General features: G+C 32.0%; 2 protein-coding genes across 2 annotated transcripts; both read left to right on the top strand.

Moving 5' to 3' along the window:
• Positions 1–18,324: 18,324 nt before the first annotated feature.
• LOC139501176 (uncharacterized) lies at positions 18,325–32,975 on the top strand. Its single transcript, XM_071290168.1, has 9 exons — positions 18,325–18,413; positions 19,013–19,153; positions 24,772–24,813; positions 25,219–25,295; positions 26,954–27,034; positions 28,893–29,025; positions 29,641–29,720; positions 30,706–30,817; positions 32,694–32,975. Exons 1-9 carry the CDS (start codon positions 18,392–18,394, stop codon positions 32,924–32,926), a joined length of 921 nt encoding a protein of 306 aa, XP_071146269.1. The 5' UTR covers positions 18,325–18,391; the 3' UTR covers positions 32,927–32,975.
• A 6,281-nt stretch (positions 32,976–39,256) lies between these two features.
• On the top strand, positions 39,257–54,961 carry LOC139501588 (uncharacterized). The gene is made up of 9 exons (XM_071290705.1): positions 39,257–39,318; positions 39,917–40,057; positions 46,310–46,351; positions 47,086–47,162; positions 48,908–48,988; positions 50,865–50,997; positions 51,614–51,693; positions 52,679–52,790; positions 54,680–54,961. The coding sequence occupies exons 1-9, from the start codon at positions 39,297–39,299 to the stop codon at positions 54,910–54,912; spliced, it is 921 nt and encodes a 306-aa protein (XP_071146806.1). The 5' UTR covers positions 39,257–39,296; the 3' UTR covers positions 54,913–54,961.
• The last annotated feature ends 526 nt before the right edge of the window (positions 54,962–55,487 follow it).

Below are 55,487 nucleotides of genomic sequence, written 5' to 3'. Positions count from 1 at the left end.
AGAATTCGCTGCATAGAATCTTAATGTTAACTATGAAATTTTAGGTTTGTGGATAATACAGACTACGCTTGTGTATCCCACGGTGTTTTCTAAATTTAAAGCACCAGTGTATCCCACGGTGCATCTTTACATTTTCATATATATCTATCTTCACATATATCTATCTTCATATATATCTATCTATCTACCTGGTTGCCATATTATCTTCGGGTAACCGACCATAGATCTATCTACATATACATGGTCTATGGTCTATATATCTATATATATATTATATATATTATATGAATCTATCATATTATGAATAAAAGCTGTGGCCAGATATCGCCAAACCATATATGTATTTTGTTTTAATGGCACCATCTGAGATAAATGATTATAATATTAAATAATAAAAAAGTTGTATGAAATTGAAGCATGAGGGCCTTTATTGCCTGAATCTCAGATCTGATGTACCTGTTTTAGTACTTTCGAACTTCGGGGAACCAGTGCGTCCTAATATGCAATTAAAGGTATGATGATTTTTTCAGCATGGGTTACCAGAAGGTAATGTTTTGACATGGAATGAGTGTCACTTCATTTGAACTTGAAACGAAAGAGCTATGAAAGCTTGAAATCAAGGAATTTAATATAGAAAGCAATGGGACAATTAATTAGTAGTTTTATTCCTATTACAGGAACCTGCGCGTGCACCCTTGACATTGAGGTGAAAAATTTGAATATTTTTCTGAATATTTTTGGATGATTTTTAAAAAATGCATATTGAGCAGTGGAAAACCATGCAAAAAGAGAGAATTTTAAATTGTATTACAGTTCATGGTCCGCACAACTGCTGGACCTGTGATCTGGGAGGGAAGGGGCAAAAATATTCAACCATGTCAGTAAAAATGTCATGGGAAGAGAAGAAAAAAACTGTCCTTGGCCATAGATTTTCAAACATGGTCTTCAATAATAATTTTGAACTGTCAGAACATTTGATGGATGTGTCACATTTATGTCACCAACCCCATTGTGTGACCCCTGGGCATCTATCATATGATCCACATCATGTGAACATGGGCCGACAAGTTTGCATGGGAATTTATCCCCTGCGCTGTAAAAAACATGAACCACACAAAGACTGCATGTTATAAAATCTGAAAAGGTAGAAATAAAAGTAAAATTAATAATCCGTAAACAAAATATTCAATATTTACAAGTAATTACATACAATCAAGCAGGACATGATGAAAACTAATGTTTCCTGGGTTATCGCTTGGGATATGACTTCTCATGGGTGACACTATTTGTTTTCGTACAATTTTTGTCATAATTTGGATCAGCCATACTTTTGCAAATAATGTATTGAAGCATGTAAACAAAAATTTTGCAACTTGACTACGACGATATTTGTACATGTATAATTCATTTCTATCTCTCTGTTTCAGTTTCATGAGTACTTTATGTGCAGTGATTTTAACACCAAGCTCTGTGGTGAGCAGGAGAAGAGAATTTGCAAATCTATCATTACTCATGTGAACTGCAGCATGTGCACGACCTGGAAAATTTCGTGAAAAAAATACATTCTAAGGATTGCACCGACTTAGTGCAAGATTGAATGCTTCACCTTTTTTGTGTCGAGGTAAGAAACCGTACAATATTTAAACAGTTTTCAACTTAAACTTCATCATCACATGTCATTGTACATGTGCTGCCGTTTTGAATAAAATTCTTTATCCATTGATTTGAAGGCAAGCCAGCACACACATATGAGTTAACCTTACAAGAGGCTCCACAATAACCTTTGTAACACATTACTATAGTCTTAATTACTTCAGGCATGTGCTGCTTAATGTTATACAGTTCACCTTGATGCACTTTAAAGCTTTTATTTAATTCTGCAACACACCTTGCTTTAATATCAAGTGCAAATCTTTTCTTGAGATTGGCCTTCTTTGCACCAGAAAAAAGACCAGAACTAAATGTGCAACTTGTAATAGCCCTTTTCATAGTTGCTGATAAATGTCGAATATCGCGAAGTGCTTCAACATTGATACCGTGAACTTGTCACCTTGATATGATTTACTATCACCATCAGCTGTTATATGGGAGATTTTTTTTAAATCACTGATCTCCCTGGCACAAGAACTACTGTACACTGCCTCATTACTAATGGAGGCATCTTCAGCTATATTTGCTGTTCACACGTACACCTCCATGATTTTGGCATATAATTTCAATACCCTTCCCTCTCAACCTAGTAGCAACACTACAGAGTTTATTACCCATGAACAATGACACAATTTGTTTGGCCGAAGTATTATTTTCCGACATTGTGCACACAACATGGGTACCAGCTTGAAATAGTGTAGTACCACTATTTATGAGAGGGTTGTTGTATCGACAGTCAGATTCAACCCGTACAAGTTTTTCATTAGATAAACCACATACTTTATTTTCCTCAACCAAATTTCTCCTAATGTCTTGCATACTTGCTTTATTCAATTCCTCTACCTCTTTTGCAACTTTGTATGCAGTCTTTTGCATGACAGATGAGGAAGATGGACTCATATTAGAAATCATAAGAATGTCTCTAAAGTTTTTATTTGAGATTGGGGAAGTTATCAGACCACACTGAATCTGAATATTCAGCTTTGCTGACTTTGGATCTCTTTTGTTAGTTTCAACAACATCATACAATCTTTAATATTGGCTAACAAAATCACATTCTTCGCATTTTAGTCTTTCACGCCAAACACAACCCCACTGTTTTTCATTTTCTACATCAAAATTAAAGTCACCATCACAATCTGAGTTATAAAGTGTATGTTTTCTTCTTTCAGAATTGAAGAGTGATTGTACATGTTTAGGAGCATACACTTTATTTGGACAAGCAACAGAAGAGTTATTAGCAGCCTGAAGATACTTGTCAACTACATCAAGATTTTGAGGCTTTGGCCGAAGGATGACCTGTTCGACAGGAGTTCCATCAACATTTTCAATTGTCAATACACCATTTGAACTTTGTCTTACTCTACGATCAAAGACACTTTGAGAATGCCGATAAAACTGATTTTTCTTAGATATTTCAATGAATTCAAGTTTTTTACCTTATTCCAAGGGACATAACCCTTTTTGAAACCATGAGTTTTTGACAACTTCCTTCTTTTGCGAGTCATTTGTCCCCTTAAAACTGCTTGAACTGACTTCTGCTTGTCAAATTATAGTCAAACTATTACTCTCCAATAAAAACCATTAGAATATGTACAATATTTTTTTTTTATCAATTATAACCTTAAATTAGACCCCTACCGCTGTTCTGATTCATGGTTTAGAATTTATACCTGCTGAGGCAAATACATCATGAGAGCTGATTATTAATTGGATTTAAAGTGACATATGGTATTCTAATCGCAAGAACAATTATTCTTTCCATTTAACTTTTTAAACAAAAATAGTTGATTAGCAATAAAATTGGCATACATTCTGCAAATTTAACATTTTTTAACCAAAATTTCAAATTAAAATCAATTTAATTTAAATTTAAATGAAATATTTTTAGAAATTTATTGACTAGTTAGATTAGTTAAGGTATACAATGAGGAAAAAATAAGAGAACAATACAATTTAAACCTTTTTGGTTCTTTAATTTTGATGATCAAAGTGTTTGGTGAACTACCCAATTTTAAAGACTTTAAGATTGAGCAGAAATAGGGGTCTTAGTTTTTTTCAGTTTTTTTCAGTAACCGTTTAACATTAACAAGTGAAATTTTTAAAACATACTCAGAATTGATTTGAGACATGACCTATGCATTGAAATTCCGTTTTTTTGAGCAAAAGTGCTGTTATAGTTATAGAACCACTAATTCGGGTCCGGTCTGAAAGAACATACAAGACAGTAGTACATATTTAAAACAAAATAGTTCCTACACTTCGCTGTAACTTTTTTAATTTGGAAAATATTTTGGCAATTTTGGTATCAAATGAAAGACGAATGACTGTGTATCATTATAGAACCTTTGTTGAATGATTATATTAAATAATAAACTAGAGGCTCTTAAGAGCCTGTGTCGCTCACCTTGGTCTATGTGCATATTAAACAAAGGACACAGATGGATTGACGACAAAACTGTGTTTTGGTGTTGGTGATGTGTTTGTAGATCTGACTTTACTGAACATTCTTGCTTCTTACAATTATCTCAATTTATAATGAACATGGTCCATTAGTTACAGAGGAAAATATTTTGTTAAAATTTACAAAAATTTACAAAATTTACAAAATTATCAAAAATTGACTATAAAGGGCAATAACTCCTTAAGAGGTCAACTGACCTTTTTGGTGATGTTGACTTATTTATGGATCTTACTTTGCTGAACATTATTGCTGTTTACAGTTTATCTTTATCTTTAATAATATTCAAGATAATAACCAAAAACAATGATGATTATGATAAAGTATGGTTAAATTTGGACCAGTAGTTCAGAGGAGAATATTTTTGTAAAAGATAACTAAGATTTACGAAAAATGGTTAAAGATTGACTATAAAGGGCAATAACTCCTAAAGGGGTCAACTGACCATTTCAGTCATGTTGACTTATTTGTAAATCTTACTTTGCTGAACATTATTGCTGTTTATAGTTTATATCTATCTATAGTAATATTCAAGATAATAACCAAAAACAGCAAAATTTCCTTAAAATTACCGATTCAGGGTCAGCAAGTCAACAACGGGTAGTCCGATTCTACTGAAAATTTCAGAGCAAATAGCTCTTGACCTGATAAACAATTTTACCCATGTAAGATTTGCTCTCAATGCTTTGGTGTTTGAGTTATAAGCCAAAAAATGCATTTTACCCCTATGTTCTATATTTAGCCATTGCGGCCATCTTGGTTGGTTGGCCGGGTCACCGGACACATTTTTTTTTAGGTTTTACTATATAACCAAAGGTATTAGACCGATGGGGTCTTCAGCAATGACATTGGGGACTAATGACCTTCACAAAAGGTCAAGCTCAAGGTCATGTCCCAGATGGCGAAGTTAGTGTTTATATGTAACCTTATATAAAGGATTTTTAGTGTGTTTTCAAGCTTTGTAGGGTTGACCTTGACCTTTGACCTTTCAACTTTTTATTGGATATCTCAAAAACGATTATACTTGCAGAAATAGTAAATAGTGTTAAATGTTGAGGTGACCGAAGACCTTTAACATATTCTTAAGGGGCATAACCCCCATTTACAGTTTCTGAAAAGACAAAATTAGCTTTAACTCTCGAACCAAAGGTCCTAGACCCATGGGGTCTTTTATAATGACATCATGGATCAATGACCTTTACAAAGGTCACAAGGTCAAAAGTTGAGGTCATGTCCTAAAAGGCGAATTTTGTTGTTTTTGTCATATTTTCACTGTTTTGTGTGTGTTTGAGAGGTTTTCGCTGCATTCTACGACTATTGGAACATGTATTTTACATCACGAAAAGGAAAGACCTATCAATTGTTCAAGAACAATTGACATTTTTTTTTCCGACAAACTTTGAGTCATGAATACCTATCAAGAACTCACCCTGTGAGTCGAAATATTTTGTCCGTTCGGAGTGATCCCTCCGAAACCCAAAAACATTGTAATCGTTCCAACACCGTAACCCTAATAGATAGAAAAAAAAACGAAGGGTGAAATTTGTTCAGGACCAGACCTCGGTTCTTCGTCACATTTGGTTCGAAAGGATTCAACGACTCATTGGTAGGGTTATGCCCCTATGAAAATTAACCGGTGTCAGTTGGCCACCAAAACTCAGAAACCGTAAGTCGTAGACACGTAGGATCGTCACCATTCATCATCAATGCATGTGACTTCAAGGTCAATTGTGTATGTTGACCTTGACCTTGACCTTTGACCTAACACCTTGTTATGGGATAATCTCAGAAACCATTATACTTACAGAAGTTTTGAATAGTGGAAAATGTTTAGGTCATTAATGCGCAACTTTGTTACATTTTACCGAAGAGATTAGACCTTCCTTTAAGGGGCATAACCCCTGATTTAGGTTTCTGAAAAGAAAAAATCAGCTTTTACTATATAACCAAAGGTCCTAGACCCATTGGGTCTTCAGCAATGACATTGGGACTAATGACCTTGACAAAGGTCACAAGGTCAAAGGTCAAGGTCATGTCCCAGATAGCGAATTATTGTTTTGACCTTATTTTAAGGATTTTTAGTGTGTTTTAAATGTTTGTAAGGTTGACCTTGACCTTTGACCTTTCAACTTTTTAGTCGATATCTCAAAAACGGTTAATCTTACAGAAAGAGTAAACAGTGAAAATGTTTAGGGGAATGATGCACAACTTTTTTACATTTTGTTCGAAAGGATTTGACATATTCTTAAGGGGCATAACCCCCGTTAACGGTTTCTGAAAAGGTAAAATTAGCTTTAACTCTTGAACGAAAGTCCTAGACCCATGGGGTCTTTTACAATGACATTATTGACCAATGACCTTCACAAAGGTTACAAGGTCAAAAGTCAAGGTCATGTCCAAATTATCGAATTTGTTGATTTTGTCATTTTTTAACGGTTTTGTGTGTGTTTGAGAGCTTTTCAATGCATTATACGCCTATTTGAACATGTACTTTACATTTCGAAAAGGAAAGACCTCTCAATTGTTCAAGAACAATTGACATTTTAATTGTTTATATTTTTCTTAGACGACCTATTATAGTCGACTTTACGGGATTGTTTTTATCATTGTTGAAAGCCGTCCGGTTGCCTGTGATTGCTAGTGAACATCCACCTCTCTTGGCTCAAGTGGATAGTTGTCCCTTTGACAATCATACCAAATCTACCCTGTTTAGATAATCTCTTATACTTTAAAAACTAAATACATCTGCCATTTAATAAAGATTTGACGTCATTGGGGCAAATCCAGAAGACAACTACCATCGATTTGGAATCTTTTGTTGTGACGTCAGATTTGGACGTCAATTTGAGACCGTTCAGAGTTTATTCAATATTAATACTGTAGTAACAATAATTAAAAGCGGCTCTATCAATAGCATATTAGAACCTTAGGCGTTGTCCAAAAATTATTCACTGCTGAAATGATCTTAATGAAAGTAGTATGCATGCGGAATATACGTCAATGTGAAAGTAAAAAGTGAGGCAAAACAATATAGGTAAAGCGAGACAACCTCAATTTATTAAAATGAATAAATTGACATACAACGGAGTAATTCAGTATTCAAAATTAAGTGCAATACTACTTTAAATCAGTGTTCGGTAGTTGTTCTTTTAAATGTATAACTAATAAAAAGTGATATGATTTTTTTTTTCGAAACATTAATTTTGATTTACATCGTTTCAAATCGGGGACGTTCATCACACTTTCTGAGGTGAAAAGGGTGTTCCAGGAAGAAAATTCATTTTCACTTGCTGTTGTTGGTTTGGTTATTTTTCCTCGCTTGTATGAACATGCATTTCCTACGTTTGTTGTGCAAATTTTACTTTTTCATCATGTCATTTTGGAATATTTGGTACTTTATTGTGACTTTTGACTTTTTTTATTCGAGCCTAAATGACTCACTGATATAGTATTCAGTTTTAATACTGATATCTATAATTAGTTATAGTGAAAAGCGGATCTCAAAAGCATAAAATAATTTGCTTTAAAACCAATCATTGTATAGTATACATTGCATTACATGATCTTAAAATGCCAAGTGCGGTTGCAATTTGTTATATTGCTTGTATACTGGTATGTTGCTTTGTTGTGTGTTTGTGTTCTGAGTTACTGAAGAGGGTTAAATTAAAACCATTTTGTTTTAAAACTTCATATCTAGTTCCATATTGATTTGAGTATGTGTCCCCAGAAAACAGCTCAGTTGTCAAACATGCAAAATTAATGTAATTGTTGGTTATAACACCCCCTCCAGATCCATTAACTTAATAATGTTAATAATAGAGACTAAATTACCGGAATCTGCTCATTTCTAGACCCGATTTGTTTTCATACACGAGCCAAAACAAAGACGAAAATTCATGAACATTCCCATATAAGAAGTAAACTTTAGACAACATTACACCTGAATGAAGGAATCAGAGTATCAAATTAATTAAATGATGCATCAGATAGAAGCTTGCTATAGGTAAACAACTAATAGTTATCAAAGGTACCAGGATTATAACTAAGTACGCCAGACTTGCGTTTCGTCTACACAAGACTCATCAGTGACGCTCAGTTCAAAATAATTATGAAGCCGAACAAGTACCAATTTGAAGAGAATTGAGGACCTAAAATTCCAAAAAGTTGTGCCAAATACATCCAACTTTGGTAATTTATTCCTGGGATCAGAAAATCCTTAGTTTTTACGAACAATTCAAATTTTGTAACAGCAAATTTTTAATCAAATCAAAATATAATTTAAATTCATGTAAACACCGAATTGCTGACTACTGGGCTGGTGAGACATTCAGGGACGAAACGTCCACCAGCAGTGACAACGACCCAGTGGCGTAAATAATTATCAAATGTACCGGAATTATAATTTAGTACATAAGTGTCAGACTCCCTAAGAACTCACCTTAGTTTCAAAAAAGGACAAACATGGCTGTATTGACATTACAAAATCTTTACTGAATACAGACACACTGGTAAAGCTATTCATGCAAAACTGGAGCTAGATAAACGAAAGATTTTATTATGCATTTTATGTTTCAGACAAATAAAAGGTTAATCTGCGTGTTGATGTGCTTTCTTTTCCAATCTGCAGATAGAAAGATAAGCAAATGCTGGAGGGTAATTTGATTCTGTTTACTTATTTGAACGCTCAAGATACAAAAAAGATAGTTTCTATCTTAATGTTTTTGATATGACACCGTCTTTTTCATATATACATGAAGTCGTATTGAAAGACGGTGTATATAAAGAGCAAAAAATATCTCCATGAGTTACTTTTCGAGATACTTCTGCTCGTTTTATGTACTAATATACATGCTGAAAAACATTTCCCATACGTTTTCAAAAACAAAACCACAACCTTCAAGCAAAAGAGATGCTTTCACTTTTTTGTTTGCAATGTGTTTAGTAAGTCCTTAAAATTAAGGACGGGACGCAAATAAGTTAATTGTGAAATCAAAATGTCAATCTTTAGACAATTTTTGTAGCCAATGTAAATGCGTACCTAATAAATTAAAATGTAGCAGTGATTTCGCAAGTGCAATATAAGAATAACATTTATGAGCTTATTTGCAACCACTGCATGGGTCGATGCCACTGCTGATGGAGTTGTTATTCCCCGAAAGGTATCACCAGCCCAGTAGTCAGCACTTATGTGCTGTCATAAATTATCATAGATATGGTCATATTTATTAATTAATTGTTTCCCAAACTTTTGAATTTTTTAACAAGCGTGCATTCGCCGAAATGTCTCGCCTTTTTACTAATCATTGATAGTATGTTGATAGTCCTAAATATAAAATTTTACTTGAATAATCACAATAATTTTACATGACAAAAAATAAGGTCAAGTTCATATAAACTGATCAAGAAATACATGTGCACCTTACAATCATTCAATTCACAAAATATAGTTGACCTATTGCATTTGCTTATAGTTTATAAGAAACAGACTTAACCAAGAAAACTAAATATTGACCAATGAACCATGAAAATGAGATCAATGTCAGAGGAACTATGCCAGGCAGACATATAAGCTAACAATAATTCCATATAACAGATATAGGTGACCTATGGCTTATAGTTTAAGAAAAAACAGACAAAACACAAGATCTTTACATTGAGCAATTAACCTTGAAAATGAGGTCAAGGTCAAATAAAAGGTGTGAGACTGACGTGTACATCATAAAATATTTCCATACACCAAATATATATGATCTATTGCATATAGTATAAGAAAAAAATATCAAACTCAAAAACTAAACTTTAACCACTAAACCATGAAAATGAGGTCAAGGTCATATGACACCTGCCCGCTAGACACTCACATGTACACCTTACAATCATTCCATACTCAAAATATACTAGACCTTTTGCATACAGTATGAGAAAAACAGACCAAAACACAAAAAATAACTATAATAACAGAACCATAAAAATGTTGTCACGGACAGATGACACTTGCCAGTTGGACATGTACAACTAACAGTCCTTCTATACACTGAATATACTAGACCTATTGCCTATAGTATCTGAGATATGGACTTGACCACCAAAACTTAACCTTGTTCACTGACTCGTGAAATGAGGTCGAGGTCAAGTGAAAACTGTCTAACGGACAACAAGACCTTACAAGGTACGCACATACCAATTAAATACAGTTATCCTATTACTCAGAATAAGAGATAATTTAACTAACAAAAATTCTTAATTTTGTTTTCAATTAGTCACTAAACCATAGAAATGAGGCCAAGGACAATGGACATGTGACAAACGGAAACTTCTTAACATAACGCATCTATATACAAAGTCTGAAGCATCCATGTCTTCCGCCTTCTAAAATACAATGCTTTTAAGAAATTAACTAACGCCGCCTCCGCCGGATCACTATCCCTACTTCGACCTTTTTGCGACAAAAGTCGAAGGCTCTACAAAAACTAAGGTATTTATACCTCAGGAATAGATTGCCTTAGCTTTCTCTGGCGAAACTTTTAGGAATTGTGGTCTTCAATTCTCATCAATTTCGTACATTTTTTGTCCTTGTTAACTTTTTTAAATTCGAGCGTCACTGATGAGCATTTTGTAGACGAAACGCGCGTTTGTGGTAATTAATTCTTGTTTCTATGATGAGTTAATTTGAAGCAGTATATGCATTATTTAGTCGATTGCAAAAGAAAATATGGAGATCCCTGTGATATTAATTTAGCTAAAGAAATAGATAACCTAGTTATATAAAAATCTCAGACAAGGAACAACGAACAAAGCCCATCCTGCATATTCAGCTATAAAAGGCCCCGAAATGACAAATCTAAAACAAAACAAACGAAAAAAAATCTTCGACTGTCAAGGGTTACAATCCAGTCCCCTTCTCTCCAGCCTTGGCGGATTAAGATATAAAAAAAAACCTTTTAAGATGAACACGTGTTAATTTTAAAAATGTAAATAACAATTGACACGTGTTGATTGTGCAACAAGTCTTTTTTTATATATCTTTATTGATAACTTCCAATGTACAACAGAGAGAGAGAGAGTTTGTGGTGAGTTTTCAATAAAAATAAATCAAATCATTGAATTCTACATCATTCAAATTATAATCTTAACTATTTACATGTAATCTATAAAACAAAATCCATTCTCTGAGAAACTGATATTCACTTTTGTTTTTCATAGCAACATTTGTATCAACTGCATACAATATGTCAAATTCTCTTAAACTGAGTTTATTGCTTTTTTTTTAAACATCTTATATTATAAACATATTGTTTTATGATAAGAGAAAAGGCATTTTGTGCATTGCCTTTTGATTAATTTTGCAATGTAACCAAATAAAATCCTTATTTTGTTAACAAAAAAAAAACAAAAAAAAAATAATAGAAATGAGAAACAAATCTATAGAAATGCATATTTTTTACTGCAACTTTAAAAAAAGCGCTGAATTCAGATTGCAAACAAAGACAACAAAGACAACTATTGGATTACATTTTCCTACATTGCACAGGCAAATGCTTAAACGTGAAGGTTTGAGTAGGTGACTTTCCGTTTTGAATTTTCCTTGGAGTTCAGTGATTTTATAATTTAGCTTTTTATGGTAAATACTAATTATCTCTTATATTTGATCCACATATGATAATTGACAGATTTGGACACAATGGTAAACATGTTTTATATATAAGAGGGGCAAACGATACCAGAGGTACAGACAAACTCATAGATCGAAAATAAACTGACAATACCTTTGCTGAAAAGAAAACGAAAAACAGACAAATAATAGTACACAGGACACAACATAGAAAACTAAAGATTAAACAACACGAGTCCCACCGAAAATTGGGGGTGATATTAGGTCCTCAGAAACAAAGGCTTTGATTATTTGGAGGATGATATATAGAACGGTGAATTTTAATTCAACCACGTTTGGTGTTTAGGAAATTTCATATTGTTATTAACTTTGAAGAAAGTTGAACATCAGTAATTTACTATTGCCTCATACGTAATGCCTATATGGCAATTTCTTTTGTAACCTTTTTTTCTTTTCTTTTCAAGTAAATCTGCCACTATGAAAACATGGCGCTTCTAACCTGTAGCCACATTGAACCTTTTATGAGTCTTATTTTTGTTCTAAACATAATGATATGCATAACAATCCCGATACTTGTTTTCTAAAGGTCTAGTATTTTGTCTCTATTTTGTCTCTATCTGTTGTAATGGTGTTTTATACCATTGGACTTTCCACAGTAGTGAAGGAATTCTTTTGCTGTATTTGTTTTCTTGGTCGTACAACCGTAAGCAAAAAACTATAATTGAGAGTCAATATTTTCTGTTGCTTTATAAGAGCAGCATGTTTTCTTTATCCTTTCTCTAAATTCTGTAAAACGTAGAATATATATTATGGGGTTTAACAATGGTGACAAGATCCAAGTTGTATTCGCATAATTCCCCTTTCCCTGATTTCCCATAAGTGCAACTATTGATCGAGGAACCAATCCTATAACTAAAACAATTAGCAGAAATCCTAATGTAAAAATATTAATTTTAAGTCGTTTGATTCTTTGTGTGTAATGAAATTCTGTTAATACTCCATCTGCGGATGACACTCGCACCAAATGCCTCCGTAGACGTGCAATAATGTTTATATACAAACAAACAATAACAATAAGACATATAATAATCGGTATTTTTGTGAGATAGATGTACATTGAAGAATGAAAACTATCCACACAATCTTCTTGTAGTTCAAATGCGTTGATGAATATTTTGAAAAAAAGGGGTAATAAAAAAATCAGAACCATAACTTTCTTCTGCATTAATCGTTTCGGTAATTTTGACGTTCTGTCAACTGTAACGGTCGTGGCAAAATATCTTTCGATGCATATAAACAGTATTTGAAAGAGAGAAAACATTATTGAACAGTATACTAACGATGAAAGAATCATACATAGATAAGGTACGTGTAATCCAATGGTTTCTAAGCAGTTGTTTGCTAAAAGTACCACAACAAGAATCGTGGTCAAAAAATCTCCTACAGTTAATCCTAGTGTTAGGCAATGAAATCTACTTTTTTTTAATTCCGGAGATTTTAATAACACAACAATACATACTATGTTCAAAACTGATATCAGAAGTACAATTGTTGCTAAAATTGCTAAAGTGTAGGTTTTAAACATGTTTTTACCAGCAACATGCAGGCTTGTGTCATTTTCGGATACATTCCCCATTGATTTTCAAAATTTAATTTGCAATCATTTCGTAAAATTGAAGTAATTTGACACAATTACTGTAAAATTATTGTTATTTCAGTGGAAATTTGTCGTTTCAACTGTTTATTCGTAAATGAAGTACTGTACAGTGTTTTTTCCTAGTTTCTTGATTCTTTGAATTACAATCATTCACTTTCCTGTTTTATCATACAATACACTGTTCCATTTCTTCGTATAAACCCACTATGAAACATTTAAGGCGTAATAGAAATGTCCAGTTAAAATGCTGTGTTTCACAATAGTCATATATTCGTGATGAATGTTTAACACGTGTTAATACTGATTGGACCAAATCTTTCCGCAATTTCCTGTTATTTCCAGCTGAATCTGTAAACAATCATACAGTAGACAATTGAACTTTCGTTGGAAGTTCATTTTTTCTGTAAATATCTTTCTTTTGTTGTTTTTTTTTTTAAGAATTTCTTTTGATTAAGAATATCATGATTTCTGGTAATAAGATAATTTTAACTCAAACAACTTATGCTGACAATTATTGTTGAAACGAAGTTAATTACATAGAAATATGAGAAATGTCAACATCAGATCACTTTTCTTTCGATGTTTTCCGAAGAAATTTATAATTGAATTCTTTGAATTGTTTAAACAGCAAGTAATTTGCACGTCGACTTACAATGTTATCAAAATTAATTGGGTTTTACCTTATATAAGCAACTCTCATACGCATTAAGCTAGCTATACAATCTGGAAAATGTCTGTACCTTATTAAAAATATGGCAGTTGTTTTCCATCCTTCTGTTGGCTGATATAGTCTTAAGATAGATTTTGTCAGACTCGCCCTTTTGGAATTTTATTAGAGTTCTCTGTTTTGTTAATATTTCTTTTAAAGACGGTAAAAATTATTATTCATTCCTAATTCATGATGAATTAAGCCATTTACTACTCAAAAGAGTATAACATGTATTGAGCATTTATCCCAATGCATGGATTTTGTTTGGCTACAATATTAAGCGGTTGCTCTTTTCCTAAGAAAAGGGTTCCATGGACGGTCACTAAAATGTAGTACAAATAATAGTGAGTTCCACGCGATAAAGAATCTCGACCAAGTGTTAAATTTGTCTTTTGTATATGAAGCGTCAATTTTTATCTAGTTTTGCGATCAGTTAATACCATCCAGACCATGCTTAGCAATTCAATTTATTATTTGTACGACTAACATTTGTGTAATTCCAAAACCAAACAAAAATCATGCTTTGCAGTTGCTTGTTGATAACGAGAATATTAATAATGTTATACTGTGTCCTTGTATAGTGTATCATACCATAAGTACGGTATACGTTTCGATGAACTGTACTTGTTCAAGTCTTTTTAATTTGAATACATTTCTGCAAATATTTTGAAAAACAAATTTGAATTCACAAACAATTATTTTTTTCGGGTGGTTAAATTTTTACGCGTTTAGAATGGGAAGTTAATTTTCTATTTCAACATGCGTGTTTTGAAACAGGTCTAGTTAGTTTTCTCGTTTGAATTGTTTTACATTGTCTTGTCTGGGCCTATTATAGCTGACTATGGGGTATGGGCTTTGCTCATTGTTGAAGGCCGTACGGTGACCTATATATAGTTGTTAATGTCTGTGTCATTTTGGTCTTTTGTGGATAGTTGTCTCATTGGCAATCATACCACATCTTCTTTTTATACTAAAAATAGAAGTTAAAAATACCAAAGGGACATTCGAACCAACAAGTCAAAAATATATAATTTGTTCATGACTTTTGAACACAAAAACAAATTGGAAAACGTAATATATGATAAAAATTAGCTTCTACAATAACAGATAATATGTGACTTATGGATATATGTGAATATAATGTTTTTAAACTTATTTATAAATCGATTTATATAAATATAGTATAACAACAAATTTATTTCAATCAATAGAACACCGTATATATGGTCAACAAAAGATAAAATGTATTTGAACAGATTCAGTATACATTACCAGTATGATAACGCGTGGCACTTAATGACACTAGCTCGAGTCAGATTATGTATAAATGGAAACACACGATATTTCCAAAGATGCGATTGTATTACTACGTTAAAATATATGACCATTTTTAAAATAACTCTTGAACACATAAACGGAATTTGAATTCAAACTTGAAAACGTTATATATATTAGTGATTATCCTCCCATTGAAAATAAAATAAACTGATATTTACGCATTCATTTAGATAAATAGAACACTATGTAGTCATTGAAAAGATAAATGTATTTGCACAGTTTTACTTTAAAATAATTTTCTATGGATAACATAACAACGGGGTGATAAAAGTAAATTAGAAGATATGTTTTTATCAGTACGCAGAGCTCTGAACAGTACGTTTATTTTTATCAAGTTATTCATATAATCAAAACAACGTAGTTGGCTATCTAAACTAAAAGTATTCGCAAACTGTAGGTTCATGAAACAAAAATGAACGTCAACTGCTGGTATATTTGTGTTGTGCTTATTATGTACTCCAGCTTGATCACTAAAGGTTTCCTTCTAGACAAAAGTACCATTGGTCCACATTTAAGCGGTGGATCGGTTATGACCAATAGACAATTCCTGTCTCTAATTGGACTTATAGCCGACGAAAAATAACATCGATAGCTACTAGAACAAAAAGCTGCCGCACTAGAAAAACAGCAAGCTTTTGTTGATCAGGATAGTAAAATTTCTCAAATGGAAAACTACATAAAACAACTTGAAAATAGAATATCGTCAGTGGAACAGCAAACTACATCACCAGTTAACAATACATGTACTTGTCTAGCGGAAAGCAAGGTGATCGAAAAACTATCTAAAAGAACCATGGACATTGAACTTAAGTATATTGCCCTAGAATCAAAGTATTATGAGTTCTACAATGCCCGTAACAAAACAAATCAACGGATTAATGAAGTGCTACAGGAAGTAAGTGTCTTGCGTAATCTGACAGTACACCAGACATTAAACTCTTTCAAAAATGAGTTGCTAACCATAAACGCCACAACAAATCAATTAGAAAGCAGTAGTCATGCTAGAAGTCAGGATATTTTAGCTTTTAACAGGAGTTTACACACAACAGCAAACTACGTTACCACCAATACATTGTCCATACGTAAAATTCAGTATTACATGAACATTTCGGAAACCATTGAGAAGTTAAATCGTAATACGACGAAAAAGAGTTTGAAGAAATGGAAGACCGACAAAATCAAACAGATAAGAGTTTAAGCCAGTTTTACGATACCTGTAACAAAAGTTTAAATCAACTACAACAGGAAATATTTGACTTTCGCAATCTGTGGAATGAAACTTAAATTCAGACCTTTAACTCTCTACAAAAAGAAGTGCAAACCTTTATCTCAAAGTTCCAAAAGTTGGAAAGCATTAGTTAGGCTAGAAGTCGGGACTTATTAGCTTTATACATGAAAACACAAACAACAGAAAATTACGTTACAAACATTACATTGTCCATCAGCCAAATTCAAAACAATATAAACTGGTCTGAAAATATTGCGAAGGAAAGATTCAGTACCACGAAAAACAGTTGAAGAAATTGGAAAATAGACAAAATCATACAAATAAATATCTCAACCAATTAGAACATCGACAAAACGTGACATATATTAGTTAAAAGGGAAGTAGAACAAAAGCAAGACGTTGCTTGGAGCTTGGAGCTTGCTGCGAGTTTAATACATGCTGCACTAGAAACGATCACGCTTCTAAACGAACACATACAGTAAACGCGTTTACTCTGCGTTAACTTGATAATTTTAGAAGACAAAATCAAATGAAAGTTTGTCATTTATGCCTTTTTGAACAAATGTTCATTTTCCTTGTGCTGAAAGTAAGTTTAAAACGTAAAAACGCAGTCTGTCAACTTAATTAACGTTTTTGTACATCAATGATAATAAAAGGTTATATATAGTTATATATTGCCAAAATACCAAGTTGAACATGGATATCTGTTGGAATAAACTTTATTTTTTTCGCGACAAATGTAATGTCGATGAATTGAAACAGTTAAGCGTAAAATGAATACCTTTCGCAAATTTTTTGTTCTTCCCTCGCCGTGATTCGAACCCATGCTACCGAGATATCGTGACACCAAATCGCCTGCACTGTAGCCGTCCCGCTAGATATATATGATTTATAACTTTCGTACCTTGAAGTAGACTTATGACACACGTTCGAAAGGCATCCATTTTGATTTGATGAACGAAAAATGTTCGAAGAAATCAACAGTTTCCTATTAATGTTTATTCTTATAAAAACTTTAAAAAACCCAACTCTTTAACAATTTATAGAACAGATTAAACCTATTTCATTCCATTTGTCCTTAGGGACATGTGGATTTCCTTAGATAAATTTTAGGTTCCCCGGTGAAATAACTTTTAAAAAGTAAAATCGCAAAAATAATGAAATCCTAGGGAAATTCAAAACGAAAAGTCCCTAAACAAATGTCATATCAAAAGCTCAAACACATCAAACTAATGGATAACAATTGTCGTATTCCTGACTTGGTACAGGCCTATTCATGCAGAAAATTGTGGATTAAACCTGGTTTTATAGCTAGCTAAACCGCTCACTTGTATGACGTAGATGGCATTTGTAGCAAATTTAAATCATTCTTAAAAAATATTATGACTGGAGAGATTGGAATTAGCGTCCAAAACACTTGATAATTTTGTGTATTAATACAACCTTACAACAAAAAGAAGCCCATCTCATACAAAAGATAATCTGCTGTTTTATGGAAGACGTCCAGGTATGGTCATACAATGTATTTACAAATAGTAGTCAAGATGTCTGGGAACTAGTTAAATGAAGTATTTGTTACAAGTATACAACATTGTCTATCATAAATGTAGACCTGTTATCTGGAGAAACAAATCGTGTCACATAATTAGATAAGGTAACATATATAGCACGGAAAAGTTCAAATGATTTATTATATAGAACATTGTAGAAGAGGAATTATAACTTGAACGTGGATTATGTGTAAAATTATTCTTGTTGGTAAATAGTTTAATGTTATATACTATGATACCTTTCGTACGATCGATACAGATGTGAAGGAAAAAAAACACGGAGGAAAAAAGTGCGGTATATCATCTTAACCCTTAGTAACAATACGAGCATTCACATTATTTTTCATAATTTATAAAAACAGTCGAATAGACAAACAACAGTATACAACATACCAATCCCACCACTTACAAAGTGAACAATTTTTGAAATAAACGGGACAGATCTCGCGTGCTCTGGATAATAACGCAATCACTTTTTAACAGTCAGGATAACTGTAAATAATGTTTCAGATAAATTCAATACTAGTATGTTAAAAATAATCTTCAATTACAATTCATAATTTGTCAAGATATTTCAGTCGCTCAACACATACTAGAAAAGAACGGAAACATCGGGCTGATGGTGGGTGTATCTTTAATTTATACATCAAAATAAAGAAAAATGATACACATGTTGGTAGGTATGAGCAATTGTTTTCTTCAGTTCTTATCAGAAATGGCATTTCCCACAAATATTCATTTATTCATATTGTGAAATGGGATATACTTGTATAATTTGTTTGGTAAAATTATTTTTCATGTCAATAGCAATAGCAATTTGTGTAACAACGGCAGAAATATGTGAAGATGTAGATACTACAGCATGTGAAAGGGTTAAACTCATCCGACCTGGCATGTGCCGTGAACCATATATGTCAAAACAGTGTAAGAGGCATTGTGGAAATTGTCGTAAGTTTCCAATATATCACCATATTTGTTTTATCTTTTATGTAGAACAAATCAGGTCGTTGGTTTGGAATATCATTATAGCATCTCAAGCCATGTAAATGTTTCCTTAAAATACAGTAAAAGGTTGATTCAGAGTTACAGCCATAATGTTTTGCGTCTGTTATGAATATTAGACTAAGTTGGTAATCACATCACACCTCCCTTTGACACCCTTGGCTTTCAACTGTTGATTTTTTTTATTGTATGGAGTAAAGCTTAATCCGTAAAATCGATTTGAACGAATACGCCATTTGGTATTCGTAATATGATTATTTCATTGTATTATTCACGTGATACATTGTATATGTGCTATGATTGTCACAATACAATATAAAAAGCACATTTAATATTATTTAAAAGAAACAGCTGAATCTGAAAAATTATCTGAAAATTTCGTTAGAATTAATAGTCCAGTCGATTAGTGAAAAAATTGTGGTAAAAGCTTCAAACTTTGCAGAGTGTTAGTTGAGGTCATAACTAACATTTACAGCTATGGACCCAGTTCAGAAAATTAAAATGGCGGCTTTTGGCGGCCATTTTGAAATTGCCTCCAAAAATTAATAAATATTATTAAAAAAAATATGAAAAAATTATTACTTTACATACTTTGATAACCTTTCGTATATTCATAACTAATGACAAAGACTATCAACTGAGGACTATTGGAGTATGAGTGTCCATCTTGAATGGTGGCCATTTTGAAGACGTAAATTTCCAATAAATCATTGTTCGCTATCCTAAATTGTTATTTGAATTTATTATTAGTTTTTTATGCATTTACAACTAGTCTTGCAAATTATTTATTTATGACTGTTGCTAGTTATACAGGGTATTCACCAAGTGCTCAAATAAAGCATGCATATGTTGAAAAAATTAATGTATCTACTTGTAGTTTAGCATGTTAGTCTTAGTTACTTTTTACCACAAAATAGTGCATATATACAAGTTATGACCACTCTATGACGAAAAGGAAAAATATGTAGGTATTGAAATCACCGAAGCTGAAAAATCTAATTATCAAATAGCTTGGAAAGAATTCTGAAATGCCAAGAGAGGACACGTGAGGATTTACAATGCCAAGCAAATACAAAAAGAGCAGACATTTGAGCTGGTAATCAGTCATTTTTTTGTAAGCATACAACTGTTCCAAGTTGATCAAGGCCATACATTGAGAGTAACACTCCAGAATCACTAGGCAAAAGGTACTAATCCTGTCAAAACAAATCTTCTTACCAAAATATATTTTGTCAGGTAAAACGAAAAAAGTTAAAGATGAGTCACTGATTGAAAATACCAGTTAAATAACCAGACACAGTTGTGATGAATCAACAAGAACAATGATTGCAGGGAGTTTTTTTATGAGGTATCTAACTATCATCATGAAGCATCCACAGTTATGATCTACAATAGAGTACATGACTGTCACATAAACTACTAACCATTGTTCTTGTAACCTCAGTGCTGGAGATTTATATTTCAGGAGCAGATATTATACTAAATGTTTGCTAGAACTGCACGACAACGCGATGCTAGTAAGACAGAATTCAAATACACAGAAAGAAAGTTAGGAATCTGTTATCCATGAAATGGGGCTAGTCAAATAGTAAAAAAATAGTGTCGGCTCACATTCTGAGACAGATATTGTTTTAATATTTGAAATTGCTGATATCGTTAAATTGTACAGTAAACGTCTTTAATAAATATGAGTTGTCATGGAAGAAATTATTAATACAACCCTTGTGAAAAATTAGGGTCATGTCTTAAAGTCGTGATAGTGAAGGCCTTATCATAGGCAAAGTAACTAGAATAGTTTGATTGAGTTTGGCTTGCTATTATAAAAAGGTTTAAAGGAACATTCAATGTAGGCTGTCAAAATGAATCAGTTCCACAAACACTGAGACATGTTACCCTCTATCTGAGGACTAATAAGTTGCAGTTGTATCCTGTCGACGACGTGTTGAAAACTTGAACTAGATGAGAAATGGAAGTGTTGTCTGCCATTCAACGACATTACTGGTCTTTGTCTCGATGTTTGGACATCATGTACCATTCCTTCTAAAGAAACTTATGATTTTGTTGATCCAGTACCACTTTACAATGTCTGGTTTCTTATTTTTTCTTTCAATTGGCAACTTATCTTCAACATCAGAAGTATGTTTTCACTTTTACTGATGAAATATTTTGAGATCTGAACATTTGTTTGACAGGATTTGCTCCATTTTGCCTTGTGATTCTGGAGTGCTTCTGGAGATCCATAGCCTTCATGCAACTGTTTCAAATTTAGCGAAAGAAAAAACAATTCAAGACCCAACATCTTTGTATGCTTAAAGAACTGATTACTAGCTAACATGTCTATGTCTATTCTGTTTGTATCTGCTTGGCATTGCAAACCCTCTCACATACTCTCTTGTCGTTTCACACATTCCTTCCAGTCTATTTGTCCATTAAGTTCTTCATATATTTAGCTCAAGTATTTTCGAAATCTAAAATTTTTATCCTTTCCAACAACAACTTTCGGTCATAAATTATATTAAATATATGTAATTTTTGTTGTAAGAAGATACTTAGGAAAACGTGTAAGTAACAGAAATTCCGATACTGATACCTTTATTTCGTAAACATGTGCATGCGTGATCTGACCACTTGGTAAGTATCCAATATAAATAAGCAAAAAAAGTATAAATGCAAACCATGAATTAATCAAAATAGCGAATAATGATATATTGGAAATCCATGTTTTCAAACTGGGCATCATTCATGGTGGCTACCAAAACATCAATATCTGAAGTCCACAGTTGTAAGTCCTTGTCATCTATGATGAATATATCAGATGACTATACAGGAACCTTTCTGCAGCAAGCACGTAACTAAACACGGTTACCAAGGACATGTAAATGTGTAAAGGCAGTATTGAGTTGTACTACTCTTTGTAAATGTGGAGGACAATGTGATAGAATATGATATACAGAGACAGCTATTGTTTGGCTTGACACAACTTGCACATTTAATTTATTTTGAAATATTTTTAAAGTCAGTTGATTTTCTTTTAACATCACTTGTATGATATGAAACTCATTATGTCTGCAATCACAGTTTTAAATAAATATCAACAAACGAATTATCCTGTAATCAGCCAACTTTAATAAATGATAGGTATACAAATACTTGTTTGCTTTATTTGTACTTGTAAACTAAAATTCTCCTGTGATTATATGTTGAAGATGCGGTAGGATGAATATTGCTTTTAGCGTAATAGTTCATTTTAGGATAATTTCTGTTTTAACTATGTCGATTACTTTTGAACCTTAGAGAACAATGAATCATATTTTAAGAACTAAAATTTCAAGTGTTGGGTGTGAACTTCAGGATAAAAACACTAATTGTACATTGTCGGAAAATATACATTTATTTGTACCCTCTACAAAACAAGAGGAAAACTTTGGGTAATCGCTTTTCGTCCTGTTTCTATAGCTCATACAAATACATTTTTATATTTTCAACAATGTACATATATTGTATATTTATTTTCATCGAATTATGACTTTGAAGCTTTACCTATTTTGGCTAAAAAAAAAAGATTTTTCAAGATGGCCGCTATTCAATATGGGTAACATTTTCGAAAATTTTGTTCAAAAAGACAATTGTTATCAGCACTGTCATTCTATTTACTAGATTTCATGTCAATATCTTCTCTAATATTATTTTCGTATTTTTTTTTATTAATTTATAGAGATCAAACGTCCGCCATTTTAAAAATGGCCGCCTCCTGCGCCAATTTCGACTTTCAGAGTGGGTCCGTAGCTTAAAATGTTGCTCATGGCATATACTACTACTATGCCAAATTTCATGCTTTTACCACAATTTGAGCAATTTTGACAAAAATCTGCACAAATCGACTGGACTAAAAATGGGCAATTATGATATGCACACAATACATAAGGTATTAGTATCAATTTATGAACTGGTCGGAAACCTTAACCTGTATGAATTATATAACTATTTTATATATACTTTTTCCCAAATTATGAGGAAATATATATTTCTAATATCGTAGCTTTTTGACCTAGATAAATTAAATTCTTAAATTTTACAGAAATACTCAAAACTAAATAACAACCTATGATTCAGTATGATCAATATATTTTAAAGATAGTTGTATCGTTTGATGACAATCTAAGGTGATTTGAAAAAAGTTATGAAAAAAATTAAAGTGTACTATCTCTATTTTGTCCAAACTGCAAATCCTTGCTTTTTTGATCTAGATTAATCTAATTCTTAAATTTGACAGCAACACAACAAAAAACAAAATGACCTGTGATTCAGTAAGCTTGATATATATCTATGATAGCTGCATAGTTTAATGAAAATCCAAGTTGAATTGAAAAAGTTAAAAAAAAATAAAGTGTACTATCTCTATTTTGTTCGAACTGCAAATTATAGCTTTTTTTTACCTAGGTTAATTGAATTCTTAAATTTGACAGCAATAAAACAAAAAAAACAAGATGACCTGGGATTCATTAAACTTAATATATATCTAAGATAGCTGCATAGTTTCATGAAAATCCTAGTTGATTTGAAAAACTTATTAAAATATTAAAGTGTACTATCTCTATTTTGTCCGAATTGCAAATCCTAGCTTTTTTTTCCAAGATTACTTTAATTCTTAAATTTTACAGCAATCCAACAACAAATTAAATGACATGGGATTCAGTAAGCTTAATATATATCTAAGATAGCTGCATAGTTTGATGAACATCCAAGTTGGTTTGAAAAAGTTATTTATATAATAATTTTTACTTTAACCTATTGTAGAATTAAATTCTTTCATTTCACTGCAATAAATCAAACTACCGAATAAGCTTGAATTTTGTAAGATCAATATTTAATTTAGTTAGATGGGCTGAATAACACCAGTCAAAACTAAATTTGAAGGTCAAGACTAGTCGAGACAGGTCGAGACTAGTCAAGACAGGTCAAGACAGGTCGAGACAGGTCGAGCATTGGTCAAGACCATTTCAGACTACACAAGGATCATCAGACTAATTAAGTAAAGTCGCGACCTAGTCGAGTACATTTAAGTACAGTTAATTACAGTCGAGACAATGTCGAGACTAGTCGAGTAAACTGTGTGCTCGATATTACAGGTCGAGCACAAAAACTGGTCAATTTAGACTCTGAGCAGTTTGTATTGATACTGTATACCATTCATAAAACCTGCACATTTTTAACAAATGTCTAACATCTATTACTTTTTTTAAATGTTAGAGAATGATTTAAATTATATGCGACTACCCTACAATAATTTGTGAAATATTGCGGATAAAAAAAGACTCGAATTCCTTTATTATTAAGTTTAGGTAATGTTGCGTATTCAATTTGTATAAGGACTGCGTTGTAAGCGTGTTTGTCCTTTCGTTAGTTTTCTTCTTATTTTTCATGACATTGTTAGTTTCTATTGATTAAGATGTTTGGGTTGTTCATTAGGTTCTGATTCATGCATTATTTTTATTGTTGTAATAAAAATAGCCAACCAAATAAGAATAAACCAAGTGTACACACTCTTGTTTTTCTCATTATAGCTTTAGCGAAAAGAAACCCAGGCACAGCTAGCCAAGGGAATCGTAAGTTATTCTTACTAATTAGTGAAATCGATGTCTAGATATACACGATCAAAGTACTTAAAAATTGATGATAAAGATAGGTTGAATTAACACAAAAGTACAAAAAGAGGCCAACATCTATTATATATATATATAGATTGTTAAATACAGTATTGATGGCCAGTTGAGTCTCAACAAGTTCACAAAGTTAATGAATATTTGTAGATTCATGGTAAATGCTTTTTAAATGGGGAGGGGTTATATATGCAGTTTTATGTAAACTAGTTTATTTGTTTGATTTATACTACATTTGAGTTTGAAAACAAGTATTACAAGCACATGAGTTAGGTAATTATTACGTATTACAAGTCAGTTTTCAAATCGTGTTGAATATCAAGTTGGAATGTATACACTTTCCTTTCTCAGTGACCTGCTACCAGTGCCCATCGCATATTCCGTATAAAGGCGCATGCACGAAAACTACACAATGTCAGTCTGGATACGTAAGCATATCTCTATTTTTTCAGTTGAATAGAACCATAACCCATCTAGCCTTTATATGTAATACAAAGATATAGAAGGATGTGATATGAGTGCCAATGAGAGAAATCTCCATCCAAGTCACAATTTATAAAAGTAAACCATTATAGATGAAGGTACGGTCTTCAACATGGAGCCTTGGCTCACACCGAACAGCAAGCTATAAAGGGCACCAAAAAAATACTAGTGTAAAACCATTCAAACGGAACAACCAATGGTCTAATCTATATAGCAATGTAATGCATGATTTATTGATAGATTTATTGACAGTTTCCATAACGTGAAGATATGCATATTTCAGTTTGATTAAACCATTAAATAATTGCTTGATGTCCAGAGAAAAGTTTTTATTGAACATTTTGTAATCAGAGAAATGTGTAAAATTAATACCTTCATACACAATAGAGACTCGTCATAGACCACGTCCTGAATTAAATACTGAAAACCATCTTATTTTCGCGAATACTTTATTTCGCGTTTAATCCGTTCTAGTCCACTTTGCGGTTATCAAATTTCGCGACTTTCTTATTTCCTAGATGTAGTTTAATAAGGAAATATACACATTTTAAATATTTTCATCGATTTATTTTCGCGTAATTTGTCTACTTGCGGCAGTCGCGAAAATGAATCACTCGCGAAAAAAAGTTGGTACATGGGGTACGGTCTCAAATTATTACCAAAAAAAAAAAAAAAAAAAGAAAAGTTAGTTTCATATTGGAATGTCATAACAAATGGTGATATATAACAAATGTTTAAAACATAATTTTTGAAGATTCCTAGACAAAAATCAAATCCATAAAGAAAAAAAAAGAATAATTTTGAGAAGAGGTGCTATTTCTTACATGTTCCCATTGAGGTCTATAAATAATCATGACAAAACATGTTTGGTGAGGGAAAGGGAATGGGTGCTTTTCATGTATAAATGTGATTGTTTTTCGGTTTCTATTGCTTAATAGGATACTTATTTTGTATGTCATTTGTTTGCTATGCGTTTTACTTTAATATTATTTCGAAAGGCTTAATAACTTAAATCGACACAAGACATGAGAACCAGCTCACAAACAAACATGCAAAATGACAAAAGACATTGAAATACGAAAAGAAACCAACTATTCAGCTGTTTTCTGTTCTTTGGTCGGGCTGTTGTGTCTTTGCCACATTCCCCATTTCCATTCTCAATTCTATATACATAAATATACTGTCAATAGATATAGGAAGAGGTGGTATGAGTGCAAATGAGACAACTCTCCATCTAAGTCACAATCTATAAAAGTACAACATTATAGGGTAAGATCCGGTCTTCAAACGGAACCTAGGATCACACCGAACCGCAAGCTATAAAGGGCCCAAAAAATTACTAGTGTAAAACCATTCAAACGGGAAAAACAACGGTCTAATCTATATAAAACACGAGAAACGAGAAACACTTATGAACCGCATAAACAAACGACAACTACTGAACATAGGACATGTACAAACAATTGCAGCAGGATTAAACGTTTTAATGGTACTGTTACATGTGTTAAGCAGTTATTAGCCAAATTTCAACAAATCTTGTCTACTAGATGGATGTTACATTTTTTATTGAACAAATGAAGTTGTCGATAATTTCTATTTGAAGGTTTGTTCCATTAAGAAGACAACAGTATCTGGTGGTCATATATTTTGGCCTTTAGTTGAAATGGGATGTATGTTGGAACAGGTATAATAAATTCATTGAAAACTTAGAGGGACCCAACCACTTGATTTGTCTCGTTTAATTTTCATCACATTTAGAATTGTTTTTAAATTTGACAAAAATATAGCAAGAAATTTGAACCCTTAAATTTACCATGTTTACAAAATCATTTTTTTGGGGAATATAGCAGTTTGTAGAGCATTAATTTTGAGTTGCTTGAATTCTTTTAACTTATAGAAGGTGATTTAAACTTTCATCTGAGTTAACTCTGTTTTAAATTAGTGTCATGTTCTCTGATGAGTCATGATTGAATACTCATAAAAAGTACATCGAATTATCATTCTAACCTTTTCTTTTTTGTGCAAAAATTTAAAACGGAAAGTCCCTTATCAAGTAGCAAAATAACAGAATAAAACAAAGGAATGAACATCAACTTTCATATTCCTAACTTGGTACAGGCATTTTATTATGTAGAAAATAGTGGATTAAATCTGGTTTTATAGCGCTTAACCTCTCACATGTATTACAGTCGCATCAAATTCCATTATATTGACACCGATGCGTGAACAAAACAGACATAATAATTAAAATTGGCAAATAGGGGTACATCATTCATCAACGTGTCACAATCTCAATTAGAACATAAACAAACAAATTACGTCTCTACATTCAAACAATGACATCTTGTTTGGTCGTTAAATGTTAAGTTTGGATTTGATTTGAAATTAGTATATCACTACTTCAATATCTTTTATTTCTGTGTTCACTCAGAAACATTTTCGTTTCAAATATGTGAAATACCAGTATTGTTAGGGCAAATCCATCTGTGATACGCCCTATACATGCTATAGAAAAAAAGATGTGTTATGATATATAAAAGGCAATTTTGTTTTCTAACTATTTTCTCATTTCAGTTCTTCAATCCTTTCTAGTATGCTTGTACAAGCAACTAACGTCTTAACCATTTAACAATGACATTTCAATTAATCATTTCATATTTTGATGGAATTAAAACTTGAAATTGATTTATCAATACTTTTCGAGATATTTCATTTCTGTAATCAGTTTTCACACAATGAATTGTAACGATGTAATGATTTAAAAGAGATTGCTTACACATATCTCTGTGATACATTATGTTCTGATTTAACCGATATGGTCACGATTATTGTCAAATTTATCGATTATTAATCGATAGCTTGTACGATTATAGTGACAGTGTTTACTCTGTTTTGCTTTTGTGCGTAATTGATAAGGATAAGTAATTATACATCTTTTTTATACACTGTCAATTACTTCAACAGTATTACATTGTTCAGTTCAGTTTCTTGTATATTCCTCCATTACTTGTGGAGCACTACCCAAAGGGTATAATTAATATCAAAATAAATCTAATCACAAGTATGCTGCTAATTGAACTTATGTCCGTTTTTTCATAGATCCACTTTCACAGAAAAATACATGAAATAAAGGGAAGGAAATTCGAAAAAAATTAAATCTGATGTTATGTTAAAAACATGTACCCATAATATACGATTAAATCATAAAATGACAAAACAAACTTAAAGCAGTAAAGTATGAAACTTTATTCACCTAATCAACATAATTATGTATTTTTGTCATTTTAAATCATTAATAATTAATAATAATCATTGTAATAATTTGTTTGTAATTATACTACCCCCTTAGGGCGTCCTTGATTGACAATAAAATTATTTTATTGTATTGTATTATATTGTATTGTATTGTATTGTATTGTATTGTATTGTATTGTATTGTATTGTATTGTATTGTATTGTATGATCATAAGAAAATACCCCTTTCTGAATGTATTTCTTGAGCTTTCATTGTACCAATAAATAATTCAAGTTTGTTTAAATAGTCTTGCAGCAAGATAGGAAGTGGCTTTGGACGTCGATCAGCATTTACTCCGTATTGTTGTAAAAATAATTTATGTAACGATCATCAACCTCTGCCAACTACTACACTCATGCCTACTATACCGCCAAATCCATGTAAGTAAATGTGTATTAGTTGTTCTAACACAATTATTGTGTAAGATATTTTGATACAGTTTTTTTCTTCTAAAAACGCAAAGTATTAGGAGTAAAAGATTTAATCTATACACTGTAGGCAGTACGATGCATGAAAAATTACTTCTTTTTTCATTTGATAATTTCTACTATCACTTTCACATTTTGAATTGTTTATTGATCCGTGTTGAAGATTATTAGGTATTATGTGAAATCAGCAGGTCACAGTTTGTATTCCGATATATACAAATTATGTTACCCTATCAGATGTCTTAATTTGTAATAATACGAAGCGTATGCACACCTTTCAAAGCAAGAAGAAGAAAAAACATGTAAACTACAGAGTAACAACCTCCAAAACAAGTAAATCTTCATTTCAAGGACTATGAACATAAAAGCATAATGGTTTGTTAAGCAGGCTAGATATGTCATCGTGTCCACTTTTTGGTTTGTCATTGTAATCCATTAGTGAGATTCGAACGCTGGTAAACTACTTTTGCCTTATCTTGTCACTCTAATAATTCCGACAAGTTTACCTTTATATATGCCTGTTAAGTACCTATGTTAATACAACTATTTTCCAAATGTGTAATATAGATTGTCCAAGTGGATTCCAATATGTCAGTGGGTCGTGTTATTTGGTGAACTTAACTACAATGACATGGTCAAAGGCACAGGTAAATGTCATTTAAGTACATAGTATATAACATGCATAAATGACAATATTACGTAATAAATTATCAAGACAGTGAAATGTATAAAAAAAATATTGGAATTCTGATTAAAGGTTGGATGATAGATATTTACACATTTATTATTGTGCTTTTTCACTGAGTATGGTTTATCAACCTTTTTGAATGTAATAATGTTAGATTTTTAAGTAATAATCATGTTCCCCCATTTCTCTTATATCTTTATTTGATATAAACATTAGAATAAGACAAGATGACTCCACCAATAACCTTTTGAGATAGTAGTAAGTAACTATGTATCACCGTACGGTAATCAACAAAGCACAGAGCCAATAGTTATCAAAGGTACCAGGATTATAATTTAATACGCTAGACACGCGTTTCGTCTACATAAAGCTCATCAGTGACGCTCAGATAAAAAAAGTTGTAAAGCCAAACAAGTACAAAGTTGAAGAGCATTGAGGACCAACAATTTCAAAAAGTTGTGACAAATACTGCTAATTAGGTAATCCAATACCACAAATTTAGGTTTAAAAGGACCAGAAATCAGAAATTATTTCAACTAAAATAATCGGAAGTTCTGGATTTTTGGCGAATTTCTCTGAACAATTGGTCTTTTATTAATCGAAAGTTTCAACTTATTTTAAACAAATTTCAAACGCTTAAACATGTTAAACATAGCACTTTAAGCACTTTTAACATTTTATTATCAGATTTGTCTTTCTATTTTTTGTAAAAGCTTTGTTATCCCACGTTGATACTGTTTATTTTGTGTTAAAGTATTGTTCAGCTGAGGAACAAATAGGAACACCATAGTATATTTCTTTTTTGCATAAGGGTGTTTATTAAAAGCTCTAACTGTAACAATATTAGTTCATATTGTAAAATTTTGTTCGTGTAGTGTACTGTGATTTGACTTGATAAATTGAAATAAATGCCGTACCTTCTTCGCTTTTATTTTTAATTTAAGGACTTTTGCCGAAGTCACGGTGCACACTTAGCTGATTTCACTACAAGATATCAGATGGGACCTGTAATACAAAAAGCAGTAATACCACTGTCATCTCATTTTCAACACTTTGGTATAAGTTTTTCTAATTGCTCTATTTTATATTTATTTATAACGAATCTACGTCTTGTCATATGCATGTAATGAATAGCTACATTCATTAATTTATTAAGTTTGTGTTTTCTTTTCTGTATAACATTAAGATAAGAGGGGGAGGACAGGGGTAAGGGAGACAGGGAGAAAGGGGGTAGGAGAAAGGAGAAAGGGGTGGGAGAAAGGAGAAAGACGGTAGGAGAAAGGAGAGGAAGGCTGGGAGAAAGAAGAAAAAATAAAATATCTCTCCTTTTAAAAAAATTTCTAATATCTCAAGAAAAAATATCTCAAAAGGAGATGTTTTATTCTAATGGGAGAAAGAAGAACGCGGATAGGAGAAAGGAGAAGAGATAACCTTGCAACAATTTAAATGTCTTGACTACTGTTGATTCATTATTTTTAGTCGGATACCAATTTTCGTCGATTTATTGGGTACAGATGAACCACGAAATTAACTGTTCAATGAATGATGCATGTTCTATAGGCTTGTATGCAGACTTTGACAAAAACCACACAATTAGATATCCATAAAACATCAAAGTGTGTCTTTATGCATGACAACTGGTACCCACGACATACAATATTTAAAGTATGCGACATAATAATAATAAATTTAAGTATAAAAGAGTCATAAGATAACAAATCACAATACAAAGAATGAATTCGAATTCAAAAAAAGATTATACCTTGATCAGAAAGAAGATTGAAAAATAGATAAACGGATGTCAAGAACAACTCCAAAGAACAAGAACAACTGAATAACACAAACCAAAAAGCAACTGGCGGTATTTTCAGATAGTCCAGTAGAGTAGGTATACAATACTTGAATACATGTACTTAATAGTTACTAATTGCAAGTATATGTTTGTCAAGTTTCGACAGAACGACATAAGTGCATCTCATTTCAACAGTTCTCTGTAAGCGGCGCTTCATATGAGGGTAAAAAAAATCATGATAAAAAATGCATTCTATAAAATATTGTATCAACTGGGAGATATGTAAATTTTTTTATGTTTTGCTGACATTTTGCTACATTAAAAGGGAAATTGTCTTACCCCCGTTATTACTTTAGCTGCGCGAAAGTTTCCGCTTGTAAACATGGTGATATACAATGTAGTTGTATATTACTTCATCAGGAACGTTCAAATCCCACCTAAAAAGGAAACCCATGATGCATACGAACTTAATATGTTAGGAGCTATACAACCAAAAGGCACATAATAGATCGGGCAAAAATCAATCCCATCTAAGGCGAAGTATGTAACTAATAATTTCAGACAGGTATGATATAACCCGTATCATTATTGAAGCATTGCCTATTGACAAATGCATATAAACATGGAGTACGAGTCCTCTATTAAAGAAGTATGTGGTACCCTTGACTTCAAAATCGATGAGATACATGAATGTGCATTTAGGAAAGTCCCAATATATATGTAGCATGAATGTTGATATGATCCCGCTACATTGTCATATTATACTCTATATTAACAACCAAATATTCATACCTTATTCTGAATTAGTATCTACAGTATCTACAGTTCATTTCACGTTTTGTACGTTGACTAATTCAATCCTTCACTAAATCCTTTAAAAGTATTTCAAAGTTTTGTTTCCGCTTTAAAGAGTTAGCCTCATGGTATTTGGCTTTCGTGTTAAAAAACTGTGTAAACATACATTTATCACAACTGACTAAATAATTCAAACAAACATATCAATGAATGTAGCAAAGACACAAACGAAAGACGCCAACAAGAAAGTGCTCTCGATATCAAACAAATTAAACACACAAAGCTTAAAAAACTATGTTTCAGTTTATTTTTTCAGATTTTTAGGTGGTTTTTTTCTAACTTCAGATCCGCATTGTTGGATAGATGCTGTATATTCTGACAGCCAACACCACTGGATTTGGTCGCACAGTTCTGCCTTAATTGATTATCGTTCTTTTACCCAATTAGCACATAGTAGTGGTAAAACTTCAAAGTGTGCATTTGCTACCTATGCTGCGGGAGTTACTCCATTGATATTTGAAATCGAGGTTGATTGCAGTCGACGTTACATTCCTTTATGTAAAGTTAATCCCCTGTAATAACATTAAATAATCGTCGTAATGATAATTGCGATGATATCAAGAATGATTTTTCTCTTCTTTTTTCCTTAGTTCTTGACCAAATTATACTTTTTTCGACATGATCATTTCGTTCTTTGACAAATAAGTCGATCAGGCTTAATGACGTCACACAACAAAAAAGATGACAAAACAAATTGGATACATTTTGCTAACAAAAAAATTCAAAAATTTAGAGAAACAGATTCTACCGCTGAATGTCATGCAATACGATTTTTGTCTAAGTTCGACCAAAATATTAGTCTTAGATGCATGACCTTTTTATTAGTTGTTAGTGGCTTTGAACTGGCTGTTAGTAACTGCGAGTACTCTCAGATCTGTACTAAGTGTCTTTTTTGTTGTTGGGATATACAAGTACCCGGCGACGTCCACTCTGTGTAGTATTTGCATTCGTATCTATATAAGCCTTTTGTAACTGATTTTTATAGTTCGTTCTTTACTGTTAAACCACTGTCCCAGATTAGGGGAGGGTTGGGATCCCGCTAATATGTTTACCCCGCCTTATTCTGAATGTATGTGCCTGTCCCAAATCAGGAGCCTGTAATTCATTGTTTGTCGTTTGTTTATGTGTCGCATATTTGTTGTTCGTTAATGTTTTGTATATAACATGTATAAATTATGCCGTTAGTTTGAATTGTTTTACATTGTCATTTTTTGGGCCTTTTATAGCTTACCATGCGGTATGGGCTTTGCTCATTGTTGAAAACCGTACGGTGACTTATAGTTGTTTGATAATTTCTGTTTTATTCGGTCTTTTGTGAAGAGTTGACTCATTGGCAATCATACCACATCTTCTTTTTTCTTATATTTAGTAACATAATCTTAACGAGGATACCTAAAGCATTCCAAACCTAGGAGTTTACTCATAGAATACAATACATTTCAGTGATGATCTCTGTAGTATTCTATAAAGAAAATGCAAAATAAAACGAAAACAATCTTTGAATATGTGTTAATGTGAAATCGTCGATCAAACCACAATATTAATGACATGAACAAACTTTATCTTCTTTTTTTTGTTCGTGCATGTGACTTTGAGATACACATGCGCTGTTTCTTTTTGTGATTAAGTACGGCATATTCTTTCTCTGCGTACTTTTGTTGGTGCAACTCAATGACATGCTCTAAGTTTGGGATCATTGCAACAATTCCAATATTCGACAAAAGCGTAACTCACAAAGGTTATCCTGAAAAGCGCGTCTGATGCATGCAATATATATCGTGTTAATCCCTTTTTTTACATGTACTATATTTAACACGTATACACTCTTCTTTACCTTTGAAGATCATACATTTCTGTTCTTTTTTATCTCAAAATAATACTTTTTTGTTGTTATATGGTGTTGTTAAGTATATAACACCTATCTCGTTCTCTATATTGTGTGATACAATATGATGTTACATTTGATGATCATTCACGGTATTCTCGGTTATCACAAAATGTATTGAACTCACTGTTATCTTGTGTTAAGATTGCACTTAAGAAATTGAAAAATTATTATACTATTGAAAAACTATCTTCCACTTTTCACAGTTCTCCTGCAATAGGTGAAAAAATAGAAAAAAAATGGGAACAATTTCAACAACTTGTTATATGATACAAGAAAGATAACTCATACTTGACTGAAAATAAATGTGTAACACAACTGGATAAACATCACAATTGGACAGTGGTTAGTGTGCATCCTATAGATATTATATATATATTTATGTATGGAAGAATTAAATATGAGTTACTATGTTATGATAATAGGAGTTAAAATACTGTTTTTATATATATATGATTTCCAGATATTGTTGGGAGAGAGAAAATAACAACAAAATATAAATGTATGTCATTATATATATGCATTTTTTTTTTTGCTTTTGTTTATGAGCACATGTATGAATAGAATAATTAGGTTGCATTAATAATAATTATAATCGTTTAATATCTATTTAATCGGATATGATTATAAGTCAATGATTTTTTATATATTTTTTGTTGGTTTGTTTTTTGTTCTTTTTGTGTAGTTTTTTTTTTCTTTGTTTTTTTTTTGTTTTTTTTCTTTGTTTTTTGTTTTTTTTCTTTGTTTTTTTTGTATGGGAAGGGGGGTGTGCATATAAGCACTGACACTGACAGGTCAAAATGAATAAACATGTTTTGTACTTTGTATTTTTGTATTTTTACAAAGTATTAAAAATAAGACAAAATTAAAATTTAAAATATGACCTTGACCTCTGACCTTGACCTAATTTTCTTTTTGTTTTTTGGATCAAGGACCTCAAATCAAAAGATCCTAGGTCTCTATCACTTATTGTTTACAAGATAGAAATGTATATCCCTTATATCAAATACATAAGGGGAAATAACTCTCATATGGAGTGTTCATATCGCTTCGGTCAAAATAGGACAAATCATGCGAAGGATATAACAAGCAATTTTATAAAATAAATTTGTCACTTTCGTTTACGGTTACGGAGAAGATGTAGTCACAAGGAAAACAGTGTTCGGGGAGATAACTCCTACAAAGAAAATTGTTCGGCTTAGTATGGGTGAAAATAAAAAGCGCATAAACTGTATGATACTATATAAGAAATATTTTAGCGACATATTGCAAAACAAAAATTTTACGCGAGAACAAAATTTGGCGGAAGAAAATAATAATAATCAGAACAAATGCAATAGGTCTTTCCACAGAAAAGGGGAAAGACCTAATAACATAACTGACTAAAAATACAAACAAACATACACATTAACCTAACAAAGATGCCAACAAAAATTTGATGTAGTTGATAGTAAATTTGTCAAAGACGCCAACAAAAAAAAGTTTTGTAGTTGGTGATTGACTAACAAATTGCGATTAAAAGATGTTGTAGTTGATAGTTCATACCATATCCATATGATTATGGACTTTCCCAATTGATCTTCCTCTAAGTTCAGTATTTTTGTGATTTTACTTTTTTTTTTATAGAATTTCTCGAAAAAGTACAAATTAGGTAAAATATAGATACAACGGTAAACAAAATAGAAACAACACTGTAACATGTGTAAAACCCTCGTTCGTTCGAATCGTACCTCAAGACCCACCTGCACAAAAAATGTATGCGATAATGACCAAGGAACTAAATTACATAAGAAAAGTAGAAATAAAACATGATTGCTTTCTATGTTTAGTGTCGTGACTTTGTATATAATATGTCCACCTTTATACACCGGCCTTTCTCTAGTTGTTTAACATGTATATTCTTGTCTGTGTTGTTGTTACGGTAACTATTCATACCTCTTGATAAATTTTATTTTATTTCAAACTTTCACGTTCGAGCAAATTTTAAGATTAGAGAATTTGCCTATATATATACCAATGCTTCAATTGAAAAGATATCGCAGCTCCATATATAGAAGAGATTTTTACCAATCCGCCGTTTTAGTATACCTTATCACCGCAACAGACGGGCTCGAGTTAAATGAAATGTGTTATCCAGTGAGGAAGGAACTAAAGAGAGTTTCAGGGTCATCTAAGTTCAACTTAGTAAATTGTAAGAAATAAAGCAATTCATGTGTGCGTAACACGGTAAATATGATGTATCAGGCTAGGGATATCGTCTGGATATTCGATACTCGTATCACTAAACCATTGATATATGTCGCATCATAATACTTCTTGTGGGACAAATGTAGAACAATCGGATCAGTAAATAACCAAATTCAACATAAAGACACTGTCACTAATTTACTTTTGAAAGAATTCAGTAAACCAATCTTAAAATACTTAATTTATGGTACAACATGTAAAAGCTTTCTTCATTCTGACAGTTAAAAGACGAACAACTCTGGATATGCCGACATAAATATAGTCAAACTCAAAATACGGCTTCAATTTATAAATTCAAACAAAACATGCAAAAGCGTAAAGAAATTAATCCAAAGACCTAAGAGTGAGTACCCGAAAATGTTCTCTTATTTGACAGTTAAATCCAAAAATGGAATGTATGCACTCAAAAATTTCGAAATCAAAAGTCGATTTGTTCTGTCAATCCTGATGAAGACTTGGGGTGGTTATAATTTTAATCATTAATCAGTTGTAATCTATAATAACTTTTCAAGTAATTATTGTAATCATTAATCAGCCAAAATCTTAGTTTGATCAATTACTTTTCAATACATCTTGTAATCCTGATGTCCGTTTGATTACATTCTGATTAAAAATCTAAAATTATGTTTATGGTAAATATATCATGTCTTAAATGCATATCTGATATCTTAACATTCTTATTATTTATATTTGATAAATATATAACTTGTTAATATAGTTTTATTTCTTTAAGAATGTTAAGATATTATGAAATATGGATACACATGTAATTAGATACCAACAAAATGTTATTTTAATGATTTGTATTAGCTTTTATTAGTAACCATCACTGAAATGGACTATTTTGAAATTCGTCATAATCAGATGTTATCATGATAACTTGCTAATTCAATCCTTAATTCAATTAATCATTTTTGAAAGTGGTGTAATCATTAACTTACATTTAATTTACTGTATAATGATAAAGTAATTGTAATTCAATCAATGATATTGAATTTTGAAAACGTTATACACAATAAAGTAAGCTTATACAATTACAAACCGTATGTATGTAAGTAATAATAATGATTCATATCAATATATAGGACACCATATATGTAGTCACCAAACAAATAAATGTATTTGCATAGTTTCAGTGTACAATTTTATCACATAACGATACAAGTAAGTTGCAAGATATACTTTTATTTTAACGTTTATTTTTATCAAGTTCTGCATGGACATTATTGGCTCTCATTAAAGAGCTTTCGCTGGCCGTGTGCAGAGAGCCCAGGTGGTCGTGTGGTCTAGCGGGACGGCTGCAGTGCAGGCGATTTGGTGTCACGATATCACAGTAGCATGGGTTCGAATCCAGGCGAGGGAAGAACCAAACATTTGCGAAAGCAAATTTACAGATCTAACATTGTTGGGTTGATGTTTAGACGAGTTGTATATATATTATGTACACAGCCATGTATCACCATCATTGATGGCGATCCGATGGATACATCTGTTGTAGAGTTGTCACTGACTCAGACGTACTTATAAATATAATTATTTTCTGTGACTGAATATTACATTAATTTGTAGGATCCTTTACTATAGATAATTTAGCTGATCTGTAACAATAACATCTTCATGCCTTATATATCATGTACTGTAGTACGCCGCTAGATTAAAACTGACGAGGAAAGGTAACACACGGCCAGCGAAAGCTTTTTTTTTGAGAGCCCAGGTGGTCGTGTGGTCTAGCGGGACGGCTGCAGTGCAGGCGATTTGGTGTCACGATATCACAGTAGCATGGGTTCGAATCCCGACGAGGGAAGAACCAAAAATTTGCGAAAGCAAATTTACAGATCTAACATTGTTGGGTTGATGTTTAGACGAGTTATATATATATATATATATTTATAACTTTCGTACCTTGAAGTGGACTTATATCACACGTTCGAAAGGCATCCATTTTGATTTAATGAACGAAAAATGTTTGAGCAAAAATCAACAGTTTCAGATTAATGTTTATTCTTATTGGAACTGAAAAAAATCAACAATTTATAGAACAGATTAAACCACCTATTTCATTCCATTTGTCCTTAGGGAAATGTGGATTCTGTCTATTCGAAATAACATACAAAAATGTGATGCACACTGTTAAATAATCCGCTACGCGCGTTATTCGGTGTGCACCAAATTTTTTATGTTATTTCTTCATAGACAGAAAATATATGACAGTTATTCCTTAAATGTCATATCAAAAGCTCAAACATATCGAACTAATGGATTACAACTGTTGTATTCCTTGCTTGGTACAGGCATATTCATGCAGAAAATTGTGGATTAAACCAGGTTTTATAACTAGCTAAACCGCTCACTTGTATGACTTAGATGACATTTGTAGCAAATTTAAATCATTCGTCTTTTAAAGTTATTATGACTGGCGAGATTGGAATTATCGTCCAAAACACTTGATAATTTTGTGTATTAATACAACCTTACAACAAAAAGAAACCCCTCTTTTATAAAAGATAATCTGCTGTTTATAGAAGACGTCCAGGTATGGTCATATTTACAAATAGTAGTCAAGCTGTCTGGGAACTAGTTAAATGAAGTATTTGTTACATTTATACAACATACATACATCATAAATGTAGACCTATACTCTGGAGAAACAAATCGTGTCACATAATTAGATAAGGTAACATATATAGCACGGAAAGGTTCAAAGGATTTATTATATAGAACATTGTAGGAGAGGAATTCTAACTTGAACGTGGATTATGTGTAAAATTCTTCTTCTTGGTAAATAGTTTAATGTTATATACTATGATACCTTTCGTACGATCGATACAGATGTGAAGAAAAAAAACACGGAGGAAAAAAATGCGGTATATCATCTTAACCCTTAGTAACAAAACGAGCATTCACATTATTTTTCATAATTTATAAAAACAGTCGAATAGACAAACAACAGTATACAACATACCTATCCCACCACTTACAAAGTGAACAATTTTTGAAATAAACGGGACAGATCTCGAGTGTTCTGGATAATAACGCAATCCCTTTTTAACAGTCAGGATAACTGTAAATAATGTTTCAGATAAATTCAATACTAGTATGTTAAAAATAATCTTCAATTACAATTCATAATTTGTCAAGATATTTCAGTCGCTCAACACATACTAGAAAAGAACGGAAACATCGGGCTGATGGTGGGTGTATCTTTAATTTATACATCAAAATAAAGAAAAATGATACATTAGTTGGTAGGTATGAGCAATTGTTTTCTTCAGTTCTTATCAGAATTGGCATTTCCCACAAATATCCATTTATTCATATTGTGAAATGGGATATACTTGTATAATTTGTTTGGTAAAATTATTTTTCATGTCAATAGCAATAGCAATTTGTGTAACAACGGCAGAAATATGTGAAGATGTAGATACTACAGCATGTGAAAGGGTTAAAGTCATCCGACCTGGCATGTGCAGTGAACCATATATGTCAAAACAGTGTAAGAGGCATTGTGGAAATTGTCGTAAGTTTCCAATATATCACCATATTTGTTTTATCGTTTATGTAGAACAAATCCGGTCGTTGGTTTGGAATATCATTATAGCATCTCAAGCCATGTAAATGTTTCCTTAAAATACAGTAAAAGGTTGACTCAGAGTTACAGCCATAATGTTTTGCGTCTGTTATGAATATTAGACTAAGTTGGTAATCACAGCACACCTCCCTTTGACATCCTTGGATTTCAACTGTTGATTTTTTTTATTGTATGGAGTAAAGCTTAATCCGTAAAATCGATTTGAACGAATACGCCATTTGGTATTCGTAATATGATTATTTCCTTGTATTATTCACGTGATACATTGTATATGTGCTATGATTGTCACAATACAATATAAAAAGCACATTTAATATTATTTAAAAGAAACAGCTGAATCTGAAAAATTATCTAAAAATTTCGTTAGAATAAATAGTCCAGTCGATTAGTGAAACAATTGTGGTAAAAGCTTCAAACTTTGCAGAGTGTTAGTTGAGGTCATAACTAACATTTACAGCTATGGACCCAGTTCAGAAAATTAAAATGGCGGCTTTTGGCGGCCATTTTGAAATAGCCTCCAAAAATTAATAAATATTATTAAAAAAAAATATGAACAAATATTTACTTTACATACTTTGATAACCTTTCGTATATTCATAACTAATGACAAAGACTATCAACTGAGGACTATTGGAGTATGAGTGTCTATCTTGAATGGTGGCCATTTTGAAGACGTAAATTTCCAATAAATCATTGTTCGCTATTCTAAATTGTTATTTGAATTTATTATTAGTTTTTTTTATGCATTTACAACTAGTCTTGCTAATTATTTATTTATGACTGTTGCTATTTATACAGGGTATTCACCAAGTTCTCAAATAAGGCATGCATATGTTGAAAACATGAATGTATCTAAAGAAATACATAAATTCTTTTACTTGCAGTTTAGCATGTTAGGCTTAGTTACTTTTTACCACAAAATAGTGCATATATACAAGTTATGACCACTCTATGACGAAAAGGACATATATATGTAGGTATTGAAATCACTGAAGCTGAAAAATCTAATTATCAAATAGCCTGGAAAGAATTCTGAAATGCCAAAAGAGGACACGTGAGGATTTACAATGCCAAAAAGAGCAGACATTTGAGCTGGTAATCAGTCATTTTTTTTGTAAGCATACAACTGTTCCAAGTTGAGCAAGGCCATACATTAGGATCAACACTCCAGAATCACTAGGCAAAAGGTACTAATCCTGTCAAAACAAATCTTTATACCAAAATATATTTTGTCAGGTAAAACGAAAAAAGTTCAAGATGAGTCACTGATTGAAAATACCAGTTAAATAACCAGACACAGTTGTGACGAATCAACAAGAACAATAATTGCAGGTAGTTTTTTCTATGAGGTATCTAACTATCATCATGAAGCATTCACAGTTATGATCTACAATAGAGTACGTGACTGTCACATAAACTACTAACCATTGTTCTTGTAACCTCAGTGCTGGAGATTTATATTTCAGGAGCAGATATTATACTAAATGTTTGTTAGAACTGCACGACAATGCAATGCTAGTAAGACAGAATTCAAATACACAGAAAGAAAGTTAGGAATATGTTATCCATGAAATGGGGCTCGCCAAATGGTAAAAAATAGTGTCGGCTCACATTCTGGAACAGATATTGTTTTAATATTTGAAATTGCTGATATCGTTAAATTGTACAGGAAACTTCTTTAATAAATAGGAGTTGTCATGGAAGAAATTATTAATACAACCCTTCTGAAAAATTAGGGTCATGTCTTAAAGTCGTGATGGTGAAGGCCTTATCATAGGCAAAGTAACTAGAATAGTTTGATTGAGTCTGGCTTGCTATTATAAAAAGGTTTACAGGGACATTCAATGTAGGCTGTCAAAATGAATCAAGTCCACAAATACTGAGACATGTTACCCTCTATCTGAGGACTAATAAGTTGCAGTTGTATCCTGTCGACGACGTGTTGAAAACTTGAACTAGATGAGAAATGGTAAGTGTTGTCTGCCATTCAACGACATTACTGGTCTTCGTCTCGATGTTTGGCCATCATGTACCATTCCTCCTAAGGAAACTTATGTCTGTTGAACTGATTCGTGTTGACAGCTGTTATTGAGTGTCTCTGAAAAACAATTCTTACTATCAAGCATATATATTTTGCCAGCTATGGCTATGGTGATGCCTTCATTTTGACCCTTTTATAATGAGGTCTTTCTCAGAGCTTCATGAATACCTTCGTTGAAAATCAAGAGAACTAATTTATCTTGCGTGTATGCTTACAGATATCCTATCGCAGCTACATTTCAATTTTTTTTAGATGCGTTGTATCAGTTCTTCCTTCCATGATAACTTCATGTTGTTCAAGACGTTTTTTGTTCACTCAAGCGTGATCTGCAAGCTTGGAGATTGGTTCAATATCTGTCCCTGACCGTGTGCCGTCAATGTATTTTATTGTTTTGGAAAACACAACTCCAAGGATAAAAGATTCCTGGCTTTCTTTCTGTATCTTTAATCCTGCCTCTTGACTATGCTGTCCAGTTTTATCAATCATTAAGCAGGATACTAGTGATTTGACATCTCCAGCACTTACTTTGTCTACGAGAACATTGTCTTCTAGTACAGGTGCACAGTCGTTCACAAGTTTTGTGGATTTAAAATGCCAATGCATCATGGAGATCTTCAGATACATCATCACAGAAAAAATACACTGCAGTAATTGGTTTTGTTGATCCAGTGCCACTTTACAATGTCTGGTTTCTTATTTTTTTCTCTTAATTGGCAACTTATCTTCAACATCAGAAGTATGTTTTCACTTTTACTGATGAAATATTTTGAGATCTGAACATTTGTTTGAAAGAATTTGCTCCATTTTGCCTTGTAATTCTGGAGTGCTTCTGGAGATCCATAGCCTTCATGCAACTGTATCAAATTTAGCGAAAGAAAAAACAATTCAAGACCCAACATCTTTGTAAGCTTAAAGAACTGATTACTAGCTAACATGTCTATGTGTATTCTGTTTGTATCTGCTTGGCATTGCAAACCCTCTCACATACTCTCTTGTCGTTTCACACATTCCTTCCAGTCTATTTGTCCATTAAAAGTTCTTTTGATATTTAGCTCAAGTATTTTCAAAATCTAAAATTTTTATCCTTTCCAACAACAACTTTCGGTCATAAATTATATTAAATATATGTAATTTCTGTTGTAAAAAATTACTTAGGAAAACGTGTACGTAACAGAAATTCCGATACTGATACCTTTATTTCGTAAACATGTGCATGCGTGATCTGACCACTTGGTCAGTATCCAATATAAATAAGCAAAAAAAGTATAAATGCAAACAGTGAATTAATCAAAATAGCGAATAATGATATATTGGAAATCCATGTTTTCAAACTGGGCATCATTCATGGTGGCTACCAAAACATCAATATCTGAAGTCCACAGTTGTAAGTCCTTGTCATCTATGATGAATATATCATATGACTATATAGGAACCTTTCTGCAGCAAGCACTTAACTAAACATGGTTACCAAGGACATGTAAATGTGCAAAGGCAGTATTGAGTTGTACTACTCTTTGTAAATGTGGAGGACAATGTGATAGAATATGATATACAGAGACAGCTATTGTTTGGCTTGACACAACTTGTACATTTAATTTATTTTGAAATATTTTTAGTCAGTTGATTTTCTTTTAACATCACTTGTATGATATGAAACTCATTATGTCTGCAATCACAGTTTTTGAAAGTTGATTCAGATGATAAATATCAACAAACGAATTATCCTGTAATCAGCCAACTTTGATAAATGATAGGTATACAAATACTTGTTTGCTTTATTTGTACTTGTAAACTTAAATTTACCTGTGATTATATGTTGAAGATGCGGTAGAATATTGAATATTGCTTTTAGCGTAATAGTTCATTTTAGGATAATTTCTGTTTTAACTATGTCGATTACTTTTGAACCTTAGAGAACAATGAATCATATTTTAAGAACTAAAATTTCAAGTGTTGGGTGTGAACTTCAGGATAAAAACACTAATTGTACATTGTCGGAAAATATACATTTATTTGTACCCTCTACAAAACAAGAGAAAAACTTTGGGTAATCGCTTTTCGTTCTGTTTCATCATTGTTCATAGCTCATACAAAAACATTTTTTATATTTTCAACAATGTACATATATTGTATATTTATTTTCATCGAATTATGACTTTGAAGCTTTACCTATTTTGGCTAAAAAAAAAGATTTTTCAAGATGGCCGCTATTCAATATGGGTAACATTTCGAAAATTTTGTTCGAAAAGACAATTGTTATCAGCACTGTCATTCTATTTACTAGATTTCATGTCAATATCTTCTCTAACATTATTTTCGTATTTTTTTTATTAATTTATAGAGATCAAATGTCCGCCATTTTAAAAATGGCCGCCTCCTGCGCCAATTTCGACTTTTAGAGTGGGTCCGTAGCTTAAAATGTTGCTCATGGCATATACTACTACTATGCCAAATTTCATGCTTTTACCACAATTTGAGCAATTTTGACAAAAATCTGCACAAATCGACTGGACTAAAAATGGGCAATTATGATATGCACACAATAAATAAGGTATTAGTATCAATTTATGAACTGGTCGGAAACCTTAACCTGTATGAATTATATAACTATGTTATATATACTTTTTCCCAAATTATGAGGAAATATATATTTCTAATATCGTAGCTTTTTGACCTAGATAAATTAAATTCTTAAATTTGACAGAAATACTCAAAACTAAATAACAACCTATGATTCAGTATGATCTATATATTTCAAAGATAGCTGTATCGTTTGATGAAAATCTAAGGTGATTTGAAAAAAGTTATGAAAAAAATTAAAGTGTTCTATCTCTATTTTGTCCAAACTGCAAATCCTAGCTTTTTTTTATCTAGATTAATCTAATTCTTAAATTTGACAGCAACACAACAAAAAAACAAAATAACCTGTGAATCAGTAAGCTTGATATATATCTAAGATAGCTGCATAGTTTAATGAAAATCCAAGTTGATTTGAAAAAGTTAAAAAAAATAAAGTTGACTATCTCTATTTTGTTCGAACTGCAAATTATAGCTTTTTTTTTACCTACTAGGTTAATTGAATTCTTAAATTTGACAGCAATAAAACAAAAAAACAAGATGACCTGGGATTCATTAAACTTAATATATATCTAAGATAGCTGCATAGTTTCATGAAAATCCTAGTTGATTTGAAAAACTTATTAAAATATTAAAGTGTACTATCTCTATTTTGTCCGAATTGCAAATCCTAGCTTTTTTTCCAAGATTACTTTAATTCTTAAATTTTACAGCAATCCAACAACAAATTAAATGACATGGGATTCAGTAAGCTTAATATATGTCTAAGATAGCTGCATAGTTTGATGAAAATCCAAGTTGGTTTGAAAAAGTTATAAAAAAATTAAAGATGCCTATCTGAATTTATATAATAATTTTACTTTAACCTATTGTAAAATTTAATTCTTTTATTTCACTGCAATAAATCAAACTCCCGAATAAGCTTGAATTTTGTAAGATCAATATTTAATTTAGTTAGATGGGCTGAAAAACACCAGTCAAAACTAAATTTGAAGGTCAAGATTCGTCGAGACAGGTCGAGACTGGTTGAGACTGGGTCGAGACAGGTCGAGACTAGTCAAGACAGGTCGAGACAGGTCGAGCATTGGTCAAGACCATTTCAGACTACACAAGGATCATCAAGTACTTAATCAGACTAATTAAGTAAAGTCGCGACCTAGTCGAGTACATTTAAGTACAGTTAATTACAGTCGAGACAATGTTGAGACTAGTCGAGTACATTTAAGTACAGTTAATTACAGTCGAGACAATGTCGAGACTAGTCGAGTAAACTGTGTGCTCGATATTACAGGTCGAGCACAAAAACTAAAAAATTTAGACTCTGAGCAGTTTGTAGTGATACTGTATACCATTCATAAAACCTGCACATTTTTAACAAATGTCTAACATCTATTTTTTTTTTTCATGACATTGTTAGTTTCTATTGATTAAGATGTTTGGGTTGTCCATTAGGTTCTGATTTATGCATTATTTTTATTGTTGTAATAAAAATAGCCAACTAAATAAACATAAGCGAAGTCTAAAGAAACCAAGTGTACACAATCTTGTTTTTCTCATTATAGCTTTAGCGAAAAGAAACCCAGGCACAGCTAGCCAAGGGAATCGTAAGTTATTCTTACTAATTAGTGAAATCGATGTCTAGATATACACGATCAAAGTACAACTTAAAAATTGATGATTGAATTGACACAAAAGTACAAAAAGAAGCCAACATTTATTATATATATAGATAGCTGCGGAACCGTAGCTCTTAGGTCCTTATGTGAATGAATAAAATAGGCGGAGAATGTATACAAATGGAAATAATTAGATAATAGTGTTAAGGAAATGAATATTCAAACATAAATAGGTACGTCATATCCTAGAAAAATATCTAACGAAACGAACTATATATATTGACAAGTTTTGCATGGATTATAAACAATATTTTTTTGAGAAATAAGTGCGACCTGAACCTGGGTCGCAATTCCGAACGTTTTGAAATAGGAAAAATCCGTAGCTCTATGGTCCGCAAATAGTCAAAAAATAACATAAGGACCTAAGAGCTACGGTTCCGCAGCTAATATATAGATTGTTAAATACAGTATTGATGGCCAGTTGAGTCTCAACAAGTTCACAAAGTTAATGAATATTTGTAGATTCATGGTAAATGCTATGAAATGGGGAGGGGTTATATATGCAGTTTTATGTGAACTAGTTTATTTGTTTGATTTATACTACATTTGTGTTTGAAAACAAGTATTACAAGCACATGAGTTTGGTAATTATTACGTATTACAAGTCAGTTTTCAAATCGTGTTGAATATCAAGTTGGAATGTATACACTTTCTTTTCTCAGTGACCTGCTACCAGTGCCCATCGCATATTCCGTATAAAGGCGCATGCACGAAAACTACACAATGTCAGTCTGGATACGTAAGCATATCTCTATTTTTTCAGTTGAATAGAACCATAACCCATATAGCCTTTATATGTAATACAAAGATATAGCAGGATGTGATATGAGTGCCAATGAGAGAAATCTCCATCCAAGTCACAATTTATAAAAGTAAACCATTATAGATGAAGGTACGGTCTTCAACATGGAGCCTTGGCTCACACCGAACAGCAAGCTATAAAGGCCACCAAAAAAATACTAGTGTAAAACCATTCAAACGGAACAAGCAATGGTCTAATCTATACAGCAATGTATATGTCCTTGTTGATTGGTTGATAAAAAGTTTTCTGAATATCACATGCTTCATTTATGGTGGGTTGGTTGGTCGGTATGTGTATTGATTAATTGATTGTTTGATTTAATGCATGATTTATTGATAGATTTATTGACAGTTTCCATAACGTGAAGATATGCATATTTCAGTTTGATTAAACCATTGAATAATTACTTGTCCAGAGAAAAGTTTTTATTGAACATTTTGTAATCAGAGAAATGTGTAAAATTAATACCTTCATACACAATAGAGACTCGTCATAGACAACGTCCTGAATTAAATACTGAAAATCATCTTATTTTCGCGGATACTTTATTTCGCGTTTAACCCGTTCTAATCCACATTGTGCTTATCAAATTTCGCGACTTTCTTATTTCCTTGGTGTAGTTTAATAAGGAAATATACACATTTTAAATATTTTCGACGATTTATTTTCGCGTAATTTCTCTACTTGCGGAAGTCGCGAAATGAATCACTCGCAAAAATAAGTTGGTACATGGGGTACGGTCTCAAATTATTAGCAAAAAAGAAAAAAAAAGAAAAGTTAGTTTCATATTGGAATGTCATAACAAATGTTTAAAACATAATTTTTGAAGATTCCTAGACAAAAATCAAATCCATAAAGAAAAAAAAAGAATAATTTTGAGAAGAGGTGCTATTTCTTACATGTTCCCATTGAGGTCTATAAATGATCATGACAAAAATGTTTGGTGAGGGAAAGGGAATGGGTGCTTCTCATGTATAAATGTGATTGTTTTTCGGTTTCTATTGCTTAATAGGATACTTATTTTGTATGTCATTTGTTTGCTATGCGTTTTACTTTAATATTATTTCGAAAGGCTTAATAACTTAAATCGACACAAGACATGAGAACCAGCTCACAAACAAACATGCAAAATGACAAAAGACATTGAAATACGAAAAGAAACCAACTATTCAGCTGTTTTCTGTTCTTTGGTCGGGCTGTTGTGTCTTTGCCACATTCCCCATTTCCATTCTCAATTTTATATACATAAATATACTGTCAATAGATATAGGAAGAGGTAGTATGAGTGCAAATGAAACTCTCCATCTAAGTCACAATCTATAAAAGTACAACATTATAGGGTAAGATTCGGTCTTCAAACGGAACCTAGTATCACACCGAACCGCAAGCTATAAAGGGCCCAAAAAATTACTAGTGTAAAACCATTCAAACGGGAAAAACAACGGTCTAATCTATATAAAACACGAGAAACGAGAAACACTTATGAACCGCATAAACAAACGACAACTACTGAACATAGGACATGTACAAACAATTGCAGCAGGATTAAACGTTTTAATGGTACTGTTACATGTGTTAAGCAGTTATTAGCCAAATTTCAACAAATCAATACAACTTGTCTACTAGATGGATGTTACATTTTTTATTGAACAAATGAAGTTGTCGATAATTTCTATTTGTAGGTTTGTTCCATTAAGAAGACAACAGTGTCTGGTGGTCATATATTTTGGCCTTTAGTTGAAATGGGATGTATGTTGGAACAGGTATAATAAATTCATTGAAAACTTAGAGGGACCCAACCACTTGATTTGTCTCGTTTAATTTTCATCACATTTAGAATTGTTTTTAAATTTGACAAAAATATAGCAAGAAATTTTAACCCTTAAATTTACCATGTTTACAAAATCATTTTTTTGGGGAATAAAGCAGTTTGTAGAGCATTAATTTTGAGTTGCTTGAATTCTTTTAACTTATAGAAGGTGATTTAAACTTTCATCTGAGTTAACTCTGTTTTAAATTAGTGTCATGTTCTCTGATGAGTCATGATTGAATACTCATAAAAAGTACATCGAATTATCATTCTAACCTTTTCTTTTTTGTGCATATAAGCAAACAGTAAAATCACAAAAATACTGAACTCCGATGAAAATTCAAAACGGAAAGTCCCTTATCAAGTAGCAAAATAACAGAATAAAACAAAGGAATGAACATCAACGTTCATATTCTTAACTTGGTACAGGCATTTTTAAATCTGGTTTTATAGCGCTTAACCTCTCACATGTATTACAGTCGCATCAAATTCCATTATATTGACACCGATGCGTGAACAAAACAGACATAATAATTAAAATTGGCAAATAGGGGTACATCATTCATCAACGTGTCACAATCTCAATTAGAACAAAAAAACAAATTACGTCTCTACATTCAAACAATGACATCTTGTTTAGTCGTTTAATGTTAAGTTTGGATTTGATTTGAAATTAGTATATCACTACTTCAATATCTTTTATTTCTGTGTTCACTCAGAAACATTTTCGTTTCAAATATGTGAAATACCAGTATTGTTAGGGCAAATCCATCTGTGATACGCCCTATACATGCTATAGAAAAAAAGATGTGTTATGATATATAAAAGGCAATTTTGTTTTCTATCTATTTTCTCATTTCAGTTCTTCAATCCTTTCTAGTATGCTTGTACAAGCAACTAACGTCTTAACCATTTAACAATGACATTTCAATTAATCGTTTCATATTTAATGGAATTAAAACTTGAAATTGATTTATCAATACTTTTCGAGATATTTCATTTCTGTAATCAGTTTTCACACAATGAATTGTAACGATGTAATGATTTAAAAGAGATTGCTTACACATATCTCTGTGATACATTATGTTCTGATTTAACCGATATGGTCACGATTATTGTCAAATTTATCGATTATTAATCGATAGCGTGTACGATTATAGTGACAGTGTTTACTCTGTTTTGCTTTTGTGCGTAATTGATAAGGATAAGTAATTATACATCCTTTTTATACACTGTCAATTACTTCAACAGTATTACATTGTTCACTTCAGTTTCTTGTATATTCCTCCATTACTTGTGGAGCACTACCCAAAGGGTATAATTAATATCAAAATAAATCTAATCACAAGTATGCTGCTAATTGAACTTATGTCCGTTTTTTCATAGATCCACTTTCACAGAAAAATACATGAAATGAGGGAAAGGAAATTCGAAAAAAATCAAATCTGATGTTATGTTAAAAACATGTACCCATAATATACGATTAAATCATAAAATGACAAAACAAAATTAAAGCAGTAAAGTATGAAACTTTATTCACCTAATCAACATAATTATGTATGTTTGTCATTATAAATCATTAATAATTAATAATAATCATTGTAATAATTTGTTTGTAATTATACTACCCCCTTAGGGCGTCCTTGATTGACAATAAAATTATTTTATTGTATTGTATTATATTGTATTGTATTGTATTGTATTGTATTGTATTGTATTGTATTGTATTGTATTGTATTGTATTGTATGATCATAAGAAAATACCCCTTTCTGAATGTATTTCTTGAGCTTTCATTGTACCAATAAATAATTCAAGTTTGTTTAAATAGTCTTGCAGCAAGATAGGAAGTGGCTTTGGACGTCGATCAGCATTTACTCCGTATTGTTGTAAAAATAATTTATGTAACGATCATCAACCTCTGCCAACTACTACACTCATGCCTACTATACCGCCAAATCCATGTAAGTAAATGTGTATTAGTTGTTCTAACACAATTATTGTGTAAGATATTTTGATACAGTTTTTTTCTTCTAAAAACGCAAAGTATTAGGAGTAAAAGATTTAATCTATACACTGTAGGCAGTACGATGCATGAAAAATTACTTCTTTTTTCATTTGATAATTTCTACTATCACTTTCACATTTTTGTATTGTTTATTGATCCGTGTTGAAGATTATTAGGTATTATGTGAAATCAGCAGGTCACAGTTTGTATTCCGATATATACAAATTATGTTACCCTATCAGATGTCTTAATTTGTAATAATACGAAGCGTATGCACACCTCTCAAAGCAAGAAGAAAAAGAAACATGTAAATTACAGAGTAACAACCTCCAAAACAAGTAAATCTTCATTTCAAGGACTATGAACATAAAAGCATAATGGCTTGTTAAGCAGGCTAGATATGTCATCGTGTCCACTTTTTGGTTTGTCATTGTAATCCATTAGTGAGATTCGAACGCTGGTAAACTATTTTTGCCTTATCTTGTCACTCTAATAATTCCGACAAGTTTACCTTTATATATGCATGTTAAGTACCTATGTTAATACAACTATTTTCCAAATGTGTAATATAGATTGTCCAACTGGATTCCAATATGTCAGTGGGTCGTGTTATTTGGTGAACTTAACTACAATGACATGGTCAAAGGCACAGGTAAATGTCATTTAAGTACATAGTATATAACACGCATAAATGACAATATTACGTGATAAATTATCAAGACAGTGAAATGTATAAAAAAAATATTGGAATTCTGATTAAAGGTTGGATGATAGATATTTACACATTTATTATTGTGCTTTTTCACTGAGTATGGTTTATCAACCTTTTTGAATGTAATAATGTTAGATTTTTAAGTAATAATCATGTTCCCCCATTTCTCTTATATCTTTATTTGATATAAACATTAGAATAAGACAAGATGACTCCACCACTAACCTTTTGAGATAGTAGTAAGTAACTATGTATCACCGTACGGTAATCAACAAAGCACAGAGCAAATAGTTATCAAAGGTACCAGGATTATAATTTAATACGCTAGACACGCGTTTCGTCTACACAAAGCTCATCAGTGACGCTCAGATAAAAAAAGTTGTCAAGCCAAACAAGTACAAAGTTGAAGAGCATTGAGGACCAACAATTTCAAAAAGTTGTGACAAATACTGCTAATTAGGTAATCCAATTCCACAAATTTAGGTTTAAAAGGACCAGAAATCAGAAATTATTTCAACTAAAATAATCGGAAGTTCTGGATTTTTGGCGAATTTCTCTGAACAATTGGTCTTTTATTAATCGAAAGTTTCAACTTATTTTAAACGAATTTCAAACGCTTAAACATGTTAAACATAGCACTTTAAGCACTTTTAACATTTTATTATCAGATTTGTCTTTCTATTTTTTGTAAAAGCTTTGTTATCCCACGTTGATACTGTTTATTTTGTGTTAAAGTATTGTTCAGCTGAGGAACAAATAGGAACACCATAGTATATTTCTTTTTTGCATAAGGGTGTTTATTAAAAGCTCTAACTGTAACAATATTAGTTCATATTGTAAAATTTTGTTCGTGTAGTGTAATGTGATTTGACTTGATAAATTGAAATAAATGCCGTACCTTCTTCGCTTTTATTTTTAATTTAAGGACTTTTGCCGAAGTCACGGTGCACACTTAGCTGATTTCACTACAAGATATCAGATGGGACCTGTAATACAAAAAGCAGTAATACCACTGTCATCTCATTTTCAACACTTTGGTATAAGTTTTTCTAATTGCTCCATTTTATATTTATTTATAACGAATCTACGTCTTGTCATATGCATGTAATGAATAGCTACATTCATTAATTTATTAAATTTGTGTTTTCTTTTCTGTATAACATTAAGATAAGAGGGGGAGGACAGGGGTAAGGGAGACAGGGAGAAAGGGGGTAGGAGAAAGGGGATAGGAGAACGGAGAAAGGGGTGGGAGAAAGAAGAAAGACGGTAGGAGAAAGGAGAGGAAGGCTGGGAGAAAGGAGAAAAAATAAAATATCTCTCTTTTTAAAAAAATTTCTAATATCTCAAGAAAAAATATCTCAAAAGGAGATGTTTTATTCTAATGGGAGAAAGAAGAACGCGGATAGAAGAAAGGAGAAGAGATAACCTTGCAACAATTTAAATGTCTTGACTACTGTTGATTCATTATTTTTAGTCGGATACCAATTTTCGTCGATTTATTGGGTACAGATGAACCACGAAATTAACTGTTCAATGAATGATGCATGTTCTATAGGCTTGCATGCAGACTTTGACAAAAACCACACAATTAGATATCCATAAAACATCAAAGTGTGTCTTTATGCATGACAACTGGTACTCACGACATACAATATTTAAAGTATGCGACATAATAATAATAAATTTAAGTATAAAAGAGTCATAAGATAACAAATCACAATACAAAGAATGAATTCGAATTCAAAAAAAGATTATACCTTGATCAGAAAGAAGATTGAAAAATATATAAACGGATGTCAAGAACAACTCCAAAGAACAAGAACAACTGAATAACACAAACCAAAAAGCAACTGGCGGTATTTTCAGATAGTCCAGTAGAGTAGGTATACAATACTTGAATACATGTACTTAATAGTTACTAATTGCAAGTATATGTTTGTCAAGTTTCGACAGAACGACATAAGTGCATCTCATTTCAACAGTTCTCTGTAAGCGGCGCTTCATATGAGGGTAAAAAAAATCATGATAAAAAACGCATTCTATAAAATATTGTATCAACTGGGAGATATCTAAATTTTTTTATGTTTTGCAGACATTTTGCTACATTAAAAGGGAAATTGTCTTACCCCCGTTATTACTTTAGCTGCGCGAAAGTTTCCGCTTGTAAACATGGTGATATACAATGTAGTTGTATATTACTTCATCAGGAACGTTCAAATCCCACCTAAAAAGGAAAACACATGATGCATACGAACTTAATATGTTAGGAGCTATACAACCAAAAGGCACATAATAGATCGGGCAAAAATCAATCCCATCTAAGGCGAAGTATGTAACTAATAATTTCAGACAGGTATGATATAACCCGTATCATTATTGAAGCATTGCCTATTGACAAATGCATATAAACATGGAGTAGGAGTCCTCTATTAAAGAAGTATGTGGTACCCTTGACTTCAAAATCGATGAGATACATGAATGTGCATTTAGGAAAGTCCCAATATATATGTAGCAGGAATGTTGATATGATCCCGCTACATTGTCCTATTATACTCTATATTAACAACCAAATATTCATACCTTATTCTGAATTAGTATCTACAGTATCTACAGTTCATTTCACGTTTTGTACGTTGACTAATTCAATCCTTCACTAAATCCTTTAAAAACATTTCAAAGTTTTGTTTCCGCTTTAAAGAGTTAGCCTCATGGTATTTGGCTTTCGTGTTAAAAAACTGTGTAAACATGCATCTATCACAACTGACTAAATAATTCAAACAAACATATCAATGAATGTAGCAAAGACACAAACGAAAGACGCCAACAAGAAAGTGTTCTCGATATCAAACAAATTAAACACACAAAGCTTAAAAAACTATGTTTCAGTTTATTTTTTCAGATTTTTAGGTTTTTTTTTCAACTTCAGATCCGCATTGTTGGATAGATGCCGTATATTCTGACAGCCAACACCACTGGATTTGGTCGCACAATTCTGCCTTAGTTGATTATCGTTCTTTTACCCAATTAGCACATAGTGATGGTATAACTTCAAAGTGTGCATTTGCTACCTATGCTGCGGGAGTTACTCCATTGATATTTGAAATCGAGGTTGATTGCAGTCGACGTTACATTCCTTTATGTAAAGTTAATCCCCTGTAATAACATTAAATAATCGTCGTAATGATAATTGCGATGATATCAAGAATGATTTTTCTCTTCTTTTTTCCTTAGTTCTTGACCAAATTATACTTTTTTCGACATGATCATTTCGTTCTTTGACAAATAAGTCGATCAGGCTTAATGACGTCACACAACAAAAAAGATGACAAAACAAATTGGATACATTTTGCTAACAAAAAAATTCAAAGATTTAGAGAAACAGATTCTACCGCTGTATGTCATGCAATACGATTTTTGTCTAAGTTCGACCACAATATTAGTCTTAGATGCATGACCTTTTTATTAGTTGTTAGTGGCTTTGAACTGGCTGTCAGTAACTGCGAGTACTCTCAGATCTGTACTAAGTGTCTTTTTTGTTGTTGGGATATACAAGTACCCGGCGACGTCCACTCTGTGTAGTATTTGCATTCGTATCTATATAAGCCTTTTGTAACTGATTTTTATAGTACGTTCTTATGTTTTACTGTTAAACCACTGTCCCAGATTAGGGGAGGGTTGGGATCCCGCTAATATGTTTACCCCGCCACATTCTGAATGTATGTGCCTGTCCCAAA

The sequence above is a fragment of the Mytilus edulis genome, chromosome 13 (genome assembly GCF_963676685.1).
Source record: "Mytilus edulis chromosome 13, xbMytEdul2.2, whole genome shotgun sequence".
NCBI classification, from domain to species: domain Eukaryota; kingdom Metazoa; phylum Mollusca; class Bivalvia; order Mytilida; family Mytilidae; genus Mytilus; species Mytilus edulis.
Note: the sequence above shows the minus strand (reverse complement) of the source record. Positions and strands in the feature narration are given on the sequence as shown.

Coding starts and splice junctions, on each gene's coding strand:
- LOC139501176 (XM_071290168.1), top strand. CDS start 18,392: ATGTGTAAAATTATTCTTGTTG. Junction 18,414..19,012: donor GTGTAAAATTATTCTTGTTG/GTAAATAGTTTA, acceptor TCATGTCAATAG/CAATAGCAATTTGTGTAACA. Junction 29,026..29,640: donor TACTATACCGCCAAATCCAT/GTAAGTAAATGT, acceptor TGTGTAATATAG/ATTGTCCAAGTGGATTCCAA.
- LOC139501588 (XM_071290705.1), top strand. CDS start 39,297: ATGTGTAAAATTCTTCTTCTTG. Junction 48,989..50,864: donor TGGGATGTATGTTGGAACAG/GTATAATAAATT, acceptor TTGTTTAAATAG/TCTTGCAGCAAGATAGGAAG. Junction 52,791..54,679: donor ATCTCATTTTCAACACTTTG/GTATAAGTTTTT, acceptor TTTCAACTTCAG/ATCCGCATTGTTGGATAGAT.